Source organism: Tachyglossus aculeatus, chromosome X3, assembly GCF_015852505.1.
Source record: "Tachyglossus aculeatus isolate mTacAcu1 chromosome X3, mTacAcu1.pri, whole genome shotgun sequence".
NCBI classification, from domain to species: Eukaryota; Metazoa; Chordata; class Mammalia; order Monotremata; family Tachyglossidae; genus Tachyglossus; species Tachyglossus aculeatus.
In genome coordinates this window covers 34,363,152-34,433,899 of record NC_052099.1, presented here as the reverse complement: position 1 = coordinate 34,433,899, position 70,748 = coordinate 34,363,152, and the positions used below count along the sequence as shown (strand labels likewise).

Below are 70,748 nucleotides of genomic sequence, written 5' to 3'. Positions count from 1 at the left end.
CACCTGCATATAATTTGTACAGATTTATCATTCTATTTATTTTACTTGTGCACATTTACTATTCTCTTTATTTTGTTAATGATGTGCAGACAGCTTTAATTCTTTTTGTTCTGTCGATTTTGACACCTGTCCACATGTTCTGTTTTGTTGTCCGTCTCCCCCTTCTAGACCGTGAGCCCACCGTTGGGTAGGGACCGTCTCTAGATGTTGCCGACTTGTACTTCCCAAGCGCTTAGTCCAGTGCTCTGCACACAGTAAACGCTCAATAAGTATGATTGAATGAATGAATGGATGAATATAGCTTTAATTCTATTTGTTCTGTCGATTTTGACACCGGTCCACGTGTTTTGTTTGGTTGTCCGTCTCCCCCTTCTAGATTGTGAGCCCGTTTTTGGGTAGGGACTGTCTCTGGATGTTGCCGACTTGTACTTCCCAAGTGCTTAGTCCAGTGCTCTGCACACAGTAAGCGCTCAATAAATACGATTGAATGTATGAATGGATGAATATAGCTTTAATTCTACTTGTTCTGTCGATTTTGACACCTGTCCACGTGTTTTGTTTGGTTGTCTGTCTCCCCCTTCTAGACTGTGAGCCTGTTGTTGGGTAGGGACCGTCTCTATATGTTGCCGACTTGTACTTCCCAAGCGCTTAGTCCAGTGCTCTGCACACAGTAAGCGCTCAATAAATACAATTGAATGAATGAATGGATGAATATAGCTTTAATTCTATTTGTTCTGTCGATCTTGACACCTGTCCACATGTTCTGTTTGGTTGTCCGTCTCCCCCTTCTAGACTGTGAGCCCGATGTTGGGTAGGGACCGTCTCTAGATGTTGCCGACTTGTCCTTCCCAAGCGCTTAGTCCAGTGCTCTGCACACAGTAAGCGCTCAATAAATACAATTGAATGAATGAATGGATGAATATAGCTTTAATTCTATTTGTTCTGTCGATCTTGACACCTGTCCACATGTTCTGTTTGGTTGTCCGTCTCCCCTTTCTAGACTGTGAGCCCGATGTTGGGTAGGGACCGTCTCTAGATGTTGCCGACTTGTCCTTCCCAAGCGCTTAGTCCAGTGCTCTGCACACAGTAAGCGCTCAATAAATACGAATGAATGAATGAATGAATGAATGAATGAATATAGCTTTAATTCTATTTGTTCTGTCGATTTTGACACCTGTCCACGTGTTTTGTTTGGGTTGTCTGTCTCCCCCTTCTAGACTGTGAGCCCGTTGTTGGGTAGGGACCGTCTCTAGATGTTGCCAACTTGGACTTCCCAAGCGCTTAGTCCAGTGCTCTGCACACAGTAAGCGCTCAATAAGTACGAATGAATGAATGAATGAATGAATGAATGAATGAATGAATGAGTGCGGAGGGCCGGTCCCTCGGGCCCGTGAGCCGTGTGGGGAAGCCCCGCCCCGCACGAGGGCGCTCGCGCCGTCGTCCGCGCGCTTCGACAGCCGCCGCGCGTGCGCACAGCGGGCAGCTCGCGCCGTCCGCGCGCTTTGACAGCCGCCGCGCGTGCGCACAGCGGGCAGCTAGCGCCGTCCGCGCGCTTCGACAGCCGCCGCGCGTGCGCACAGCGGGCAGCTCGCGCCGTCCGCGCGCTTCGACAGCCGCCGCGCGTGCGCACAGCCGGCAGCCGCCAGGGCCGCGCGCCCGCCCGCGATCGACGCGCGTGCGCACGTGGCGTCCCCTAGGAGGGGGACGGCCTGAGGGGGAGCATGGCAGCCGACAAGCCTGGCTTTGGGCCAGAGAAGGAGCAGGGGCACGGGCCGTCGGATCTCCTCACAGAGGGGAGGGCCCGGATTCATTCACTTAATAATAACAACCCTGGTATTTGTTAACCATTACTATAATAATAATTTTGGTATTTGTTAAGCGCTTACTATGTGCAAAGCCCTGTTGTAAGCGCTGAGGAGGCTACAAGGTGAGCAGGTTGTCCCATGCGGGGCTCGCAGTCTTAATCCCCATTTTACAGATGAGGTAACTGAGGCCCCAGAGAACTTGGGAGTCAGAGGTCGTGGGTTCTAATCCTGGCTCCGCCACTTGTCTGCTGTGTGACCTTGGGCAAGTCACTTCTCTGTGCCTCAGTTCACTCATCTGTAAAATGGGGGGTGAAAACTGAGTTCCATGTGGGACAACCTGATGGCCTTGTATCTACCCCAGCGCTTAGAACAGTGCTTGGCACATAGTAAGCGCTTAACAAATACCAACATTATTATTATTATTATTATTGCGACCTGCCTAAAGTCACAGCTGGCAGTTGGTGGAGCCGGGATTTGAACCCGTGACCTTTGACTCCCAAACCCGTGCTCTTTCCACTGAGCCATGCTGCTTCTCTTCTCTGCTACTATCATCATCAATCGTATTTATTGAGCACTTACTGTGTGCAGAGCACCTATGTAAATATGTATATATCTATAATTTGATTTATTTATATTGATGCCTGTCTACCTCCTCTAGACTCAGAGCCCGTTGTGGGCAGGGATTGTCTCTGTTGCTGTATTGTACTTCCCAAAGTACTGAGTACAGTGCTTTGCACACAGTAAGCACTCAATAACTATGACTGAATGAAAGACAGGCGAGGTTGAGTTACAGTGAGAAGGTTAGCGGCACCAGAGGAGTGAAGTGCGCCAGCTGGGTTGTGGAAGGAGAGAAGTAAGGTGAGGTAGGAGGGAGTAAGGTGATGGAGAGATTCCTTCCCGCTTTGGACAATCAATCAATCAATAGCATTTATTGAGCGCTTACTGTGTGCAGAGCACTGTACTAAGCACTTGGGAAGTACAAGTTGGCAACATATAAAGACAGTCCCTACCCAACAGTGGGCTCACAGTCTAAAAGGGGGAGACAGAGAACAAAACCAAACATACTAACAAAATAAAATAAATAGAATAGATATGTACAAGTAAGATAAATAAATAAATAGAGTAATAAATATGTACAAACATATATACATATATACAGGTGCTGTGGGGAAGGGAAGGAGGTAAAATGGGGGGGATGGAGAGGGGGATGAGGGGGAGAGGAAGGAAGGGGCTCAGTGTGGGAAGGCCTCCTGGAGGAGGTGAGCTCTCAGTAGGGCCTTGAAGGGAGGAAGAGAGCTAGCTTGGCGGATGGGCAGAGGGAGGGCATTCCAGGCCCGGGGGAGGACGTGGTCCGGGGGTCGATGGCGGCACAGGCGAGAATGAGGTACGGTGAGGAGATTAGCAGCAGAGGAGCGGAGGGTGCGGGGTGGGCTGTAGAAGGAGAGAAGGGAGGTGAGGTAGGAGGGGGCGAGGTGATGGACAGCCTGGAAGCCCAGGGAGGAGCCCATCCCGGCCTCGTGGTTAAGTACATGGGCGTGTCCCCACGTGCACCCCTGTTGTTGGCCTACACACCCGGGGACGAGTGGAGCGAAGCCCTGGGTGCTCGTGGGCAAACGCTTTTGCCTGGCCCGGCCCCCTTTTAGACTGTGAGCCCACTGTTGGGTAGGGACTGTCTCTATATGTTGCCAACTTGTACTTCCCAAGCACTTAGTACAGTGCTTTGCACACAGTAAGCGCTCAATCAATACGTTTGATTGATTGATTGATTGACGGAGGGAGGGAGGGTGTCCAGGATGCTCCCCGGGGGCCACCGGAGGCAATCAATCAATCAATCAATCAATCGTATTTATTGAGCGCTTACTATGTGCAGAGCACTGTACTAAGCGCTTGGGAAGTACAAATTGGCATCACATAGAGACAGTCCCTACCCAACAGTGGGCTCACAGTCTAAAAGGGGGAGACAGAGAACAGAACCAAACATACCAACAAAATAAAATAAGTAGGATAGAAATGTACAAGTAAAATAAATAAATAAATAAATAAATAGAGTAATAAATATGTACAACCATATATACATATATACAGGTGCTGTGGGGAAGGGAAGGAGGTAAAACGGGGGGATGGAGAGGGGGACGAGGGGGAGAGGAAAGAAGGGGCTCAGTCTGGGAAGGCCTCCTGGAGGAGGTGAGCTCTCAGCAGGGCCTTGAAGGGAGGAAGAGAGCTAGCTTGGCGGATGGGCAGAGGGAGGGCATTCCAGGCCCGGGGGATGACGTGGGCCGGGGGTCGATGGCGGGACAGGCGAGAGCGAGGTACAGTGAGGAGATTAGCGGTGGAGGAGCGGAGGGTGCGGGCTGGGCAGTAGAAGGAGAGGAGGGAGGTGAGGTAGGAGGGGGCGAGGTGATGGACAGCCTTGAAGCCCAGGGTGAGGAGTTTCTGCCTGATGCGCAGATTGATCGGTAGCCATTGGAGGTTTTTGAGGAGGGGAGTAATATGTCCAGAGCGTTTCTGGACAAAGATAATCCGGGCAGCAGCATGAAGTATGGATTGAAGTGGAGAGAGACACGAGGATGGGAGATCAGAGAGAAGGCTAGTGCAGTAGTCCAGACGGGATAGGATGAGAGCTTGAATTAGCAGGGTAGCGGTTTGGATGGAGAGGAAAGGGCGGATCTTGGCAATGTTGCGGAGCTGAGACCGGCAGGTTTTGGTGACGGCTTGGATGTGAGGGGTGAATGCAGAGAGGGTCGGTGGGCTGGGTGGGCCAGCAGTCAGACCCAGTGTGTCCCACTCCCACTTTTCATCCCACCAGATTGACAGAGGAGCCCCCCAGGTCGGCACAACTGACTGCGCCTACCGTCCCGGAGGGTGGGCAAGCTTTGCTCTGGGGCCATGGGCGGCTCAGAGCCACTGCTGTTCGAAGGGCTCTCTGTGGGTGGGGGGCTTTCACATTGCAGTCCGGATGTTTCCTCCAGTCCTGTCTTGCCTCTGGGTGCTGGTCCTTACACCCCTTGGCGGGAGTCTGCCACCAATGGGGCAACCCTGGGGCCCTCGGGCCTTGCCGACTTGTACTTCCCAAGCGCTTAGTACAGTGCTGTGCACACAGTAAGTGCTCAATAAATACGATTGATTGATTGATTGATTGCCCAGCATGCCCTTCCCCACTCCTGCATCCCCGATTGTTCTTCCAGGGGGCCAGGGCCCGGGGGCGGCAAGGTGATGCCCCTGGCTGCAGCCTGATCACCTGGACCACCTCCGAGGGGTGGGTCGAGAAGCTGGCTCGGCCACAGTCAATCAGTTGTATTTACCGAGCGCTTAACCATGTGCAGAGAACTGTACTAAGCACTTGGGAGAGTACAGCATTACAGTTTACGGTCATCCTCCTGAATCTCTGTTTGCGTGGCCCGTTGCCGTCCCCTGGGACCCCACATTGATGAAAAGCCCCATGGGTCCTTGAGGGAATCAGGCCACTGTCCCTTGGCCAAGGGCCCTGCTCACGCTGCAGGGGCAGCGGAGTAATGAGTAACCGAAGTGTAGTTTTGACTTTGCTACATGGATTTAACACAGCACTTAATTGCTGTTCCCCAAGTGAAGCGTATCATCCTGCGGGCACCCGAGGGGGGTCTTGCAGAGCCAGTGAACCGAGCGCGGGTGTCGGAGAAACCCCGGGGTCCTAGTTCCAGCTCTCCATGCTGGGGGGCTTGAGGCAAGTCACTTAACCTCTCCAAGCTTTAGTTTCTTCATCTGCAAAAATGGGGGATAATAATAATACCTGCCTTTGCCTCACAGGGAACATGTTGTGAGGACAACATATATGTTGCCAACTTGTACTTTCCAAGCGCTTAGTACAGTGCTCTGCACACAGTAAACACTCAAATACGATTGATTGATTGACAAGAAGGACTTTACCTTGAAAATGCTTTCAAAATAAAAATGCTCTATCTTTTTTTAAATCAGGGAGTAGAGTTACATCATGCCAACAGCCATCAGGGACGTGTCATAAGTTTTGATTTTGTCTATGTTCATTCCAAGTCAAAGGAAAAGAGATGAAGGGAACATTTAAGTGACTTGACCTTGCACCTCTTTGATGACTTCCCCTCCCTCTCTACATACAACTACTCCATGATACTTGGTATTTGCTACAGGTCTACTGTGTACTGAGCTTGCTGCTGAGCACTGGTTTAGGTGCGTGATAATCAGACTGGACATAGTCCCTTTCCCTCTGCCCAGGGCTCACCATCTAAGAGGGAGGGAGAGTGGGCACCCTCTCTCCCATTTTGCAGCTGAGGAAACGGTTGCTTAGAAAGGCCAAGTGACTTTCCCGAAGTCACACAGCAGGCCAGGGCAGAGCTGGGATGAGAGCCTGGGTCTCCTGTTTCCCAGCCCTATAGGCTTTGATAGTGTGGTAAATACCATTTATTGCAAGTTCCCTGGGTGCAATGCAGTATACTAAGGGCTTTGAAAAGATAAAACAGATGGAACACATTCTCTGCCACGAGGAGCTCATAGTCTAATGGAAGAGACAGACATAAAAATACTTACAAATAGTCAAAATAAATGATTGAGCCCACAGTGGAATAAATGTATATACAAAAGGGACGAAGCTCTAAGTACCTAAATGCTACAGCTGGCCGTTGGGGTCATAAGGCTTATGGTGCTCAGACTTAATCGGGGGAGGTGGAATTTTATGTGGCTTTGAATGTGGCATGGGCCATGAGCCGGTGGGATTTGGGAGGGAGGGGACTCCAGGCCCGGTGAGAGGATGGAGACTGTGGCTTCTATGTTTAATGATCCCACAACAACACAAATCCTCAGACTTTCATTTCTCTCCCAGAGATTGGAGTCGGTTTCCCAGCTGACAACGTTCCCGCTGGACGGGGTTCATTCTCGACCAGGTTAATATTTAAATTTCAGGGCCCTATTCTCTCCCCAACTCCCACCGTCCCTTGATGCTGAGAAGCTACGAGCCCCTGCTGACATCCTCTCGTGACCAGGACCACCGTGGTGTTTAGTGCTTGGTTCTCCTGGCATTTGTGGATGTGACGGGCAGAGTCCTGTGGTGTGCTCCTTCCCGTCCAAAGGTCCCTGAGGGCCCAGGGATGCAGAAAGTGCTGATGCCATCACTTTGTGTTTCTGGAAGGATTCTAAAGGTCAGAGGACCTGCCGAGACTGGCCTCTCCCCGCCCTGGAAAAGACCGCACCTCTGTAATCGTGTGTGTGTCTACGTGTGTGTGTAAGGGCGAACCCAGGTCTTGAGAGATTGCACTGCGTTTCCGGGTTGTGGTCTGAGGCCATGTTTCAGAGGGGGCCTGATTCATAAGGATAGCAATGCCAAAGCTTTTGGCCTTGAAATCTTCTGTTTGCTTGATTGTCTCTTTCTCCCTGTGTGAGATTGTTGATCATCATCATCGTCAGTAGAATTTACTGAGCCTTCACCTTGGGCCCTACCGCATTCTGGGAGCCCCATGGGCATCACTTCGCATCTCTGTGTTCTCTGCACACAGTAAGCACTCAATAAATACGATTGTTGATGATGATCTCTCTCCACTCCCCATTCTCCCCTTCTGTGACTCAAACTAGTGTCTCCAGAGACGGACAAGTTTTCCGTGGACAGGATTAGATTAGAGTACTCTGGGGTCACCCTAACAATTCTCCTTTGTATCCTAGCCTGGAGCCCATAATATTGTAGCTGTCAACCATAACAACTCAGATTCGTATACACAACACACAGTTGGGGGACTATGTGGCTTGTGTCCATGCATTGTCAGCTCTTGTGAGCTAGGTTGCAGGTGTCACTGGTAGGTTAGAAACACAAGCAGGGCCAGAGTGGCCGGGGGGGGGAAGGAAGTGGGGCCCTCCGTAATAACAGGGCTAGGGAGGAAGGGACCGCTTTTTCTTAGGGTATTTGGTATGCCCATACTATGTGCCAGGCCCTGTGGTTCTAATCCCGGCTCTGCCGTATATCTGCTGTGTGATCTTGGGAAAGTCACTTCACTTCTCTGTGCCTCAGTTACCTCATCTGTAAACTGGGGATTAGGTGAGCCCCATGTGGGGCAAGGATTGTGTCCAACCCTTCCTTTCCAAACTCCTGGAGTGAGTTGTCTACATTCGCTGCCTCAAATTCCTCTCCTCCAATTCTCTCCTGGACCCGCTCCAATCTGGCTTCCGCCCCCTCCACTCCACTGAAACCGCCCTCTCAAAGGACACCAATGACCTCCTTCTTGCCAAATCCAACGGCTCGTACTCCATCCTAATCCTCCTTGACCTCTCAGCTGCCTTCGACATTGTTGACCGTCCTCTTCTCAACATGTTATCCAACCTTGGCTTCACTGACTCTGTCCTCTCCTGGTTTTCCTCTTATCTCTCTGGCCGTTTATTCTCAGTCTCCTTCGTGGGCTCCTCCTCTCCCTCCCACCCCCTAAGTGTAGGGGTTCCTCAAGGGTCAGTTCTTGGTCTCCTTCTATTCTCCATCTACATTCGCTCCCTTGGTGAACTCATTTGCTCCCATGGCTTCAACAATCATCTCTATATGGATGATACCCAAATCTACATCTCTTCCCCTGTTCTCTCTCCCTCCAGGCTCACATCTCCTCCTGCCTTCAGGACATCTCTACTTGGATGTTGTCCCGCCACCTAAAACTCAACATGTCCAAGACGGAGCTCCTTATCTTCCCTCCCAAAGCCTGTCCTCTCCCTGACATTCCTGTCACTTTGGACGGCACAGTCATCCTTCCTGTCTCACCAGCCCGCAACCTTGGTGTCATCCTTGACTCTGCTCTCTCATTCACTCCACATATCCAATCCATCACTAATGCCTGCCGGTCTCACCTTCACAACATCACCAAGATCTGCCCTTTCCTCTCCATCCAAACCACTACCATATTAATACAATAATTCATCGTATCCCGACTGGATTACAGCATCAGCCTCCTTTCTGACCTCCCAACCTCCTGTCTCTCCCCACTTCAGCCCATACTTCACTCTGCTGCCTGGATATCTTTCTACAGAAACGTTCTGGGCAAGTCACCCACCCTCCTAAAAAATCTCCAGTCGTTGCCTCTCAACCTCCTTATCAAGCAAAACTCCTCACTATTGGCTTCAAAGCTCTCCATCACCTTGCCCCCTCTTACCTCACCTCCCTTCTCTCCTTCTCCAACCTTCTCACGGTGCCTCGTTCTCACCTGTCGCACTGCCGACCCCTGGACCACATCCTACTTCTGGCCTGGAATGCCCTCCCTCCTCAACTCCGCCAAACAACCACACTTCCCCACTTCAAAGCCCCACTGAAGGCTCACCTCCTCCAAGAGGCCTTCCCAGACTAAGCCTCACTTTTCCTCAGCTCTCCCTCCCCTCCCCGTTTCCCCAACTCGCTCCCTTTCCCCTACCCCCTCCACAGCACCACATATCTGTAATTCTATTTATTTATATTGATGCCTGTTTACTTGTTTTGATGTCTGTCTCCCCCCTTCAGGGCTGTAAACCCGGTGTGGGCAAGGGATTATCTCCTAGTACAGTGCTTTGCACACAGTGAGCGCTCATTCTGCCATAGCTCGTTAGAGAGGGCATCATTCTTGTGTGCAGAGTGTGACCGTGGTGGTGAGGGGGGCGGGCAGAGTGCGGTTGTGTGCAGGGTTTGGCCTTGGGCAAGCAGAGTATAGTTGTGCGTGTCTGCCATGTGCAGAGTGCAGTTCTGGGTGGGCAGAGTGTGGTTCTGGGCGCTTGCTGTGTGTTTTTGTCTATCATGCAGGCCTATTTAGTCAATCAGGAGTGTTTGCTGAGCGCCTACCACCTCCCGTGCAGGTGGCTTTTCTTCTCTGGTGGCAAAATGACATCTCCCCAGGCAGAAGACACAGTTTTCCTGGGTCTCTGCGGGCCGCCCCGGTCCCCGGGCCCCAGAGCGTGGCAGCAGGGAGAGCCCAAGTTTCAGTGTTTGGTGACAGAGCACTGTTGCCTGTTTAGTGTTTAAGGCTTCCGTCCCCAAGGGGGAAAACATTCCCTCGTGTTTGGAAACAAATAAATAAATGTCTTGTGGCTAAGGACCGAGTCGGACAGCCTCCCCGGCTCTGGCTGCTGGAGGCCTCGTTGGTGGCCTGGGCCCTGGCTTCGCTCCGAAAGCCAAGGCCGCAGTGCCACCTCCAGCCCAGGATGGATGTTGCCGAGCCGTCCCGATGAATTTCCCTTCTCCCAAAACTTCCCAGAGCTACCCTTCCCTCTCCATCTAGTCAATCGATGATATTTATTGAGCACTTACTGTGTGCCGAGCCCTGTAGTAATAATTATGGTATTTGTTAAGCTCGCTCTTACTGTGTGCCAAGCCCTGTTCTAAGCGCTAGGTACTAACCACTTAGGAGAGTACAATATTCTAGAGTTGGGAGACGTGATTTTTGCCCACAGTCTCGAGGGGCAGACAGACCTTAAAATAAATTACAGACGGGAAATGATCCAAGCAACCATCCTACTGGTCCAGATGCTCACTCTAGCTGACTAGATGGCTGTATTATTCATTCAGTCATATTTATTGAGGGTTTACTGTATTAGCCTCTTCGCTGATCTCCCTTTCTCCAGCTTCTCTATCTCCAGCTCATACTTAACTCTGCTGCCTGGATCATTTTCTTAAATCTTCATTCTGAGCACAGCTCCTCTCCTCAAAAACCTATTCCTCTTAACTCCCAACAGAAACTCCAGTCCATTGGCTTTTAGATACTCCATGAGGCTCTCTTCCTCCTACTCCTTCCCTCTAGTCTGTAAGCTCATTGTGGGCAGGGAACATGCCTATCAACTCTGTTATATTTTACTTTCCTATGCACTTCACACAGTAAGTGCTTAATGAATATGATTGATTGATTGACTGATTGATTACTTATCCCCTGTCTTCTCCCCCTACACCACAGCTTGCACTCTTCATTTCTTCCAAGCTAGTCTTCTCAAGGTATCTTGTTCTCAACCTTCCCACCTCCATGCTCATGCCCTTTTTCCTGCCTAGGTCTTCCTCCCCCTGCCAGATCACCAGCCCTCAGTGCTCCCCATTTGAGTCCTCTGAAATCCCACCGCCCCCTCCCCTCCCCGGGCAGTTATGTGCCACTTCAGCATCTATGTATTCACAGATGCCCCCAGAAGCTTTGTTTTATAGATGCCACTATTTGAACACTTACCATCTTTCCGTGCTCTTTTTCCTCCCATCTGTAAATTCTTTAGTATGCCTCTCTCCTTATATTGTAAGATGTTGGAGGGCAGGGATTGCCTTGTCTACCTCTAGTGTTCTCTAGTGTCCAGATCACTGGAAAAGTGTCTAATTTGATCCAAATGAACTTGCTGTGAATCCACTGACCCCTCCAGGACCGCATTCCATGTCCTCTGCTGAGCCTGCTGCGTTCTCTGAAATTGCTGAACTGTAGAGGAGTGTTCAGAGAGTGGTTAAATAGGCAGTTGGATCATCAGTCACCTCCAGTGACTTTATGTAACCCCAGAGACCCCTCCGTGACTCCATTTGGTGCCCTCAGATGACCCCCTGAGTTCTCCGAATTGATGCTCAGCTCCTCGAGGTCGGGATTCGTGTCGCTTCCAGCTCTTTACTGTTCCCAGTGCTCTGCACCCAGCAGATGCCTGCTTTCAAGGTCTTTGCCTTCGAGCTTCTCTGCCTTGCTGGTGGCCGATGGCCCATCAGACCTCGCACCCTTAACTGCCCGGTCACTTCCCTCCAGACCTTCCCCACAGTTTAAGTTGTATTAAAGGGAGGTGTGAGGGCCTGAGGCGCGGTACATCATATTTATTACCAAAATTATTAACAAATTTACAAAACTTATACATGTCATTTTCTCATATCCTTTTTCTTCCAGAACGCCGTGTCTGTTCGGGCAGGCTGTCCACCAAATGTAAACATGGCTTGGCCCTCCCAGCTGGGGTAAGGAAGCCGCTGACCCCCGGGCAGAGCCTACAGAGACCCTTGCTTTTGTGGAGTAGCAGCTGATCTCTGTGCTTGGCAGGCAGAAGAGACCACTACAGTGCCAAAGAGGCCGATTTCTCCGGTTTCTTTCTGAGCGATTAAAATTTAGCAGTGGCCCCGGCCGCAGAGCTGAGGGGAGGATCCACGCAGGCTAAGGTCGTCGAGCTATATTAGTAGTAGCATCCATGATTCGAGGTCCCACCATTAGACTCAAGTGCGGCAGAGTTGAGGTGGTGCCCCTCTCCCTCTTTCTCCCTGACCCCCTCTCCCGCCCCTCCCCATGCAAGGTCCTCCCCAAGCTCCTAAACCTCGGCCCTCCAGGGTGAAGAGATGGCCTGGCTTCCCAGGCCCGAGCGGCCTGTCGGGTTGCCTCTGTGCTGTCCAATCTGCCTGCTCGTTCCCTCGGAGGGAATCGAGTCAAATTAGAAGCGGAAGCTGGTCCCTTCGTCCCCCCACTCCCCTTCCCACCCCCCAAACCGAGAAACCACGGTTGAGGCCTGAGGCCTGGAGCTCTTCCTTCCAGCCGGGTGATGGCTTCTGTCAGGAGGAAGCCCACCTCGGGGCTCAGGCTCTCGTGCTGGCTGCTGAAACCCCCACCCCTGGAAGGCCTCCCCCCGGGCTTGCTTCCTTCAGCCACATGTGGGATCCCCGACCCCCACGTACACACTTCATCCTCAGCTTGCTCCCGCTTCTCGGGGGGTGGCGGCGACCCCTCGATTCCTGGCAGCCTCAAAGGAGGAGGAGAATCCCACACTGGCTACCACGGGGGCCCCCGGGCCTCGGAGACCCCGTACATGACGGCCAGCTTCTGGAAGGGCGGGCCCCAGCCCGTCAGGAAGTCGAAGCTCTGGTCCGAGTCGGAGCCGGCGGCCGAGTGCAGCGAGCTGAGGGACTGGGCCACCGAGCCGGCCCCCTCGAACACGTAGGTCTGGAGCGAGTCGAAGGGGGGAGCCCAGAGGTCGGTGTCGGCCTCGTGGAGCTTGGCCAGCACGTAGCCCTGCACGCCGCCCCCGCCCCAGGCCACCTGCCCAGACAGGCTGGCTATCTCGGGCAACGGGTCCCCGCGCCCACCCACCAACCCCCCCGCCGCCCGGGCCTCCCGGGGGTTCCACATGGCGGCGATGTCGAAGGCCTCTGTGTCCTCCTCGCCGCCCCCTTCGTCGTCGTAGCGCACGATGTTCTCGTGGACGTTCTCCTCGTCGTCCGGCACGCAGGGCCGCTTCCGCCGCCGCCTCCAGGACAGGACCACGAGCACCAGAGCTGTGTCGAGCCAGAGGGACCGGGACTCAGCCACAGGTGGGCCGGGAGCGGGGTTACGGGCCACCTGGCCGGAGGGGAGGGAGGGAGCCCGACGCCGGGATGAATGTTGAAGTGAGGAGTGGGGTGACCAGATAGGTCACGATCCCCGTCCCAGTCGGGGCTCACGGTCTAAAAGGGAGGGGAGAGCGATCGGGAATCTTAACTCCATTTTACAGAGGAGGAAACTGAGGCCCAGCAAGGTAAAGTGCCTCTCCCGGGCTCACCTAGCAGGCTGGGGCAGGCCAGCTGCTAGGCCTTGCGCCTTCTGACTCCCAGCCCTGGGGCCCTGCCACTTCCCCGCTCTGTGGGTGTCCAAGCGCTTAGTACAGTGCTCTGCACACAGTAAGCGCTCAATAAATACGATTAATAATGATGATGATGGGTGGGGCGAGCCCGTCTTGGGAGCTGGCGGGCACCGGATGGGCAGCAGCAGGAGCAGACCGTTGCATTTCTCTCTCACCTGCCTGGGATCTGGATGGGAAACTGAGACCCGAGCGCTGACTGGGGGAATGTGGGCGGGGAGAACTACCTTCATAGTGAGAGGGGTCCATCAAGAGGAATACGGGCCTATGTCCTCATGTGGTTTTTTTAATAGTATTTGTTAAGCCAGGCATTTTTCTCAGCGCTGGGGTAGATACAAGCTAACCAGGTTGGACACAGTCCAAGGTCACACAGCAGACAAGTGGTGGAGCAGGGCTGAGAACCCAGGTCCTCCTGCCTCCCGGCCCTGTATTCTTTCCGGGGGACCAGATTGCCTTCCCCTGTTAGGGTTTGTTACGGTCCCTTTTCCCACCCCGTCCCGCGGCATCCCTAGCAGCCTGCTCGTGGAGGGCTGGCTCCAGCTGGTCGTGTCAGAGACGAGGGCCATCACTTCTGGTAGCCCTCCCTGCCCGGGAGGTGGCTGCCGGGGCCAGGCCGAGGTGGGGCTCCTTCAGGAACAGCAAGAGGTGTGATAGCCTCCCATCTATCTAACAGGGGCCATGCAGGAGAAGCAGAGTGGCTCATTGGAAAGAGCCCGGGCTTTGGAGTCAGAGGTCATGGGTTCGAATCCCGGCTCCACCACAAGTCTGCTGTGTGACCTTGGGCAAGTCACTTCACTTCTCTGAGCCTCAGTTACCTCATCTGTAAAAATGGGGATTACGGCTGTGAGCCCCACGTGGGACAACTTGACATTGTATCCTCCCCCAGCGCTTAGAACAGTGCTTTGCACATAGTAAGCACTTAGAGAAGCGGCGTGGCTCAGTGGAAAAGAGCAGGGGCTTTGGAGTCAGAGGTCATGGGTTCAAATCCCAGCTCCACCACTTACAGGCTATGTGACTTTGGGCAAGTCACTTAACTGCTCTGTGCCTCAGTTACCTCATCTGTAAAATGGGGATTAAGACTGTGAGCCCCCTGTGGGACAACCTGATCACCTTGTATCCCCCCAGCGCTTAGAACAGTGCTTTGCACATAGTAAGCGCTTAACAAATGCCATCATTATTATTATTACTAACAAATACCATTATTATTATTATTATTATTATTATTAGAAGCGTCTGTGGGGCCACCCTGTGGCGACAAGCGGGAATTACAGGACCCTGCCGCCTCTCCTGAATCTGTCACTCATTTACTTGAGCGTCTCCCTGGGGCCTCATCACCCGGGACCCCCAAACTGCCCCCCACGCTCGCTCGAGCTGTTAAGTCAGGAGACAAAATCCCGATGTGTTCACCTGTCAAAGTGACGTCGGATTCGTTGGCAGCATCTGGTTACACTTACTGAAACGGGGCATAATGTGTGTTCATAGCAGATCTGTCTACTCCATATTCATTCATTCATTCAGTCGTGTTTATTGAGCGCTTACTGTGTGCAGAGCACTGTACTAAGCGCTTGGGAAGTACAAGTTGGCAGCATATAGAGACGGTCCCTACCCAACAGCGGGCTCCCAGTCTTAATCCCCATTTGCCAGATGAGGTAGCTGAGGCCCACAGAAGTGAAGTGACTTGCCCAAAGTCACCCAGCTGGTACGTGGTGGAGCCGGGATCTGAACCCATGTCCTCTGACTTGCAAGCCCGGGCTCTTGCCAACGAGCCACGCTGCTTCTCTGCTTGAGTAGTGAACCCTAGTTTGAAGACTAGAAAGAGCCGGGGGGCGGGTGGAGGGAAAAAAAAAAAAACGGTGAAGGTTTCTTAGACAACCACGTCTGCGAAAGTCATCCTTACCAATCAGTTGATCAATTAATAGTATTTTGGGAGCACCAACTGTGTGTAAAGTGCTTTCCTGGGTATGTGCTAGAGATGGTACACAGCCAGTACAGCATTCTGCACCTGAGGCATCGCTCTGGATACAGCCGGTGCCCAGGACAGCGCTTTGCACACAGCAGGAGCTCAGGACAGGGCTGTTGCACACAGCCGGTGCCCAGTATAGTGCTCTGTACACTCCCAGTGCCCACAAAACGCCGTGAGGCCGGGTTTGGGGAAACCGTCCTGGGCGTGTGGTTGCCCGGGCACAGTTTGAGCTGGGTGTGTGGCTGTCTGGGCACTGTTTGGGAGTGCCCCGTCTTACCTAAGAGCACAAAGACGCAGGCTAGGACGGCAATGAGAGCACTCCGGCTCAGGCTGGCGGGCAGGCCCAGGGCCTCGGCGTCACAGGACAGCACGTCACCGTGGTCGTCGCAGCTGCACACGTGGACCGTCAGCGTGCCCGTACCGCTCAGCGGGGGCCGTCCGCCGTCCGCCACCAGGATCGGCAGCTGAAAGGTCTTCTGCTCCAGCTGCCTGAACCCGGACCTCCGGGTGAGGACTCGGGCCGTGTTGTCTGTGGAGGAGGGAGGGAAAGATGGTCAGCGCGCAGTAAATACGACTGAGCGATGGGCTGATTGATTGGAAAGGCCAGTGGTCAGGAAGCACACACCCCGTCCCTGGGGGAGACGGCAGAGGAAGGGGGAGGTGCCAAGACCGAGGGTCAGACCAGCCTCCCTTCCTGCAGTCTGCCCCAACCCTCCACGAACCATTGTTCGACGTTAGCATCTCTTCCCCCCACTGTCACCCCTTGCTTTCTCCATCCTGTAATAATAATAATAATGATGGCATTTATTAAGCGCTTACTATGTGCAAAGCACTGTTCTTAAGCACTGGGGAGGTTACAAGGTCATCAGGTTGTCCCATGGGGGGCTCACAGTCGTAATCCCCATTTTACAGATGAGGTCACTGAGGCACAGAGAAGTTAAGTGACTTGCCCAAAGTCACACAGCTGGCAATTGGCGGAGCCGGGATTTGAACCCATGACCTCTGACTCCGAAGCCCGTGCTCTTTCCACTGTGCCATGCTGCTTCTCTGCTTCCCACCCTACCCTTCCCGCAAACACCCGCCAAACCGCCACTCCTAACAGTGATAATTGTGGTATTTGTTAAGCGCTTACTATGTGCTAGGGGTGGATCGATCCAAGCAAATCCGGTCGTTCACAGTCTCTGTCCCATGTGGGGCTCACAGTGTCAGTCCCCATTTTACAGATGAGGGAACTGAGGCCCAGAGAAGTGAAGTGACTTGCCCAAGGTCACACAGCAGACAAGCGGCGGAGCCGGAATTAGAACCCATGACCTTCTGACTCCGAGGCCCGTGCTCTATCCACTACGCCATAGTGCTTCCTCATTTAAGTCTTCCTTGATTCCCTCCCTTCCAGCCACACTGGCGATGCCACTTTCCTTTGTGGATGTGCCGTTCCCTCATGTTCGCTACACAATGAGGTGCCGGTGCCGGACAACGGCTGTGTGTGTCTGTTCTCTTTGGTTTCTCACCTTCTGTGCTAGAATGCAAGCTCCCCCAGGGTTGAGTGGCACCAACCCTCTCTATCCCACCCACGGCTTGGGGTGCCTTGGGTTGCTTAAGGGCTCTGGTTTTCCCAGTACTTCCTCGAAGCTCATTTTCAATTTCACGTCCCCATTCCGAGTTTCCCAAGTGACTCCTTGCAGTGTGACTGTGTCCTCCCCGAGGCCAGCCTTAGATCCCGGGCCTGACCCCTGGCAATGAGCTGCGGCTGCCGGGGCCTATCTGAGCAGGGGGGAAAAAGGCAGCCGGAGACGATGGTCACCACCGCCATGGCCACGTGCCACTGTGTGACAATAGCAGCCCTTTCCCTTCCCAGTGTTCGCCGTGTGACTTGCCGCCGCCTACCTTGATTGTCCCACAGAGTGAAGTTGGCATTGTTGGCTGCCTCGGGGCCCAAGCTGTAGAAGAAGTGCTGGCCGTCCTGGGGGTCGTCCTGGTCCACAGCGCTCAGGGTTTGAATCACCTGAGCGAGGGCCGGGGTTGGCAAGAGAGGGGGAGGTGGAAGAAGCGAGAGGAAGAGGGAAGGAGAGAGGAAGGAGGTGGGAGAGGGACACAGCATGTGAGGGAGCGAGAGGGGGACGGAGTGGGTGAAGGGAGCGAAGGACAAAGGAGAGAGAGAGGGAAGGAAAACAGGGTCCAGAGTCAAAGGAGGAACTCCAATAGGCAAAAACTCACGTCTCCTGGGTGTAACCACTTGGTGATACTGCTGCGGGGCTGGGAGAAGTGAGAGAGACTCTCCCGGGGATTGCCTGGCGTCACTGGGTTCCCTCTAACGTCTGGACCATTCCTGGGCCTCCAGGGAAAGATGGAGAGACGGGAGCTCTCCACAAACGTTTCCAGGACCGCTCATGCAGAGTGAGGCAATTGGGATGGGTCTGGGGCCTCTCCAGGTGGGAATTTCTGGTGGAAAGATCACCCGGGATGTCTTTGCCCTCAGGAGCTGGGAAGGAATCGTAGAATGCCAAATTCTCGGGATGTCCTTTCTTGGACGGAGGAGAGAGAGCACCATACTGTAACCAGAACGAGGGCAGCTTGCCTCCTGGGCCCAGGGGGATGGAGCCGGCAGCCAGTGTCCCGCAGTCGTGTGGAGGGGGAGTGGAGAGAGTCGGACACCGGCGCTCCGCCAGTGATGAAAAGTTAATGTTGAAGGGGGCACGGAGACGTGCCAACGAGTGGTGGGGTTAGGTGGGGAAGCTCTCTGACCTTTTGACCCCCTCCGGTCCCCCGTGTGCTCCTTAGGCAAACACACCTGTCACCCGGCTCCCTCTTCTGGGACGCTCACCTGCCCTGCTCTGGCATTTTCACAGACGAAAGCCTCGTAAAACCCGGGGAACTCTGGGGCATTGTCATTCACATCCAGGACTTTCACGGTGACAGAGACGCTGCCGATCTGGGCGGGATTGTCTGAAGGAGAAGAGAAATCTGGGATCCGGGAAAGGCAGCTCCGGCCTACTGACCGGCCAACGTGGCAAGCAGCCCGCTCGGCCTGGTTCTGAACGAAATGGGGAAGGAGACACCCGCGGTCCCAGCACGGGCTCGAACTAGCCCTCGGCAACCCAGTGATGAATGGCCGCCATAATAATAATAATAATAATAATGATGGCATTTGTTAAGCGCTACTATGTGCAAAGCACTGTTCTAAGCGCTGGGGACGTTACAAGGTGATCAGGTTGTCCCACGGGGAGCTCACAGCCTTAATCCCCATTTTACAGATGAGGTAACTGAGGCACAGAGGTCCCCGGATCTTCCCTGCGGTGTACACGGGGGTGATGCCAGTTTGACTCTGGGGAAGCTGTGTTGCTGAAAATCACCTGGAGACAGTTTGCGGGCGAACTGGGTGAAAGAGCTTTCTTTTTCTAAATTATCCCCAGAGTTCATATCCTACGGAAGCACACCCCTCTCTCAGAGTTCCTTCCGGACATGAAATCAGGCCACATGCGGGTGTGCCTGGTCCCCAGTGGGGAAATTCATGTTTTAGTGCTGAGATTTAGTGCCTTTTGGGTTCTGATGAATTCCCTGGCTCTGGCCTCCAAATTCCCCTTTCCCCGGACTCACTCTTTCTTCTCTATCCTCCCTCCCAGGGCCTTAGAGAAAATGATGCTGCATACCCTGAGTTCACTGCCACTGGGGTAATTCTGGTTTTGGGGTGGTGAGAGACCAAATAATAGTGGTATAATAATAATAATAATAATAATAATAATAGTATTTATTGAGCACTGTATTAGGCTTGATGCAATGTGCTCAGTGCTTGTCAAGAACAACTCAGAGACCCAATCCCTGCCCACAAAGAGCTTCCACTCAGAACAAGTCCAGGAGTAAGGCTCAGTGAAACTCTGTGAGATCAACCTTTCTCGAACACTCTGGGGTACCTGTCTAGCCGAGACCACCGCCCCCCCATCCTTAGCATCTTTTGCTCATCACACCATATTCTCTTGCGCTTGGATCTGTCCCCTTTGAGTACTTGATAGTCACCCCACCCTCAACCCCACAGCACTTACATCCTTATCTGTCATTTATATATTTATATTAATGCCTGTCTCCTCCTCTGGACTGTAAAAACTCATTGCAGGAAGGAAATATATCTACTAACTCCATTGTACTCTCCAAAGTGTTTAGTGCAGTGCTCTGCACACAGTAAGCACTTGACAAATACTGTTGATTGATTGATTCTCCCAACCCCATGAAGGAGCAAAGCAGAGATGGCCCCCTCCAGGCATCGCCCCTCCCTTCCCAGAATGTGCCCACTTCCCAGTCCGTTCTCCTGTCCAGGAGCCCGGTGGGGGCCACGCGCTCCTGCCAACAATGTGGCACCGGATTCATCACGTGCCAAGGCTCCCGGCTCTGTCCCCTCCATCCCCAGTGACGTAACTGGCGGGAACGTGGTCCGGTTTTCCCACTTACTCATCTCCACCGCCAAGATGGTGAGGTTGTGCCATGGAACCTCTTCCCGATCGAGGGGCCTGGCAGTCATCAGAGCGCCCGTGGTGATGTCTACGTAGAAGAATCTCCCCGGATCACTGCTTCTGTCAATCGAATATCTGCAACACATACATTAGTCACCTGGGGCCTGGCTGCGGATGACTTGTACACCACAGAGAGAGAGAGCTGACCCGGTGGGAATCCTCTGATGCTGAGAAATATCTCGAAAAGTCCACAGCTGCACACTAGAGCCTTGATCTAGCACCAGCTTTCGGGGTGACCGTGAACAGCCTGAAAAATGGGGAGAAGATGAAGCTCGGTACCCACATGGCATCGTGCCCCCCATGTTCCCCTCGCCGCATGCAGGCGTGCAGATTCTGTATTTCTGTCTCTGTTTCTAAGTCTCTGTCGTGTCTTGCTGTCCCTGTGTCTCCGTCTGGGTATATCTTTCTCTACCTCTAAGTGCCACCACACTGTTGGAAAAATGCCGTGGAACCTATCTTTGTCTTTGTGGCTTTTGCTGCCTCCAAGTCTCTGTTTCTCTCTCCCTGTCTCTGTGTTTGGGTCTCTATGACCCGCTTTCTCTCTGTCTCTGGCTCTCTGCCTCACTGTCCGTCTCTGCCTTTCTCAATCGTTTGGCTACCGCCCATGCTCTCACTGCCTGAGCATGAAGAGCCTTAACACACCCATTTCCCACCCACCCACCCACGCACAGGAGAGCCACACTGAAGGCGGTCTGTGTGTCAGACCCCCGAACTCTCAGACCCTCGACTGCGTGGGAGTCCAGAGCCAGGCTGGGCACCCTGTCCCCATGTGATCGGGGAGCCTGTTGGAATTGCTCTTTGGGTCTTTCAAACTACCATCTGTTTTCTTTTGCTAGACCATGGGTTTTTCTTTGAAGGAAAGAACCCACTAATCTACAAAATCTATTCTGTGGTTTAATTGGTAAGCTGGGCTAACATTTTCTTACTTCAAAGGGTGATGTAAGAAATATTACACGTAAAATTTTTGATTGAGGGAGTGGTGGTGTGTATGTGTGTGTGTGTGTGCGCACGCCTTTATCAGCCTTGGAAGAGTATGAAAGGATGTGAAGGACAGAGAAGGTTGCCAAAATAAGCCCACAATGGCTGGTTGCCCATTAAAAGTCAGTACGAGAGGCCACTGGATTGTGGTGGAATACTTGCAAATTCTTAAAAATGGAGGCAGCATGATCAAGTGGAGAGAGCCAAGGGTCAGGAAAGCTGGCTTCCACTCCCGGCTCTGCCACTGGCCCCCTGAGGAACCCGGGGCAAGTCCCATGGCCTCTCTGGACTTGCGTTTCCTCTTCAGTGAAACGGGGGTCAGCTCCTTGCTCTCTCTCCCTCTGAGCTTGGGAGCCCCTGATGAGATGAGGACCGTGTCTGATTCTCTTATATCCTCCACAACACTTTGTGCATGGCAAGTGCCTCACACGTGCCCCAAATCACTTCCCCAAGTGCCGACACAGCAGCACAGCTAGCCCCAGGCTCCTGGAACCTACTTCGACAGGACAGGTAGCCTCACCCTTGGGGCCCTCGTCTAGCCCTGAAAATGCTGCGAGCAGCCAGACCGGGTTGGGGGATTGGAGCCGTTGGGGTGGGTGAACCTGATCCTCACGTGCCCCCTGCCCCGGAGTGGTAGCGGTCCCTGGAGCCGACGACCGGGCCGTACATATCCATCTGAGCCCAACCCACACCGGCTGACATGGCTGGAAGTTTCAATGGGCTAATGGTCCCAGCTACAATGTCTGCTGGGCTCAGAGCCCTGTACTGGTTGCTTACTGTGTGCAAAGGCCTGTCCTGGTGTCTATTTTGTGCAGAGTGCTGGATTGGAGCCTATTTCAGGCAGAGTGCTGTACTAGGCACCTACTATGTGCAGAGTCCTCCGCTAGGCACCTTCTGTCTGCAGAGTGCAATGCTGGGCACCTTCCATGTGCAAAGTGCTGTACCAAGTACCTTCTGTGTGCAGAGTACTATGTTGGACACCTGCTCCTTGCAGAGTGCTGTCGTGGAGCTCTGAAGAGAGTGGAATAGCTGAGGGAGCATGAAGGAGCATGGCCTAATGGAAAGAGCACGGGCCTGGGAATCAGAGGACCTGCGTTCTAATCCTGACCCCCCCCCCCCAACTTGTCTGCCGTGTGACCTTGGGTAAGTCACTTCACTTCTTGGGGTCTCAGTTACCTCATCTATAAAATGGGGATTAAGACCGTAAGCCCCATGTGGGACACGGACTATGTGTCCAACCTGAGGTTTTTTTTGCATCTATTCATTGTAAATAATTGTATTTATTGAGTGCTTACTGTGTGCAGAGCACTGTACTAGTTGCTTGGGACAGTACAACATAATAAATAGACGGATTCCCTGCCCACAACGAGCTACCCCAGTACAGTGCCTGGTCCATAGTAAGCTCTTAACAAATACCATAAAAAGGTGGGAGTTGTGAGGGTGGGAGTGCGAAGGGAGGAAGGCAGCAGCTCTGGGTCAGGAATCAAGGGCAGCGAGCCCGTTGCCAGGTCTCCCCTAGCGTGCTGTTCCGTTTAGTAAAAGTTAGAGGGACTGAGGATGGAAGCAAACAGGAGCTGTCGCAATGGGGAAGGAAGGTTAGGGGAGGTGGAGGGCGGGCAGAGGAGGTGGCAGGGCTCAGTCCGGGAGGCAGACGGGAGGAGGGTGCGATGTGCAGACCGACCGGATGGAATTGTTGGTCACGTCCGGGTCGGCGGCGGACAGGGTCCGAACGGTGGCGCCGATCTCAACGTCCTCGGGCACCTCCACAAAGTAGGTGCCCAGCTCGAAGACGGGAGGCTCGTCGACGTCCTCCACGCTGATGTGCACCGTCGTCGTGTCCTGGAACGGGCCCAGGCTCAGGAAGCGTAGTTCGGAGTGCCGATTGGCCCCCTCCACCTTCAGCGTGTAGCTCCTCTTGCTCTCAAAGCTCAGCGGCTGAAAGGGGCCAGAGGGGCAGCACGGTCGGACGCAAGCCAGGTTGGTCTGTGCCCAGCCCCTCCCTCCTCCCGACCCACAGGCGCGGTCCGGAGGTGCGCAGTCTGGGGTCTGAGCCCCCAGGCTGCGGAGGAAAAGCAGGGGACTAGCCCCCCCTTGCCCGGGCACATTCGGTGCTGGCCAAGTTTTTACCTGAATAGTTGTCCAGATGATTTGGAACCTGCAGCCTAGCGTAGAGAGCATGCGCCGGGCTGCTACCTGGCTGCTGGACTCAAAACTTCTTTGGGACTTCTGGATCCCTATGGATCTTCAAGGTGTAATTTAGGAACTCTGCCTCTTAATTCAGGTGTTCCCGATTGGATGGCCCTGCTCTACTTTAAAATGTGCCCAGTTTTAATTCAGCTATCCAATGGCTCATTCACGTGGTTGGGTCATTGAGCTGCTACCATGATTTCAGTGTCTAAGGAATCAAGTGGGAAAATAACTTTGGGGGGACTTTTACAAGACCCCGAGGAGGGTCCAGCTGTTGTTTAGGGCTCAAAGGGAAATCCTGAGCAAGTTTGGGTGGCAACAGGAAAGGGGGATTTCAGTGATTTCATCTGCACCCTTGCGTGTGTGCCCCCCCCCCGCCCCGCCATCGCCACATGCTTGCATACTCATGTGCACACGCACACTCACATACACAGTCATGTATCAACACCCCAGGGTTGAAAAACTCATTAGGCCCAAGAAGATACACTACCTTCCTTACAGTTATGATGCCGACTTGAAAGTTGGGATCGGTGCTGATGTCGAAGGCATCCAGGCCGTCGCCCTCCAGCAGACTGTATGTCATTTCGGCATTGATTCCTTCGTCCGGGTCTTTGGCGAACACCCGCCCGACCGTGGAGCTGACCGGTGCCGACTCCGACACGCTCATCTGATAATGCTCTGTGGGCACGATTTGCAGGAGGGAAACAAAGACTCAGTGCTGAAAACGACCGGGGGGCAGCCCCTGGAGCCCGAGACCGCCTCTCCCACAGAACCAGTCTCCGAGACGGACCTTTCCTCCCCCGAAAAGGGGGAAACTGTTCAAGGGTAGGACCCGTGCCTCCTCCCTCTCCCATACTCCCCCAAGCATTCAGGACAGTGCTCGGCAGAGGGCAGGCACTTGGCAAACAGCATGGATTGATTAATCCAGTGACCCTTTCAAGCACACGCAAATGATGAGTTACAGCACCCCAGCCAGCTCTGGTGAGCGAGCAACAGATGGGGAATGTGTGAAGGACAGACAGACCTGGACAGGGCCCCCTGCTCTGCACTAAAAGGCAAAATTAGGGTCATTCACAAATAGGCACATGGGAGCGGACAAACATCCTCGTGTTCCTTAACAGTATTCTAGCCGCAGTGCACATTGGAGACCCTTGTGCTCGCGTTACTGAGCAGGTTGTATTCTTGAGGAATGTCGCATTCCTGAAGATCTTTTTTATTTTTAAATGGGATTTGCGGAGCGCTTACGATGTGACAGGCACTGTACTGAGGTAGGTGCAAGATAGTTTGAACACAGTCTCGTTCCTCCAAAGGGTCACAGTCTAAACCCCCATTTTACAGATGAGGTAACGGAGGCACAGGGAATTTAATAATAATAATAATAATGGTATTTGTTAAGCGCTTACCATGTGCAAAGCACTGTTCTAATTTAAGTGACTTGCCCAAGCAGACAGGTGGGGGAGCTGGGATTAGAACTGAGGTCCTCTGATTCTCAGATATGCTCTTTCTGCTAGACCACACTGCTTCTCATGTTACGGCTATCCCATTAATGGTTCTCAATCAATCAATCAATCAATCAATCATATTTATTGGGAGCTTACTGTGTGCAGAGCACTGTACTAAGCACTTGGGAAGTACAAGTTGGCAACATATAGAGACAGTCCCTACCTAACAGTGGGCTCACAGTCTAGAAGGGGGAGACAGAGAACAAAACCAAACATACTAACAAAATAAAATAAATAGAATAGATATGTACAAGCAAAATAAATGAATAAATAAATAAATAGATAGAGTAATAAATATGTACAAACTGCGGGGAAGGGAAGGAGGTAAGATGGGGGGGATGGAGAGGGGGACGAGGGGGAGAGGAAGGAAGGGGCTCAGTGTGGGAAGGCCTCCTGGAGGAGGTGAGCTCTTAGTAATAATAATAATAATAATGGTATTTATTAAGGGCTTACTATGTGCAAAGCACTGTTCTAAGCGCTGAAGCACTGTTCTAGTAGGGCCTTGAAGGGAGGAAGAGAGCTAGCTTGGCGGATGGGCAGAGGGAGGGCATTCTCAAGTCTTGATTGAATACACACACATGTGCCCAACCATTTCTCCTGGCCCCAAATCTACCTGGGTCTTTGTAGAGGTAAAAATTCTACCAGAACAGACTCATGCTGTGGGAAGAGCATCCCCTAATATCCTTCAGTGACAGAGCCAGATTGTGAAATGAAAACACACACTGCAGGAGAACTGTTTGACTACATCTATGCTGCCCCTGTGGAGACACACACACACGCGCGCACACACACGGAGACATACTCTGAGGGAATCGGGGCGGGTTGTCGTTGACATCAGAGAGAGAGATGTTGACGGTGACAGTCCCAGCCAGCCCTCCGAGCTGACCCCCCATGTCCTTGGCCTGGATGATCACTTCGTAGCTCTCCTTTGCCTCTCTGTCCATATTCATCAGCGCAGTCCTAATCAAGCCTGCATGATGGAGAAATTGGGGTTCCTTTTCTAAACAGGCCCCAGCAGCCTCCTCCTGCCCCAATCCTTGCGGATGGCCCTTCCCTCTCTCCCGCCCGTGAGAAACAGCACCCTCAGCGAGGGCTGGGCCTGGCCGAAGTGGGGCCACCTGAGTCCTCCTCCTCCTCCTCTTCGTCCCCCTCCTTCTCTTAATCCTCCCCCCAACCCTCATTGCCTTGTAAGGCGAATGTCTGCCTCCTCCCTCCTCCTTCATCCTCCTCCCTACAGCGCATGTATTTCATCATTATGTCCAGCCAGGAGGGAGCCACGCAAGCCCGCCTGGTCTGTAGATGGAGAGATTGTAGGGTGTCTACTTTGAAGACTCCATTCTTTCCTCTGGGGACGGTGAGCCCAGAGATTACTTGGCTCCAGGGATTCCATCTGTGGGTGCCAAGCTGCTCTCTCGCTTCCTCCGGGAAACCCATCTCCGTGCTCTATGGACCCCGGTCCCACAGTCCTACCGGCGAGGGGGCTGGAGCCGGGATTTCCAATGGCCATGAGATATTGGGACTGGATGGGACCTTTCCTGAGACTCCCGGGTCGAATCTGTACCTGTTTTGGAATCCACAGAAAAGTAGGGCTGACCCTGAAGGATACTGTATACCACCCTGGCGCTGCTCCCGTAGCTTGGGTCATCGGCATCGGTGGCCGTCACCTGGATAACAGAGGTTCCTGAGAGAACGGGGAAACGGCGTCACACCTGGAGAGATGATGGGACCGGCCCAGCCCGGCCTAACCCGGACTCGATGCAAGACATTGTGGGGGTCATATTGTGTAGGGCAGGGAGGAGGGGAAGGTGTCCATTTTTTTGATATCTGAGGCTCCCTCTGTAATTCGTTAGTGGTCGAGAACCAGACAGACACCATGCAGTCTCCCTGCGGCACACGGGATGGAAGCGCCTTCGAGTGCCTCCTGTTCTTTGGCGACTGTAAGCTTATTCTAGGCAAGGAACACGTCCGCTAATTGTGTTGCATTGTACGGTCCGAAGAATTTAATACAGTGCTCTGCTCATAGTAAGCGCTCAATAAGTACCATCGATGGATTGATTGATTGCCATAAGTGGGTCCCTGATTGGCAGCACAGTGTCTTGGGGAGGGAGGAAGAGACGTTTGGCCCTTGTGAAGATCAGAAACCTTTTTTACCCTGAAAAACCGGTGTGTAGTAAACACCACTTTCTCACCCTCATCTCCACATTTTGGTGCAGGGAATGGTGGGGCACGTCTGCGTGCAGTGTAGACACATAAGTTCACACCTGTTGCTCTTTGGGGTGGGTGCAATGGGCAGGTAACCCTCAAGGATGGGACTTTCTTATTCCTCTTAGACAAGGGGAAGGTAGAGTTTGGGTTTCTTCAGTTAGATGTTTTTATTGAGTGCTTACTATTGGCAGGACACTGTCCTGAGTGCCAGCCGGGTGCAGGGCACCATGCTGAGTGCTTATTAACTGTGTGCAGGCCATCATATTGGATACTTACTGTGGGCAGGGCACTATATTGGATTCTTACTGTCTGCAGGGAACTGTTCTGGGCACCTACTGCATGCAGAGCATAGCGCTAAACTCGGGAGAAAACCAGACGGGTAGAATAGACAGTCCCTGCCCGCAAAAGGCTTACAGTCACCTTTCTGAACTACGCAGTGAACTCTCTCTCTTGAACTCTCTCTCTTTCTCTCCACCCCCTACCTTCTCCCCATCCTTCCCTCCCTCCTTCCCTTCCGCAATCTGAGGGCCAGGGAGAGAAAGGCACTTCTGAGTACAGGCTAAGTGGTTCATGTGTGCTTTGTGCCCGGCCCGTGCCCTGCCACCACCACCAATGCTGCCTCCCTCTGAAAGCTGAACCGAGCGGCCGCACTCGGCACCGCCCCGGTCCCAGCCTCAGGCACAGAGAGAGCTGCCGGCCCACCCCCAGGGCCTACTGGGTGGGCCTTCCTCTGGTCCCCAGGTTTTCACCAGGCAGCACCTGCCCATCCGTTTCGATCCTGGAAAACCCATCCCGGCCCCCGCCACCCTCTTCCGGCCCCGACCATGCTTACCCACGGGAGACATCTCGGCCACGGTGGCCGCATAAGGCCCGTCCGGGAACCTGGGCTCATTGTCGTTGATGTCTTGGATTTTGATGACGAACTCGGACTCTGGCTCCATGGGCCGCCCCGTCCGCCTGTCCAGCGCCTGGGCCCTCAGGGTGTACTGTGGCCTTTCCTCCCGGTCCAGCCTCTGAGTGGCGTGGATGTCCCCGGTGGCATCGTCGATGGTGAACACGGCTCCCGCTCCCTCTCCCGACAGGATGTACCTGATGGAGCCGTCACCCCTGTCCATGTCTGAGTGCAGCTGCGGAGAGGGGCAGAGGACGGCCCTGCGTGTGACCCCCGTGGGCGATAGGCAGGTTCTCGGGGTTTCGGGCTCCTCCCCACGCGGGAGACAGAGGGAAGGAGACAATGAGCTGATAGGGCTCCCGCATAAAGGCCTGCTGACCTTGTAATCGCAACTTCAGAGTGAACCAGATCAAGCTAAGAGAAGTGCCTTTAGGTCTTACTTCTCTTAAGAGCATCCCCCCTGGGGTCATGGGGTGACCCAGAAACATTTCTCACTAGGGTGGCATCGGTGGCTGCTGCCAAGCCCTCTCCTGAATTCAGGAGCTGAGAGGGGCAGGGTTCACCGAAGAGACGGTCTCCTCCAGCCAGGGCCATACCCCATGCCCACCCGCACACCCACAACTACTCGCACCCACCCACACGATACACTGGAGGGCTGGGGGGACCTTACCTTACCGACGTACAGCGGCTCTGTCCCCGTATATTCCTCCAAAACAAAGAACTGGTTCCAAACCCAGCTTCTCTTGGCTCGCGGGTGGGGCCCGTCGGCAGAGGGGCCCTCGGGGGTCCCTAGTGAGGCAGCGGGTGGGCCGGGCCGGACCACGGTGCTCGGTTCCAGCAGCCCACAGACGTACAAGCTGACCCCCAGTCCCAGCCAGCGCTGTACTCCGCTCATCCTAGCTCCGATGGGTCCGGCCGGCCCGGCCCGGCCCGGCTCCAGCACCCCTCAGGCCCCCGGCGCCCGGGCACGCCCCGGAGTGGATGTGGCTCATGGGGACGCCAAGCCCCGGCACTGATGGCTTCCGGGGACCAGCTCTGTAAGGGAGGAAAACACAGCGAGATGACTGCCAGCGGGAAAACTGTCGAGCTCAAGCGATCAGTTGATCATTTGGTCGGTCAATCAATCAGAGGCATTTATAAAGCACTGATTGTGTGCAGAGCACTGTACTCAGCACTTGGGAGAGCCTGGGCTGATCTGTGATATGTACTATGGGCTCAAAGTGGGGCTTCCCCCGTGGCCTGCGGTTTTCATGGTCGGTCTGGAGTTCTCTGCTGTCTTCCCCAGTGGAAAGCGCTCGTCGCTGGAACTTTGCTGGGCACTGTACCCGCTCAATTCATTGGTCTCCCCGAATAGAGATGGAGCTCTTTGCGGGCAGGAACGTGACACTTGTTCATTCTGTACTGCTCAAATGCCTAGCACACTGCACTGCCCCAAGAAGATGCTCAGTAAAGTGACCATTACTACTCCCCATCAACACGGGCACTGAATTTTTGATGAGAATTTGTTGTGCCCAACGCAGTGCTATTTTTAACCCGCATACCACAGTGGGCGGGTTCCTTCTTGACCTCTCTGTCATAATGGACAGAGCTCAAAAGGCCAAGGGAGATTTCCAGTGCTCCCAGGCTCCTCTGTGAGGGATGGCAGCAGCGAGGACCCAGCCCCCAGAGGAGGAGGGAACAGTGTCTGGGTGGGATCTGCTGCTGAGGTTGGGGTGGGCGCCAGGAGCCACACTGACCAGTCCTTTACAGACTGAAGTTGAAATATCTTCATAATTGGTACAAGTGAGCCTTTAATTGGATGATTTTTCCAGAAATTAGCAGTTCTCTCCAAATAGAAGATAAATTATTTTGTGTGATTTCAGTGTTGTTCTTTAAAAGAAAGGCCTGAAGGCACAGCCTTTCTTTAAAGAACATCAGCAGCAGCTGCCACTGCCACTGCCATGTAAGCATCCTTTGGACTAATGCGTCCACCCCAGTTGGAATACGTCAGAACCAGTGGACGTCAGAGTTACATTATCATCAGAGTTTCTGTCTTTTCCCCCCAGTCTGGGTAGGGCGAGTGAGAGCTGGGAAATGGACAAAGGTGGGGGAAGGTGGATGAGCTGGGAATTTTGGTTCTTGAATCACTGCCCAGGGCGGGGCAGCTTTTCCTCTTAGAATGGTCCTTTGTCCCAAGCTGAAAGTTCATGTCAGCACCACTGAGGTGTGCTAATAATGATGGTAGTCATCATCGTCACCAGCGTGGCATTTGTTCAGCGCTTACTACATGCCAGGCACTGTGCTAAGCCCTGGAGTGGATACAAGATACCCAGATCAAATCTGCCTCTGACCGCAGTCTCAGAGGGAGGGAGAACAGGTATTGACTCTCCTTTTTACAGATGAGGTACCTGATGCCCAGAGAAGTGAAACGACTTGCCCAAGTCATATGGGAGGCCAACGATGGAACTGAAATTAGAACCCAGGTTCTCTGACTCCCGGTTCTGGGCCCTTTCTGCTCCGACCCACTGCTCGGTGCAGTCCACTCTGTGGCCTGTCTACCCCTCAGCGAGGTGACCCCTCTCAAACCGAACGTCGGGGCAGACGGTCAGGACTGACCGACTGGCTGGCCCGCCTCTGGAGCAGACATCTCCCAGAACCCCACAGACCTCTGGGTCAGTGAATGCCTGCATTACAGGTCGACCGGCGTATCGCGCTTTCCGTCACCTGTCATTTAGAAGGGCAGCCCCTGTGCCGGCCCCGCAGTCTGTCCATGGGGCACAGTTCAGCTCTCTTCTGCATTTCACAATCCTCTCCCGAGGGGAAAGAGGAAAGCCATTGGGTAAGCAAAAGGTTTTGCAACTTACCTTCCTCTGGGTCCTGGGTCGGACACAGCCCTTCCCTTCCCCCGAACTTGTCACCCAAGCCGGGGAGTTGGGCGCATGGAGTCTGGCCTTCTTCTGGTACTGACCTCTGGCCACTGGCTATTTATTCATTCAGCCGGATCTGTGGGAAGCGTAGAAAGGGCATGGTTTCAGGCACCACTTTCCCCGGAGGGAATTTCCGGGGGAAGTGTGGGCGGGGGGGTCACCAACTCGGCCGGGCCGTCGAGCCCAGGGAAGGCTTGACGTGTTGGGGGTGGTGAACCGTCCCACAGCGCACACGACCATGGCCAGGGCCCACGTTGAACGCTTGCCTGCGGATTCTTTCCTTGCGCTTAGTACAGGGTTCTGCACACACAGTAGGCACTTAATAATCACCACCACTGCCTCTACCCAGAGGTGATCAGGACCAGCAAAGCCTCTGAGGGAGCAGCACCTGTCCCCCACTGACATGGAAGGCTCTGGGAGGGGGTGGTGTCTGGCAACATGCCCCAGGGGACATCTTCTCTGGGGTGAGCCCCCTCCAGTGGCACTCCTACCTCTGCCCCAGATTTTTCAGGAGTCTTTGAATTTTTTTGACTGGTCAGTGGGTTGGCAGCTTGGAGTTTCCAGGGGCAGGCAGTCAATGTCCACCTTAGGGCCTGGTAACCCCAGGACCGGCACCAACGCTTCTATGCTCCTGCTCGCGGTGGCCCAAGGTGGGCAGCGACACTGACCTGACCTAGCCAACCTCATCATCACTACCCCCGGTCGCCCCACTGCCTCTCTGTTGAGTCGGCCCAGCGGAGCCCAGGCCCACCACCTCCCACCTGCATTGTGAAGCAGGGCATGCCTCTCCGACCCCCTGGGCGTCCCCTTTATTTCCCAAACATTTCTCGTCCTCTCTCATCGGACAATGAGAGAGGACAATGTGAGCCCACTGTTGGGTAGGGACTGTTTCTATATGTTGCCAAATTGTACTTCCCAAGCGCTTAGTACAGTGCTCTGCACACAGTAAGCGCTTAATAAATACGATTGATGATGATGACAATCGGTGGGAAGGGGCAAGACCAATCTGCTTTCCATGTTGTGTTTCCTTGGCTTCTGTGATGGGGAGTGGCTGCTTCTCAACTAAGTTCCAGGATCAACGTCCCCTCCTCTTCCCCTCCACCAAGAAATGGGACTCAAAGGGGTTTTCCATCTAAGTCAACGCCTGTCTTTGAGATGCACCGTCTCCTGGGCGGGGCGGGCCGGGTGGTCGTGGGGAGTGTTGGCTGGCCCATGTTGTCTGGCCTGTCACTAGAACGGGGTTGCCCGGAGACCGGAACAATCACTACCTTGCATCTTCCGAAGCTGGGTGGCAGCCGAGGCTACTGTGGCAGTGAGGAAAGGGCCCCGTGGGGTAGACTTGAAAGCCGTTTCCCCCCCGGCTTGCGAACAGAGGAAAAGAAATTATTAAGAAAAAGCTCCCCTTGTCACTGTGCTCCGAAGCCACCACATGCCAATTGAGCAGGAACTGCTTTTTCAGCTATTTTTTAAGTAACCTCATTCTTTTTTCATAATAACGTAATATATTTCCTTCACCTTTTGACTAGTACTGAGGCTTTTTAATAAAGTTACGGGCTTGTTTCAGAGGAAATGCACTTTAAAATGCATCTTGGTGGTATTTCATCCCAACGGTTTCATTTGGGCTGAATTAATGCAGAATCCCACTCTGCTAAAGAGGAGGGAGGGAAAGAGGCAGGGGGAGGCAGGGAAGAGGGTGAGGAAGAGACAAGGGAGAGGAGGAAAAAAAGGGGAAGCAGTGTGGCCTAGGGGCTACAGCAAGGGCTTGGGGGTCAGAGGACCTGAATTCTAATTCCAGCTCTGCCTCTTGGCTTTTATGTGACCTTGGGCAAGTCACTTCACTTCACTGGGTCTCAGTTACCTCATCTGTAAAATGGGGTTTAAGACTGTGAACCCTACATTGGACATGGACTCTGTCCAACTTGGGAATCTTGTATCTAGCCCAGCACTTAATATAGTGTCTGGCACATAGTATGCACTTAACGGATACTATTTAAAAAAAAAAAAAGGAAGAAGAGACGGGGAGAGAGACGAGAGATGGAAGGGAAACTGAAGCCTAGTGTTCAAAGATGAAGCCCTCTACCCATGACGAGGCAATATGAAGTAACTGGGGAATAACGGTGGAATTTAGTGGGGGGATTCATGGATTGATGATGGATTGATGATGAATTGAGGGGATGAGAGGATGAGGCAGCGGGGAGACGCACTAACTTCAGCCCCGGGGAGTCAGCCCCCACTAAACGCCACCGTTATTCCCCAGTTACTTCAACGGCAAGGAAAGGTGGGGTGGATCGATTTCAGGGGAGGTCGGGGGCTGTGCCGTGCGCCTGCCACCATCCCGCCGACAATACTGTCTGACCGCCCCCACCCTCACCCCCAAGTGTAGTATGGTCACCCCCATCCCCAGAAAGCATGGTGCGGCTGCCACACGTGTATCAGGACTTTTTAATTCAGTACCGTCGGTTGTGACTGTCAGACACGCTAGACACACTCATGGTGTCTTAGAATCCAGCCCCAAAGACAGTCTGAGCAGTGTGTTGCTTTTGGCTCCAAAGTGAAAAAAGTCCTGATCTGGGCAGAATGGTCATGTCGCAGGGGATTGCAAAGGGCTTCTCTTCTCTGTCTTTCTGTGGTAGGATAAATTCATCTCACTAAAAGTCACCTTTATGCTTCCTAATTATCAACACCAAGGCGGCATTCTGTATTTCACTTTTATGTGGACAGGCGTTCATTTTAATGAAAGACAAGACTCCCTGCAGAGGCTCAATAAGGTCACTACCTGTTTGGGTGGTAGAGGTGGCATCAGGGCCCCCCAGGGCCCCCACGCTGTTTCCACTAAACCATGCTGGCTCCCCAGCCAAAAGTACTTCTTGAGCCCTTACTGTATGCAGAGCACTGTACCAAGCACTTGAGAAAGAACACGAGAGTCAGAAGACATGGCCGGGGCCCTCAAGGAGGCAGAAAGCTAGATGCTGGAAGAGGACGCCAAGGTGCAGGTCCTCTGTCTGACCTGATTGTCTTGTGTCTAAGTGCTTAATACGGTGCTTGGCGCATAAAGACGGCATAACAAATACCGTTATTTTTCCTGAGGTTTTTGTTATCATCATCATTATTATTATCACAGTGGGGCCCTGCTCTGGTCAGACACTGTCATGCAGCAGGACCAGGAAGAGCCCGGGGGAGGGGCATCTGGGGCTTCACGGGTACAGGAGAGGGGCTTTCATTCTGCCTTGCCCATTTTTCCCCTCTGCTCCTGTTCCCTCCTCAGGACCCTGGCCCCTTTCCCCCCGCCTCCTCCACGGGATCGAGGCCATTGGGGGCTCTGCTCCTGCAGGGATCTCCAGCCCTCCTCCACCATCCGGACGGGATCTGAATGGTCACCGGCACATTGGCATCGCCATGCCCCTCTAGACCATAAGCTTGTTGTGGGCAGGGAATGTGCCTGTTACATTGTTATGTCTTACTCTCCCAAGCACTTAGTACTGTGCTCTGTACACAGTAAGTACTCAATAAATACAATTAACTGACTGACTTCTAGACTGTGAGCCCACTGTTGGGTAGGGACGGTCTCTATATGTTGCCAACTTGTACTTCCCAAGCACTTAGTACAGTGCTCTGCACATAGTAAGCGCTCAATAAATACGATTGATTGATTGATTGATTGATTGACCAAGAAGCAAGATCAATGCTTCTTTCCTCCCCAAGGCAGCCAGCCATCCTGGGCCAGTCCCGGCCATCCACAGCATTTGCTCGCGACTATCTGCCTCCCAACTGCCAACTTCTGCCTGGGAGGTGGGTGGGTTGGGAGGGTGGGGTCCGACCCGCTCCAGATCAGTGCAGAAACCTGCTTCCCATCTCAGATTCAGATGACCTCAGGGATATGGGGGCAACAGGGGGAGGGATGGAAGAAGTGGGGAAAAGAGGGTCAGCACTAGGTATAGAAACTCAGAACCTCAGTTCCAAGTCCAGCTCCTGCCCCTGGCCGGCCAGTTGCCCATCTGGGGGCTACGGCCCAGGCCGAGCTGGTGGCTGGCATTTCGATGTTGCCCTAGGGTGGGAGGGGAAGCAGGCTGAGGGCAGCAGATGCTCAGACGAAGACTTGCTGTCCTTTACCTAGAGGAGTTGCCGCCAGGGACGAGGTTTGGAGCTGGAGGTCCTTGTCCAATCTCAGCACCGGGGGTGGGTGCGGGAATTCCCACCGGGTTGTCATTGCTAGTGATGGAAGGTGGGGGTGTTGAGGGAGGGGGGGGAGAGGGGCCGGAGAGGCAGCGTCCGGGCCGCGTTCAGGAAGTGGGATGAACCTACAGCTGCCCCACCGGCATTTGCCCGAATCGCTTCAGGAGGTGACATCGTGCTTTGGATCGGCCTCAGTCAGGAGTTTCTGCCCCGCTCTGAAGGAGATTCAAGGGCAGAAGCCAAAGCCCAAGCCCCCAGCCTGGCTCCTGTTTGCCAGTTAGGCTCCCGGGGAGCCTGTTAACATCTTCTAGACTGTGAGCCCACTGTTGGGTAGGGACCGTCTCTATATGTTGCCAACTTGGACTTCCCAAGCGCTTAGGACAGTGCTCTGCACACAGTAAGCGCTCAATAAATACGATTGAATGAATGAATCTTCAGGACATGAGGAGCCCATTGGCTGGGTGACAGAACAAAACGGTGCAGCAGTGGGCAGGAGGATTGCTAGTGGGGCCTAGTGCTTGGGCAGGGCGGTGGGGCCTCGTGGGAAGAGCAAGGGGCCAGGAGCCAGGAACCCCGGCCTGCTGAGTGCTCTCGGGCAGATCATTCAATCTCTCTGGGCCTCAGTTTCCTCCTCTGTAAAATGTGGACACTATGGCCACCTCCTAGGGATGTTGTGAGAATAAGATGAGATGATGGAGGAGAAGGCGCTTTGGGAAGACCAAATCTAAGGGCGGTAGAATGCAGGAAAGCTGTACTCAATGATAGGCCGAGAGTCTAAAGAACTCACTAGAGCAGCCAAAGGCCTCCCTTCAGGAAGGAGTTTAGGTGCCATTAAGGGTCACGTTTGTTGTCGGCATCTGGCCCTCTGGCTAGCAGAAGGTCAGATGAGGAAGAAGCCAGCGACAGTGCCGACAACCTCTTCAGTGGATGCAAGGATGGACCTAGGGCTCCTCTCTTCCCTTCATCTCTTCCCCCTTCCTCTCTGTCAATGAACCAATGGTATTTATTGTGTGCTTACTGTGTGTAGAGCGCTGTAGTAAGCACTTGGGAAAGTACTATATAACGGAGTTGGAAGACACGTTTTCTGCCCACAATGAGCTAGTGCTGTCTCTTTCTCTCTCTCTCTGTCTCTCTTTGTCTTTTTTTTCTCTCTCTCTGCTCAGGATTTCCCCTTTGGTCAGTATTCTTTCAATTATGGTTTAGAAGCCAACCAATTCCTTTTAATTAAAGTGTTGGCCTGGGAGCTTCCAGTGAAGTTATGCCAAAGGATTTGCTACAATTTCCTCTGTTTAATGATTTTCCCATTTTGACTAGTGGGAGAATTAGTTCATAAATCCTCCTGAAGGAGAGGCTCTTGAAAAAGGGCATTTTGTGGCTGGGATCTTGTCAGGTGCCTGTGTGAAACAGAAATATGCCGCATCCCTACTATACTCCAGCCCACACACTTGACTCCTCTAATGCTAACCTTCTCACTGTACCTCCATCTCGTCTATCTCACCGCCGACCTCTCTCCCACATTTTTCCCTCTGGCCTGGAATGCCTTCCTCCTCATATCTGATAGACAATCACCCTCCCCGCTTTAAAGCCTTATTGAAGGCACATCTCCTCCAAGAGGCCTTCCCCGACTAAGCCCTCCTTTTCTCTTCTCTCACTCCCTCCCGTATCACCCTGACTTGCTCCCTTTATTCACCCTCTCCAGCCCCAGGGCACTTATGTACATATCTGTAATTTATTTACATTAATGCCTGTCTCCCCATCTAGACTGTAAGCTCACTGTAATCAGGGAATGTATCTGTTTATTGTTATATCATACTCTCTCCAAGCACTTTAGTACAGTGCTGTGCACATAGTGAGCACCCAATAAATACAACTGACTGACATTGGAATCCAGCAGCAAACTCACTGTGGGAGGAAATTTGGTGAAAAGGATGGGGGAAGACATCAACAGTTTCCTTTAAGATTTAATTAGTGGCCTGTGCTATGGCGTCTGGGTTCCAGTACCATCGCTCAAACGCAGAATGCACTCACATGCATACTCACTCCTGGGCTCCATGACCTCTGCTCAAAGGCATTATACACTCACGTGTACACACCCCTCCACACATTCCTAGGCTCCACAACCACCGCTCAAACGCAGTATACACTCCCATCTACACACTCCTAGGCTCCAAGGCTTAGGGTAGGCTCCAAGACCACTGCGAAAAAGCCATGCACACGTGTGTCTTCGTTCCTAGGATCCAGGTCCCAATTCTTCGGGGAATGTTTTTCCACTTTGAGGACCGCTCGCACGTCCTCTTTCCTTTGGCCCTTCCATTCCTTTCCAGTCACCTGGGCATTTCAGTGGGCTGAAGCCCAGTCACCCCCGGGTGGACGTGGAAAGTGATGAGAGATTAAATTCAAGCCTGGTTCATCAAGTTACTGGTTTTCAGGCCCAGTCTAGGCCCAGTAGAGTGAAGGTGGGGTAGGGGGTGTAAGAAGTCCACTCCCCCAAGGTTGTGTGCTCTCTCTCTCTCTCTCGCTCTCACTCTCTCCTTCTCCCTCTTTCTTTCCTCCCCCCACACCCTATCGTCACCTGCAGTCATCACACAGATAGTTGAAGAGGAGTCGGCGGGGATGGAAGTTTGCCTTCTCCCCAGGCATTTGAGGGCTATACCCAGAGAGCTCTCCCAAGTACTACCTGTCCTTCCCCGGCAACGGGATCCAGCTCTGGGATGGCTCCCAGCTCCTCACCCTGATCTTTTCTGGGGAGCCAGGTGGTTGGCAGCAGCCTCCTCACAAATCCCTGGAATGGATTTTTGTCTGTCCACAGGTGCCTTAATTTGGCTGAGGGTCAGATCAGGCAGACACAACGTGCTCCTCTGCGAGCTGCCCACCGCATACACGACCTGGGAGTCTACGAACGTCAGCACCATCTTCAGCGTCGTCGTCCTCCTCGCCGCTGTCGTTGGCATCACGGTGTGTGGGGCACCTGGTAAGTGCAGAAGCATTTGCTTGTAGAAATGTGTCATCGTCTCTGTCATTGTCATCCCAGCGTATGGGGTGCCCAGGAATCTCAGGAGAATTTACATGTGGAGACGTTGTCATCATCATCACGGTGCATGGGGCGCCCAGTAAGTTTGGGAGCATTTCATTGTGGAAACGAGTTTTCCCTGGCCCAGGGTTCCTGTTTCTGCAGAGTCCAGCCCAGCCCTGTCTGTTCTTTGCGGACTCGAGTTGGGAACAGTTAGGCGAGGAGGCAGAGAACGTGGCAGTCCATTCTGCATAGGAGATCAAGGCCCTGCCTGCATGGCACAGTTAAGAGCTAACTGAAACCGGTCGTGTGGGTGGCGGATACAGTGAATTCAGACTGACCGAATTAAGCCAGGACTCCAGTGGCTTTAACTGGTGTTTAACATTGACTCTGTTTCCATTTCCCACATGAGTGTTAGAACCGCTCTGCTCGGTTCAACCATGTCCCTTCCCGAGGAACCAAAGGTGGCAGTGGGCGCTGGTGATGCCAGTTACCCAGGGGCAGTTTTGAGCCCACCAGGAACGGCACTGCGGAGGGAAACATTGACCACCTTTGAGAACTGGAGCCCAGGGTTGCGACTCTGAAGACAGAGTCTGGGAGAGCAGAGGGAATGAACACAGTTGTGTCTGCACTTTCGCTTCTCTGATCTCATGGGGGTTACGTTTCTGACAAAATTGGGCTGAGGAAGGTTCCCGGGACCGTACATACAACTTGACCGACACTGCATAGGTGCACACAACACTTCATCTGGCATCATATTACTTTCCATCCAGACACACGCATGTGGTCAGAAGAACTGGGTGCCAAACACTGTGCTCTGTGCTGGGGTAGATTCAAGATCATCCATTCATTAATTCATTCAGTCGTATTTATTGAGCGCTTACTGTGTGCAGAGCACTGTACTAAGTGCTTGGGAGTGTACAACAATAAACAGACACATTCTCTGCCAATAATGAGCTTACAGTCTACAGGTGGGGAGACAGACATTAATATACTAAATAAATCACAGATACGTACATAAGTGCTGTGGGCTGCAAATATGGAAAAACAAAGGGAGCAAGTCAGAGTGACACAGAAGGGAGTGGGAGAAGAGAAAGGAGAGCTTAGTCAGGGAAGGCCTCCTGAAGGAGATGTGCCTCCAATAAAGCTTTGAAGGACCGGAGAGTAATTGTCTCTCCCAAATTTTTGGAGGGAGGTGTTCCAGGCCAGATGCAGGACGTGGGCGAGGGGTTGGTGGCCAGATAGGTGAGATTGAGGCACTGTGAGAAGGTTAGCATTAGATAATCACATCACGCACAATCCCTGTCCCTCATGGGACCTGCAATCTACTCCTGTTTGATGATTGAGGAGGTTGAGGCCCAGAGAGATGAAGTCACTTTCCCCAGATCACCCAGCCAGCCTGTGGCAGAACTGGGACGAGATCTTGGATCTCCTGGCTCCCAGCCCCGTGCTTTTTCCATTAGTTTAAACTCCTAAGAACATTCCTTAACTCCCTACAGTATAAAATAATAATACTGATAATAATGGTATCTGTTAAGTCCTTACTATGTGCCAAGCACTGTACTAAGCACTGGGGTAGATACATGATAACCAAGTCCCACAGGGGGCTTACAATGTAAGTAGGAGGGACAACAGGTTTTGAATCCCCATTTTGAAGACTATATGCAATGAGTGCTCTGTACATACCACCCCTGATGCCATCTGTGGTGTGTTCTGCCCTGCGCGAGAACATCTGTCTCAGTGACACTCACACTTGCTCTCATGGCGGCACTGGATACCAGAGGTCAGCTCCAATATATAGGGTTAAAGAAGGAAAAATTTGCCTCCTAGAAAAACTCACCTCATCATTTTTCTACCTAAGCCCTTCAAGACCAGAAGAGAAAATATATGAAGTGGAAAAGGCGAAGTCTGCCTCATGCAGAAACATCTCCTGTGTGCTACTCCACTTGAGGCCTTCAAGGCCTTTTACAAGACAATTCATCTAGAATGGTGGTGGTGGAAAGGAGAAATTTGCTTCATGCAAAAAAGTCTCCTTTTATTTCTCTACCCTAGGTCTTCAGGGCCTGAAAAGAGAAGATTTGGAGTGAGAAAGGAGAAGTATGCTTCATGCAGAAATATCTCTCGTGCGTTACTCCACTCGAGGCCACGTGCTGGAGTGGGCAGAGAAGAAGGAGCCACAGAAGGCCCTCCTTCCATGCTGAGATCCGAACTCAGAGCCTGGGTCTGTGTTGCCTGAGCAAAGCGCTGTTCACCCCATTCCTAGAGGGCAGCCACACTGGGCAGTCTGGGTGCTGGCCCTTCTCTGTCCGCCCTGGACCGAGAGCCTTCGGAAGCTCCAGAGGCATTTCTGGAAAACTGACTCTTGGGGTGGGCTTGGCCCACGGTGAAGGCTCCCTTCCCCCCCCCTCCCCCCCCGTCACCCCCGGAGGCTAGCGATGGGGTGCCAGGTCACCTGTGGGTAGGTGCAAAGCGGTGGTATGGGAGACGTGGGCCACGTCCGTCATGAGCTTGGCTTGGTCGGAACGCTTTATTTATACCATTTACTGCAGCGAGGTCGATAGTGATTGTGTGCGCCGAGGGAAAGGCCAAAATCATCTTTCACTCGTGTGTCCTCCGGAGATGGCAGAGGGGCTCCTGCAGAGGGACTCCACAGAGGGGCTCCACAGATGAGCTCTGCAGAGGGACTCTGCAGAGGCCAAGGGGGGCTGAGAGAGTCCAGGCTGCGGGCTGGAATGGGACTCGGCGAAGCCTCCAGATCTGTCAAGCCCAGACCCTGAACTCCACGCATTTCAATAAGTCAATCAATCAATTGTATTTATTGAGTGCTTACTGTGTGCAGAGCACTGTACTAAGCTCTTGGGAGAGTACAATATGTCAGAGTTGGTAGACACATTCCCTACCCATAACGATCTTACATTTCCTTTCCTGGTGGAAAGAGCTGGGGACAGGGAATGGGAAATCCAGGCTCTAAACCCAGCTCTGCCTCTGGCTGCTGAGTGACCTGGGGCAAGTTACTTAACCTCTCTGGACCTTAGTTGCTTCATCTGTAAAATGGGGATCTGATGCCTACTCTCCCTCCCTCTTAGTCTGCGAGCCCGACTTGGGACAGGGATCCTGTCCGATCTGATTGTCTCTTATTTATCCCATCACTTAGCACAACATGCGGCAGATAAGTACTAAATGAATGATTACTGTTGGTGAATAACAGTCACCAGTGAGTGTGCTTCACATTCTCCCGGCTCAATAATAATAATAATGATGATGATCGCATTTGTTAAGCACTTACTATAATAATAATAATGCTAATAATGATATTTGTTAAGCACTATGTGCCAAGCACTGTTCTAAGCACTGGGGTAGATACAAGGTAATCAGGTTGTCCTACGTGGGGTTCACAGCCTTAATCCCCATTTTACAGATGAGGTAACTGAAGCACAGAGAAGTTAAGTGACTTGCCCAAAGTCACACAGCTGGTAAGTGGCAGAGGCGGGATTAGAACTCATGATCTCCGACTCCCAAGCCCTTGCTCTTTCCACTAAGACACGCTGCTTCTCCCCTGATCCCCATTAACTCTCAGTGCACTGTGCCTACTAAATGCCTGGGAGAAAACATGACAATTAGGAGCTTATAGTCCAACTGTGGGGGCCTGTCTGCCCCTCTAGACCGTAGGCTCATTACAGGCAGTCAACGTGTCTGCTAATTCCATTGTACAACACTCTCCCAAGCACTTAGTACAGTGCTGAACACATAGTAAGCATTCAATAAATACTATTGATCGACTGATTGCCAGACACAAAAAAATGTGAAGGTGAAGAGACTGATGGATAAGGGAATGTAATAGAAATGCTTAAAGAGTAGAGTATGTAATTTGCTTTGTACAGAAGCGTTACTGGTGGCTGGGAATGCTTCGGCACTGAGGAGATGGGTGGGAGAAGAAAATCAATCAGGGAAGGCTGCCCAGAGGGAGTTCCGGGGGGGCCGGAAATGCAAAACGTGAATTTCTAGGTCCCAATTGGTTTATCGAAGGACAAGTTGCCCTAGAGGTCAGGCCCTCGGGGCAGTCAGGCGACCGGGAGAAGGAGCCGGTCACAGCCCAGGTTCTGTGGAAAGTCAGTGGAGTAAGCGGTGTCGCGTTCTCCTCCAGCTCCCCAGGCTTCCCTTCGATCCTGCCCATGGGACCACGGGACAATGCCCGTCCACCTGGGTCATCCATGCCTGTCCTCGCTGGGTGATCCTTGCCGGGACTGAAGCTCCCTGACCCTCCTACACCGACTCGGGCAGACGTGCCCAGGGACTCCGGGGTTCCAACCCCCAAGCATCTACCACATTCCCTTCCCGGGCATTCGGCAGGGGCGGGGCTGTCAACCTTCTCTCTGTTCTTCCTACTAGAAAAAAACCATTTTGTAGTCTTAAAAGAACAATTCAAGGCACATAAAACTTCAGATTGATTCAAGTAACCAATGGCGTCCCCTCTACTTCTTGGCAGATTTGTGTTCCTGAGATGAATAATAATTACGTTAATAATTTTAAGGGCTAATTAGCATTTTACAGTAAACACATTGTTCATCACGCTAGGGAAGGCTGACTCCATCCTTTCTGTAGAATAATTGCTTTTCACAATCAGAGCCCATTTATCTTCCTTTGGTGAGGACATGTCAGCATCGGAGCAGACGCTGCCTTTTCCGCCAGACAGATTATCTCCGGCCCATGTTCTGCGATGCCTTGAACCTCCCGGTCGCAGGACTTGGCTGGGAGGACCAAAGTTTTTTGGGTCTGCCTTGGAAATTCGAGGACTTTTCAAAATTGCTTTGCTAGGAATTTCTCTTTCCAGAAAGTAGCTTCTCCTTCTTGGTCTTGTTCATAATAATAATAATGATGGCATTTGTTAAGTGCTTACTATGTGCAAAGCACTGTTCTAAGTGCTGGGCACTGTTCTAAGTGTTCATGTATCGCTCAGTTCATCAGTGATATTAAGACAGTGCCAGGCACTGTACTTGGTGCTTGGGAACGAATGGGAGAAGCAAGACATGCACCACCCTCAGGGGGCTTCCAGGCTCACTGAGGAGGCAGCCCAGATTTCCAATGGATGGGAACAGGAGGGAGAATAAGGATGAGGCAGGAAGTAGTAGGGCCCATGCTGGGCATCGTGGCTCCTCCAGGCCTGGTTTTTCCTGCCTTCCCTGGGTGTCAAGGGCTCGCCATGGTTACCGGGCACCCAGCCCTTGGAGGATATCCCGACTTAGCTCCAATTTTGTACAGGAACGCCCTCCCTCCTCATATCTGATGGACAATTACTCTTCCCACCTTCAAAGTCTTATTGAAAATACGTCTCCTCCAAGAGGCCTTACCTGACTAAGCCCTCTTTTCCTTTTCTTCCACTCCCATCTGCATCGTCCTGACTTGCTCCTTTAATTCATCCCCCCCACAGCTCCACAGCACTTATGTACACATAAGCAGCATGACTTAGTGGATAGAGCCCGGGTCTCGGAGTCAATAGGACCTGCATTCTAGTCCCAACTCCACCGCATGTCTGCTGTGTGACCTTGGGCAAGTCACTTAACTTCTCTGAGCCTCAGTTCCCTCATCCCTCATCTGTCTTAATCCTGTGAACTCCATGCGGGAGAGGGACTGTGTCCAGCCTGCTGAATTTACATCTACCCCAACGCTTAGAACATAGTAAGCATTTGGCACATAGTAAGCACTTGGCAAGTACTATTACTAGTATTCTTATAACATCCATAATTTATGTATTTATATTTATTTACATTAATGTCTGTCTCCCCCTCTAAACCATAAGCTCATTGTGGACAGGTAATATGTCTGTTACATTACTATATTGTACCCTCCTAAATGCTTAGTACAGTGTTCAGCACACAGAAAGTGCTCAAAAAATACGATTGATTGATTGATTGATTGGGCTACTTTCTAGAGGATTTTCAGGAAAACTTTTCACCTGGAGAGGGACTTTCCTCCCTTTCCAGATTGACTGAGAGTCAAAGATCCTGGATTCTACTCTCAGCTCTGCCAGTTGTCTGCTGTGTGACCTTGGGCAAGTCACTTAACGTCTCTGTGCTTCAATTTCCTCATCTGTAAAATAGGGATTAAATATCTGTTCTCCTTTTCCCGTCGACTGGAAGCCTCTTGTGGGCCAGAGACTGTGTCCAACCTGATTAGCTTGTATCCACCCTTGCTTTTAGTACAGTTCTTGGCACATAGTAAATGCTTAACAAACACCATGATGATGACGATGATTACTGCACCCAGTGGGTGCTCAGTAAACACCGTGCCTGCAAACAGAAGAGATAGAGGACAATCTTAATTCCCCAAAGAAGAGATAGAGGACGATCTTAATTCCCCAAGTTCTCAACCTAGAGCATCGGCCTGAAGACTCAGGCTCGCTAATATTGGATGCAGATGAGGGTCTCTGACAGATGCATTTCTCTCCTTCCATTAGCTACCCCAGCCCTCTGTTTCCAGAGTGGTACTTGCCAAGGAGAAAGATAGCCAGGAGTTCATGGAAGGAAAAAAAAAAAAAACAGTGGGAGGATTTGCTTATTTGAGCTAATTAAAGTATCCGTAGCCACAATAGAGGCCATGTTTCAGTCTGAGTGATAGTCAAGCTAATTACCCATATTGATGGCATGGTAGAGAGAGCTCAGGTCACAATTTAATAACCAGACTTACTTAATGATGCCGAGAGGGAAGTCACAGTAGTTGGCCACTCTTCCAGCACCATTTGGGCTAGAACGGGCACTTCTTCCACAAATTCTATTTGAAAAGCTGGAATCTGGGGGCTGCCTTTCCCATGCTGCATTGTTTTTCCAGGTCAGGAGATCTTAGCCGACCTTGTAGCTGACAGCGCTCCCCCTGGAGCGGAACCTGCCGGCAAGTCTTGCTGACACCGAAAGAAACCACTTCCCGCTATCTCGCACCTTTCCACAAGTCAGGCCTTCTGCTCGGAGGGCTCTCCAGAGGAGCCCTGGATGCATCCTGTGATTGGTTGGAGGAGTCGCCATCCGAGGGCCTAATTGAGCCCTTGGGGCTAACCACCCTGTCACGTTTTGTGTGGTCTAATTGGGGGTGGCGGCCAAGGGTGAGTGAAACACAGGCGATTCAGCCAGGGAAAAGGCTGGGTAGTGAGACAGAGACAGGCTGAGTCCCAGGGACATACAAAAGCTAGAGGGACCCACAGGGATCTTGAAAGCCATCAGACTGGTCCATCAGGGCTGGGAATATGCAGAAAGAGGTCTGGCAGCCGAGCAGAAGCACAAAAGGAGGACGAGGAAGAGGAGGAGGAGGAGGAGGAGGAAAAACAGCCTTCCCTCCTCTCCTTCAATCCCTGGTGCTTAACCACCACTTCTCCCAGTGTTCCAAAAGGAGCAGCGTGGAGTATTCGGAAGAGCACGGGCCTGCAAGTCGGGGATCTGGGTTCTAATCCTGGCTCTGCCACCTGCCTTTTGTGTAGCTTTTACCCAACTGGCATTTGCATTTTCTCATAATTCCCTTCCCTAGATTAGTCAGTCAATGGTATTCACTGAGCACTTGCTCTGTGCAGAAAGAGCATTGTATTAAGAGCTTGGGAGTTGGTAGACATGATTCCTGGTTTCAAGCAGTGTACAGTCAAGTTGATTTCCTTACTCATACAGCCAAATCTCTGAAGGGCAGAAGGAGGAGCCCCTAATGGCTGAATCATCCACATTGCCTACGTTGGATAAGTGATCAGCTCTTCACTTCACTTTGCTCAAACAGACCTCGGCTTAAGTTCCCTTTGAGATGTCCAAATCTTCATTCCACTCCCCTTAATTCAGTGGCAAACCAATTACTCCTCTTTCTGAATCAGGAGCGTGAAACCATTCAGGGAATGGACAGGGATTGATCTTGACACCGCACCAGTAATTAGGTCTGTTGGAATCTGTCCTCCTTCCAAACCGATGTAATAATATAGTGATAATAATTATGGCATTTGTTAAGCGCTTACTGTCAAACACTGTTCTAAGTTAATCAGGTCAGACACAGTCTCTGTCCTACTTAGGGGGCACAGGCTAAGTAAGAGGCTGAACAAGGTATTTAATCCCCATTTTACAGATGAAAAAAGTGAAGCAAAGAGAAGTTAAGTGACTTCTTCAGGGTCACACAACAGGCAACTGGAGAAGCGGGATTGGAACCCTGGTCCTCGGATTTTGAATCCCATGCTCTTTCCATTAGGCCATGCTGCTTCTAACATATGTATATATTAGATTTTATATAAAGGCAAGTCTCCAAAAGAGGCTGGATAACCCCTGGGAAGATTAAAAGAGTTTTGACACTTAGAGAAGGAAAAGGGACTGTGGCTAATATATAGAATGATGACATCATTAGGATAACTGAGTGAAATGGTCTGCAGTTGAGGGCTCCCAGAAAGGGTGAGGAAAAGGAAGGGAAGATGGGGAAAAGGGAGGGAGGAGGAAAGAGAAACAGAGAAAGAGAGAGAGAAAGGGCGACAAGCCTCAGCAGAGAGTAGAAAGCCTTCCTTCCCCCTTTATTATCATGAACTGAGATCTTTTGTTTGATCTCTCACAGCTCTGTTGCAATAGGGTCTGAAGGTGTAGCGCCTCCTCCCCCAGGACAGCCAGACCAATGGAGGGAGTCAGGTATTCCTTTCACGCTGCTCCTCTCAACCTGGCTCCAGCTCAAATGGAAATGACTGTCTTTTACAGTGAAACTCAGGTTAACTGGCACAACAGCATGTGCAGTTGGAGAGAGTGGCCTGCCCAGCTGTTCGCTCAAGCCGGGGCCTGATCCCAGTTTTAGACGAGGAGAGAGAGAGAGAGACAGAGAGCTCTGATCGCCACAGACGGTTCCTGGCAGTGAGATCACGGCTTGGGTTGCGAACCGTGAGCAGAAATGGGAAGGTGCCACCACAGCACACTTATGAAGGAGCTCTGCCACCCAAGGCCCACCTTAGGTGCTCCAGGGAAGACTTCGGACTTCCAAGATGTTTGCTAATCAGACTCCTACTAGGCACTTTCCTTTCTTTATACGGTGCTTCCAAGTGCTTACAATGTGCCAGGCACTGTACCGAGAGCCGAGGTAGATACAAGTTAATTGGATTGGACACAGTCCATGACCATGTCCCAAACCCATATCCAAGCCATTCCGAGATGACTTTGACTGCAGTGGCAGTTGGGGCTCAGCGACTTAGTCCCCATTTTACAGGTGAGGGAACTGAGGCCTAGAGAAGCGAAGTAACTTGCCCAAGGTCACAGAGCAGACCAGGGGAGGAGCCAGGATTAGAACCCAGGTCCTTCTGATTCCCAGGCCTGGGCTCTCCCCACTCGACTACACTGCTTCTGACCTTTCCACCCCGTTTCTCATTTTTGGGGGACTTGTCTTACAACAGCATTTTTACCCACTTTTAGAGCAGTCTTCGCACATGAGATCAGTCCTTTATGAAGCATATTTAGGAAGCCCCAGTGTGAGCAGAACACAGTCCTAAACACTTGGGAGAATATAACTGAGTAGGGGACACGGTCCCTGCATTCAAGGAGTGGACAGTCTAATGGGAGAGACAGGTAGACAGATCACACCATTGGCCTGAGGGCTGAGAATAAGTGAAAAGATAAACTGCTAAGGGTGGCTGTTGGCTGACAACTTGGAATGTTGGGAATTGCTTGGGACAAACTTTCTGGAGGAGGTGGGCCCTTAGGATTGCCACCAACCCCTCCACTTCCCTCTGACCTATACCCCCGGCGTGGGGTTGGATGAACTTTAAGCTTTCTTCTCCAAAACAAAGCGGAGTCCCTCAGACCTCTGCTTAGAGGGGAGACTCACCCTGACAGACCCTCCCCTCCCCCTCCCGGGTCCCATCCTCCCTATGGGCTGTGATGTGCCTTGCAGGGATAATGAGACAGAAAAGATACGAGGAGGATTGATCGGTTGCTTTAGGACGTCAATTGATTACCCCTGCTCCGAGAAAAATTTCCTCCAGCGTGAAGGGAGGCGTGGCCGAGGGCTGGCCGGGCGGAATTCTGAAATGGCTTTGACTGTGATGGCAGAGGGGGGCGAGGGCTCGGACGAAATGAATTGGCTTCTGGTGATTTTTTTTGGCCCTCATCCAGGAAGCGGACACGATGCCAAAGAGAACCTTTGCTGATTCTGAGGTTTCAGCACTACGCAAAAGGAAGGCTCTCGATGAAGGAACCGTGCCTGGATTAGTTCACTGCATATTTAAATTGAACGCGTTCTTTAATTGGATGGGGAAGGCAAGAATGTTATAATAGTGGTAAAAGCAAAACATTAAAAAACTCCCCAAAGGTAGTTTTACAAACTGGGAAATGGAACATATTGTACTTTGATTTCATTGGCTTGATCTTCTATGTTTATTGAACATGTAAGGCGTGCAGAGCACTGAACCAAGCACCTATTGTAGCATCTAGTACAGTGCTCGGCACACAGTGGGGTGTTCGGTAAGTACCACCGACTGATTGGCTGACGTGTTTTAGGCTTCTAGAGATAATCACGCTGATTAACCTTCCCAAAGGCGACACCTGTATTTGTCAGGGATTATTCTAGCCAAGACACCTGTCTCCAAGATACTTCTTTCATAAAGGAGCCCTCACTAACAAAGCCAAGAGCTTGTGAGGAAGTCAGAGAATAAACATCGGGGCTCCAATCTCCATCACACTTCACGAAGTTTGAAAAATGTTTTTCTTGCAGCCGCTTGATGTGGGGAAATAGTGCTTGGGTGAGGAAATGTCATGTTAAGAAGCGGCAGAAAGCCATCCTCTTGGATGTGGGCCGGGCTGTGTATGGGCGGGGAGGGGGACCCTTGGCTCTGAGCCATTTCATCAATGACAGAAGATGCTGATCCCCAACAGCCAGAGCTTCCAGCGTCCCCTCCATCCAGCAGGATGCGGGGTGGTGGAAGATCTCCCAAAGGCCCTGCCGGGAGCTGCTGTTGAAACCACTTTCAGTCTGTTTATGAGGGCCCCCTGCCCCCATCCCCCCTTTTTTAATGGTATTTATCAAGCACTCTGGGCCAAAACAGCCCGACTAGGGCCTCCTCACCCAGAGAGCAGGACAACCTCAAAGCCAACTTGAAATGTTTTGAGGGCAGGAGTATATATATATATAATTATAATATTATAATTATGGTATTTGTTAAATGCTTACTATGTGCCAGGCACTGTACTAAGCCCTGGGGTGGATAAAAGGAAATTGGGGTGGACACAGTCCCTGTCCCACGACATATACAAGCTTCTGGGCGCGCATGGGGAAAAGAACGATTTGAACAGTTTTAGAAATAATTTGACGGTTGAGGTTACTCTTAATGGAGTTTGTAGTGTGAATTGTCTTTGTAATTCAAAAGGGAAAAACAGGCCTTGGAGTGCACAAAAGCCTTCTTTGGTCGCTCTGCCCAACTGGCTGATTTTTCTTCTGCACAAAAATTATGATCGCGCTAATGTGCATTCGGAGCCGTTGAGAGGGGCTCCAGCCTGTTCTGTCAAGGCAACGGGAATCCTTGAATTCTAAAGGAGCCAATTCTCCACGGACTGTGAGAAATGTGCTTAAAGCCCTCACTGGGAGGGAACTTCCTCTGCTAGCGCTTCTGCCGTCTGTCCAGGCCCGCGTCAGGGGGAGAATCAGCAGGTTTGCCCTCCGTCTGACTTGGATAGATGAGGAAGAGCCTATGTTCCCATTTTTCCTTTTCTAATTCCCTAATGGACCTTAAATACAATTTGCTGAAAAACGTAATTCACTCCCGGATTCCTGTTGGTGATATTTGGGTCTCATCTTCAGTTTTGAGGCAGAAGCCTCTGGAAATTATGGGTATTTTTCCTATCCTCAATACTTAGGCATTTGATTTGTACATATCCTTATACTCTGCCCCTTCTCCAATCTGTAATTAATTTTAATGTCTGTCTCTCCCATTACATTGTAAGTGCTCCATGGGCAGGGTTTGTGTCTTCTAACTCTATTGTACTCTCCCAGGTGCTTAGTACAGTGCTCTGCACACGGTAAGCAGTCACAAAATTGCACTGATGGACTGATTGATTGACTGGTCAGCTGGGAACTCAGGGACCACTTCCGAGCCACAGCAGAGGGCTGGGAACAAAAAACCCAGACACATACAAGTATCTAGTGGCGGTTCCAGCCCGACCAGACTGGCTGGACCCCTGAACGATGGCTGGCCGGCCACTCCATTGAAGGGGTTTCTGTGTTGCTGAAAACCTCAGACCCGCCGGGCACTGCCCGTCTCAATTACCGGGCAGTGCCAGAGTGGGGTGACGGATGGCCAAACGCAATGGGGACCCATTGCCGTGGGGTCCAGATGGGACTCGGGAGGCCTGTTGACTAGGCTTCGAGGAGGGCCGGCTGAGCTGGCAGGTGCGGTCAGCCTGGGGTAGGAGGGGTGTTCCCCAAGTGCACCCAGAGCTCGCCTCGGAGCTCTTCTCGGGCCGGTGGGTTGGGGCCAGGTGATGGAGAGGTGTTCTAAAAGTTATTCCTGTAGACCCTGGTCACAGGGCAGCGGAGAAGCTCTGGAGCCTAGGGTTTGGTTAAATTCCAAGACGTCAGCCCTGGGACAGCAGGCTGCAATGCAGGTTTCCCCAAGCCGTGTGACCACAACCAGAGTAATAATCCCAGAAAACGGTTTTCTGGGGGAAGAAGGCTAATTGAATCTCGACGCTAATTCTCCCTGGGCTCTCTCGACTAGCGGCTCCTCAGTCTGTTAGTCAGTCGAACGTATTTATTGAGCTCTTACTGGGTGCAGAGCACTGTACTAAGTGCTTGGGAGAGTACAGTGTAACGATATAACAGACACATTCCCTGCCTACAACAAGCGTACAGTCTAGAGGACGGGCTTACAGTCTACAGTCTCACCCTGCCCAAGTCCAGCATGACTGCCCTGACTGCCCAGAAATAACTGAGGCCTTTTCCTCCTTCTCCTTGGCGCAGACCTAGAAGGGAGGGAGAGAACAGTGCCCAACCCATTGAGCTTTCCTGGTTGGCCTGTGCCTTCCTCTTGGCTGACCTGGGATAGGGAGGGTGAGCGCCACGGCTCAGTTAGAAGGCCAGGCCACAGCCACAATCAATCAGTCAATCAATCCATCCATCCATCCATTGTATTTGTTGAGCGCTTACTATGTACAGAACTGTACTAAGCACTTGAGAGAGTACAATACAACAGAGTTGGTAGACATGTTCCCCGTCCACAATGAGCTAACAGTTTAGAGGGGGAGATCGGACATTCATTCATTCAATAGCATTTATTGAGCGCTTACTGTATGCACAGCACTGTACTAAGCGCTTGGGAGAGTACAATATAATAATAAATGGAAACATTCCCTGCCCACAACGAGCTTACAGTCTAGAGGGGGAGACAGACATTAATATTAATAAATGAATTATATGTATACATGAGTACACAATTGAAATTGAATGGGAATTAAAATGGGAGGTACAAAGGGTTAAAATTCTGCTGCCTTGCCCTCCCCCCTGCCTAGGACATTGCGATCCCAGCCCGGGCGGTCTGACCGTTTATCCACATGTCAGAGAACCAGACGAAACCATCCCTGCATTAATCACCCCTTAATTAGTTGCAACTGCAGAGAACTCATAGTAATGGAGGCTTAATTGGTCTGCCTAAGATGTGGCACCCGGAGGGACAGGATCGATTTGGTCGGAATAGCCCCGTGGCCATGCAGTTCGGCTATGACAAGGCCTTAATAGGCATCAGGAATGCTGACCTCGGCCACCTCCTCGGAGCTCAGGAGCAAAAACATACAGTTTCTTGACCCACAGTTACTCCTTCTATATGCCCCTGATTCCCCTATGCTGACCTCACCTCAACACAGACATAGGCACCGTCATTACCCCAAAATGCTTCATCTCTCTCTCTCTCTTCTCTCTCCTTCTTGCATGATCTTAAAGGCCAACCTAATTTCAGGTATGAAACTGAAAACCCCAGCTAAACATTTACATTAAAATCTGCGGGACTCGAGGTTGGGCAATAACTCTAATCTGAAAACAGATTACTTCCTTTTGAAAACGTTGCTGTCAACCAACTTGATAAAAAGCAGAATCTGAATTATCCTAGTTTCTGAAACTTAACACTTCACATCTACAGATTTATTCTTCCCCTAAAATAACGTCCCTAACAGCTCAGGAGAAAGGACTTGGTTCTGGGAATCAGGAGACACAGGTTCTAATCTCAACTCTGCCACCAGCCTGCTGTGAGATCTTGGGCAGGTCACTTAACTTCTCTTGACCTCTGTTCTCTTGCCTGTAAAGTAGGGACACGTTGCCTGCTCTTCTTCCCTCTTAATAATAATAATGGCATTTGTTAAGCACTTACTATGTGCAGAGCACTTTTAGGTTGTAACCCCCATGTGAGACAGGGATTGTGACATCTGATTATGAGCCACAGAAGCAGTGTGGCTCAGTGGTAAGAGCACGGACTTCAGAGTCAGAGAACATGGGTTCTAATGCTGGCTCTGCCACTTTGCTGTGTGGCTTTGGTCAAGACACTTCACTTCTCTGTGCATCAGTTACCTCATCTGTAAAATAGGGATTAAGACTGTGAGCCCCACATGGGACAACCTGATTACCTTGCATCTACACTATTGCTCAGAACAGTGCTCGGCACATAGTAAGCGCTTAACAAATACCATTATTATTATCTTGTATCTACCTCAGCTCTTGGAGTTAGGAAGTCAATCAATAGTACTTATTGAGTGCTTACTTAGTGCACAGCACTGTACTTGATGATGATGATATTTGTTAAGCACTTACAATGTGCCAAGCACTGTTCTAAGCGCTGGAAAGTACAGTAATGTAATAGACATGATTCTAGCCCGCAAGGAGCTTACAGTATCGTGGGGGGAGACAGACACTAAAATAAATTATGGGTAGGATCAGCCAGTCAATCAATGGTATTAATTGAGTTCTAACTGTGGGCAGAGTCCTAAACTGTACTAAGTGCTTAGTACTGTACTAGAGTATAAAGGTACATACCAAACTGTGTCCGGATGGGTGTGATTACTCAAATGCTTTGGTGATGTGGAAGTTAACAGTTGTGGGGTGTTGGAGGGAGAGTTGATGAGAGTTGGTTTTTTATGGTATTTGTTAAGCACTTACTATGTGCCAGGCACTGTACGAAGCACGGGGGAAGAAACAAGCTAAGCTTAGAACAGTGCTTGGCACATAGTAAGCGCTTTACAAATACCATCATTATTATCAGGTTGGACACAGTCCCTGTCCCATGTTAGGCTCACAGTTTTAGTCCCCATTTTACATGTGGAAACTGAGGCCCAGAGAACTGAAGTGACTTACCCAAGGTCACACGACAGACAAGTGGCAAATTTGAACCCAGGTCCTTCTGACTCCCAGGCCTGTGCTCTAGCCAGTAGGCCACACTGCTTCTCAATCAGGGATTAATTCAGAGTTGAATTGGGGAAAGCCTCCTCGGGGAGATGTAATTTCAAAAGGGCTTTGATGATGGGGAGAGCAGTGGTCTGCCGAATGGAAAGGGGGAGGGAGTTGCAGGTGGAAGGGAGAGCAGAGCAAGAGGTGGACAGTGAGAGAGAAGAATACAAGGCCCAGTGAGCCGTGCTGTGGCACAGATTATCTTTCTGAAGCGTCTCTGGGCCCACATCTCTCCTCCCCTCAGAACCTTCCACTGGCTCGCACTGTCCCTCTGCATTCAACAAAAGCTCACAATCAGCTTCAAGATGCTCTGCCATCTGGCCCCTATTGCCTCTCTGCTCTCTTCAACCTTCTAGCCGTTACACTCCGCCTCCACTCTCTCGCCTCCTCCCCGTCTCGCTCGCGTTGTTCCCTCCCCATATCACGCAGCTTCATTCAAATCCCTCCTAAAACCCCACTTCCTCCAACAAGCTTTTCCCGATTCATTTAGGCACGGGGACTGTGTCTAAGCTGCTTAACTTTTATCTACTCCAGGGCCTAGAACAATATTTGACACGGAGTAAGTGCTTAATAAAGATAACGGTAACAGTTTCCCAGCACCCTGAGCTACGACTTCCTTTCAGCCAACTCTAACATGAATGAGCTTCTTGAACACCCTCCTTAGCCCTCATGTACATATGCACACTTTGTTTGTTTTTGACCTCTCTAGTTGTGAATATCTTTATATTAAACTGGTAGAGTTTAAGCTCCTCATAGGCAGGAGCCATCTTATTTCATTGTTGTGTATTTGCCAAGCACCTAACATGCAGTACAGACACTCAATATAAGCTACCACTCATCATCATCATCATCAATCGTATTTATTGAGCGCTTACTATGTGCAGAGCACTGTACTAAGCGCTTGGGAAGTACAAATTGGCAACATATAGAGACAGTCCCTACCCAACAGTGGGCTCACAGTCTAAAAGGGGGAGACAGAGAACAAAATCCAAACATACTAACAAAATTAAATAAATAGAATAGATATGTACAAATAAAATAAATAAATAAATAGAGTAATAAATATGTACAAACATATATACATATATACAGGTGCTGTGGGGAAGGGAAGGAGGTAAGATGGGGGGGATGGAGAGGGGGATGATACCACTCCTTATCTTCACCTCTCTCCCACCGCCCCCCAGTTTGCAAGCTTTGTTCTTCTAAGCCAATCTCACTGTGCTTCATTCTCCTTTTCTCTTCCCACTGACATCTTACTCATGTCCTCCCCTCTCCCTGGAACTAGCCACCCACCTCCACATCCAGCAGACCACTGTTCTCCCCTTCTTCAAAGCCTATTCCAGGAAGACTTCCCTAATCAATCTCTCTTTTCCCCACGAAATTTCCCACCTCCGCACTCCACTACTGCCACTTCAGCACACCTGGGTCACTTTAAGCACTTTTTTGTGCTAGTTGTTAAGCACTTACTATGTGTCAGGCACTGTACTGAGTGCTGGGGTAGTCACAAGTTAATCAAGTTGGACACAGTTCCTGCCGCACAGAGGGCTTCCAGGCTTAATCCCCATTATACAGATGAGAGAACTGAGGCCCAGAGCTGGGATTAGAATCCAGGTCCGTCTGCCTCCCAGGGTCATACTCTATCCACCAGGCCACACTGCCTCTCCCCCGGCCCCCGCGTCCGGATAACACTTGCGTACATATGTTTTAATCTCCCTCGCTTCTCTCTACTGTAATGGATTTTAATATCTGTTTCCCCAACTAGGTTGGGCAAGGATCCTGCGTACTAACTCTATTGTACTTTCCCAAGCAGTTAGTACATTGTTCTGCACAACGTAAGTATTCAATAAATACTTCCGATTGATTGATTAATGATTTGAGTGAAGTACAAGCTATAAGGGGCTCTTGGGTTTCTAACATTGAGTTAAACCATCTGCAATCAGTACTGTTCTTAACAAGGCAATTTTGGTGACTAAAAGATTAGCAAATTGTGCTGAAAGACAGTTTAGTACGTTATGAATAGCGATTAGACAAGCAAACTGTAGCTCTCCCATCAGAATAATATACAGTTGTAATCTGGTGAAACAATATGCTTTCAAACTTTAATTAGACTGTGCTGCACATATACAACTTGGGCCTTTTAGGTTGTAGCACTTTTCCCCCACTTCTGCTGTTGCTTCATCACCCTAATAGCTATCGATTCATTCAATCATATTTATTGAGCGCTTACTTTGTGTAGAGCACTGTACTAAGCACTTGGAAAGAACAATTTGGCGACAAATACAGACAATCCCTGCCTGACAGCGGGCTCACATCTCTCTTAATAGCTATCCTGCTTTGTAGTCCACACCCCAGCTTCTCAGTAATTATGGTGCTGGCCTAGTCGATAGAGCATGAGCCTGGGAATCAGGAGGACCTGGGTTCTAATCCTGGTTCCACCACTGCTCTGCTGTGTGACCTTGGGCAAGTGACTTCACTTCTCTGTGCCTCGGTTACCTCATCTGTAAAATGGGGTTAAGACTGCAAGCCCCATGTGGGACAGCGACTATGCCCAACCTGATGAACCTGTATAAACCCCAGCACTTAGAACAGTGCCTGACACATAGTAAGCGCTTAACAACTACCGTTATTATTAATATTATTATTATTGAGCATTTGGGTAGATATGAGGTTTTGAGGTTGGGCAGAATCCCTGTCCTAGCTGGGGTTCAATAATCAATCAATCAATCAATCATATTTATTGAGCGCTTACTGTGTGCAAAGCACTGTACTAAGCATTTGGGAAGTCCAAGTTGGCAACATATAGAGACAGTCCCTACCCAACAGTGGGCTCACAGTCTAGAAGGGGGAGACAGAGAACAAAAACAAACATATTAACAAAATAAAATAAATCTGTTTTAACCCCATTTCACAGATAAAGAAACTAGGTCTAAGAGGGGTTAAGTGATTTTCCTAATGTCACCAAGCAGGCCAGGGGCAGAACTGGGACTAATACCCAGGTCTCCTTATCCCAGACCCATGTTCTTTCCACAAGGCCAGGCTGCATCCTCTCTGAGTGGCCTCAGTCTGAAAAAATGAAAGGTAAAAGCATCTTCGAGTACCTTTCAAAGCTCAACTTAAACACCACAAAAACAGCTAAATTGCAACATGTTTCGGGGGGGGGGGGGGGGCAGACTGAGGGAGATCTCCTTTTTTCCTCCTCTACCAGTCCATCGCAATCCTTCAGCCAGAATACCATCTGCACAAACACTGCCACTCTCAGTCCCATTTTTCATTTAATGGAGGAATCCATTGTACTGAAACTGGGGTCAACAATCACAATTCAAGGCCGTTTCTTGGCACCCGTTCTCCCAGTTTCGGGGGGCGAGGGGGTGGTCCTGGCTCCCAAGTCTCATTCTCCAACTCATCATATTTCACCTTTTGCGAACCTCTTGGGTTGTACCGAATCGACCGCTGGTTTGCTCCTGTGCCGTCGTCGGTAAATATCAGTGAGTCACAGCCCACCGTCTGCTGGGAACTGCAACCTTCACCTTTACCACTTACAGCACATTCACTCTCGGCCCTAAAAGAAGTGTGGCAAAATGAAGAGGGGTATTTCTGCACTTCTGCATGAATGATTTATCCCAGGTTTTTAAGAGTTAGAAGCTAATCACAGTGTCAAAAATGGATCACGAGTTTGTCATGAAAATTGTGTGTGGGGCGGGGGCGTGTGTGGAGGTGTGGGTGAAAAGTGTTGGAGCAGCACACAGAGGCCCCATTCCTGCTATGCAGGCACTAGAGAGAGCCCAGAAGTGCAATCCGTCCATTGGTATTACCCGTCTACTTTCATCAGATCCTTGAAACGTGCCTTCCATCTCTCGGCCCCTCCCGTTCCCCACGCTGTGCCCGCCCCGGTTGGCAGAGAGTTGGGCAGGTCTCCTGGACTTCCCAGTCCCGAGGTTTCCGGAGCGCCAGAGGTCCGGCCTCCCGTCCGGGACTATGGGCGGCCGGTTGGGCCCCACCCGAGGGCCGGGCCGGACCAGGTGAGATGAGATCAGAGGGGCCCGTGACTTTTCCGGTTCCTCTCCCTGGCTCTCTGGCTCGCTCGCGCCCCTGAGCACCGGTGATCCCAGCTCCTTCAAATCAGAGGGCACAATTAGCGGCCTGGGTATTCCAGTCACGCCGGCTCACAATGAAATCTTTATTCGGTGTTTACAGCGCTCTCTGGCAAAGGCAGCTCTGCTGTTTTGAGCCCAAGAAAAACTGCCCCTTTGGCCCCCTCAGCATCAGCTGCCTTGGTTTCGGCCCTGGGTGCCAATAATGAGCCTTCTTTTTCTTCCAGAGGGGACTTTTTTTAGGGTGAAAAGCCCCATTCTCATCGCCCCGCCATATATTCGGACTGATTTATGTTCTCGCCACCGAGGCTCTTCTTTCCGTAGCTCTGACATTTTTCCTCCCTCTACAGAGCTGCCCTGGGCAAAGCCCATTTGAAGCTCAACAGTGGAAGCACACTGCGTGGAACAGTGCCGGCTCCTTTACGGGGATGTTTGGGACAAGCCCCTTCGACTACCGGTTCATCTGGAAGGGGAGGCCGTTTGACTTCCTTCTCACCCATCCCCCCTTCTCTCCTGAGCTCAAAGGGAAGCAATCCATCAATCAAAAGGATTGACTGATCGAGCACCGTACTAAGAGCAGTCGGGATAGTAGATGCAATCTCTCCCCTCAAGTCACTTACAATCTAGCAGGGGAGACAGACACTAAATTCACACGCAGCCAGGATGAAGAAGGAAATGGATCTGCTCATGAGTTAGTGCTTCAGGATTAGGGCCTGTAGGATTTAGGCAGGAGTGTGATGGATGGTTGTGAGTACACCACAGGTGTACACAAGTGGCACACAGTTGGCAGGTGGTAAAGAAGTGCTGAAGTGGTGAGAAAACTGAGAAGGTGAGAGATGAGAATAGGTGGACATCCTGATGGTCGCCACTAGCCACATTTCCTGGCAGCCATCAGGATGCCCACTTTTTATCTTGGTTCTCAGGTAGCTGTGCATAATAATGCTAATGGTAATAATGATAATATTTGTCAAGTGTTATGTGCCAAGCAAGCACTGGGTTAGATGCAGGATGATCCGATTGGACACCATCCCTGTCCCCACGGGGCTCGCCATGTTCGAGACTGTATCCAAGGCTGTTCTCTCAGGACATGTGGCCCGTCTGCCAGGGAACGAGAGGAAGTTCACGTATCAGAGGCAAGCCCGGCAGTCGTCTCTAGCACAATCGAGACCTAGGCCGGAGAGACCCACAGAGACTCTGTGCTTCAAGGGGAAAGGGAAGCAGCGACCAACGGTGTCTAGCCCTGGGACCAAACTCCTCACTCTATGTTAGCCCGGGAGGTCAGGGGTCATGGCCTTTTCTGCCTCTGTGCCCAGCAGTCTCTCAGTGAGTTCACCACCCCTCATCATTCCCGAAGCCTCTGCAGTCTCTGCCCTGTCAACCCTCCGCAGCAATGGGCATCACCTCTGCCTTCCAGGAGGGCGGGGGTCACCACATTTCATAGACAGGCCAGAAGCAGGGTTGCAGGAGTAGATTCACCTGTTATATCCCCCACATCAACAGTCCCCGGTGCAATTAACATTTCCACAAGCATGCACCAAAATGTTTAGAATGCTGAACCCCTCTTCCGTTTGCAGTTTCCATTGCACTCGTACCTCCCTCCATGATGTACATGCTAAGACCGAATCCTTCCCACCTAGAGTGGGGCAGACCTGCCAATAAACTCCTCCGAGACTGGGACAAGGAGTTAACTTCAGAAATATGCTATTTTGAATGCTGTCTACTTCCAAGATGCCTCAAACCCTTGGGGAAAAAGTCCCTATTTTATTTCCTGATTCAGGGGGCAGCCCTGTTAGGACGAGAGGAGCTCCTAGGCTTAGTCTCCCCGAGGCTGGAGGAGGCAGACTCTGCAGAGGTCAGGGCTCCGACTGGGCTCTGGCCAGACGGGCGCAGAGCCAGGGACAGAGCCAGCGCCAGAGGGAGGGGCCTAGTGGAAAGAAAGACCATGGGCTTGCCAGTCAGAGGACCTGGGTTCTAATCCTGTCTCTCTGCCAGTTGCTCCCTGTGTGACTGGGCAAATCACTTAGCCTCTCTGTGCCTCAGTTTCCGCAACTGTAAAATGGGGATTCAAAACCTGTTCTCCCTCCTACTTAGACTATGAGCCCCATGTGGGACAGGCACTGAGTCCAACCTGATTAATTGTATCTACCCCAGCACTTAGAACACAGCTTGACATCTAGTCAGTGCTGAACAAATGCCATTAAAAGTAAGGAGCCAGAGGCAGGAGCCAGCTTTCCTGGCACTTCACTTCTCTGTGCCTCAGTTTCCTCATCTGTAAAATGGGGATTAAGACTGTGAGCCCTATATGGGATATATATAATAATAACTATGGTGTTTGTTAAGCACTCATGATGTGCCAGGCACTTTTTAAGCACTGGGGTATACACGATCTATCTATCTATCTGTTTGTCTGTCTGTCTATCTATCTATCTATCTATCATCTATCTATCTCTCTATCTCTATCTATCATCTATCTCTATATAGATCTATATCTATCTATAGATTATATAGATCTATATCTATAGAGATAGACAGATAGATCATCTATCTCTATATAGATCTATATCTATATCTATAGATATCTATATAGATCTATATCTATAGATAGAGATAGATAGATAGATGATAGATAGATAGATAGATTAGATAGATAGATAGATAGATAGATAGATAGATAGATAGATTGTGTATCTACCCTAGTGCTTAGAACAGTGCCTGGCACATCATAAGTGCTTAACAAATACCGCAGTTATTATTAGTATTATTATCATCATCATCATCATTATATCATTATTGTTGTTAAACACGTACTATATGCCCAGCACTGTTTTAATCGCTGGGGTAGATACAAATTGATCAGGCTGGACCCTATCCCTGTCCCACCTGCCTCAGAGTCTTTAAAAGTTGGAGGGAGAGCAGGTATTGACCAGCTCCCCACTAGCCGGGGGCTTATCAATCCATTCACCAGTCATTGGGGGGGGGGGGGGGGCAAAAAGCCAAAGGAGTCTCTGCCTTTGCCTCTTGTCCCCAGGGGCCTCCTGGGGAGCAGAGGTTGACGGGGAGACGGGGTGGGGTCGGTTACACCATTCCACCTGCATTGCCAAACTCCGTGCCTCAGTTTTCCCCTCTGTAAAATGGGGAGAAGACCCCTAAATAATAATTAGGGTATTTGTTAAGCACTTACTATGTGCCAGACCCTGTACTAATCGCTGCGCTGGATACAAGCAAATTGGGTTGGACTCAATCCCTGTCCCACATGGGGCTCACAGTCTCGATTCCCATTTTCCAGATGAGGGAACTGAGGCGCAGAGAGGCGAAATGGCTTGCCCAAGGTCACACAGCAGACAAGTGGTGGGGCCGGGATTAGAACCCACGTCCTCTGACTCCAAACCCAGGCTCTTGCCACTAGGCCATGGGGCAGATGCAGCCACAATCCGGGCTGGGGGGCGGGGGCGGCCTGGGGGCGGTGCGGGTGTTTGGGGGTTGAGTCGGGGCCAGCTCGGGGGTGTTTGGGGGATCCTGACCCTACTAAGTGTGTGTGTGTGTGTGTGTGTGTGTGTGTGTGTGTGTGTGTGAGAGAGAGAGAGAGAGAGAGAGAGAGAGAGAGAGAGAGAGAGAGGAGAGCGAGCGAGCGCCCGTGTCCGTGGTCCGAAGTTAGTTAGCCCTTCGGGGTGGCCACCGGCGGTGAAGTGTTGGCTTATCTATTCCTTTTTGACCGTGAGCCCACTGTTGGGTAGGGACCGGCTCTACATGTTGCCAACTTGGACTTCCCAAGCGCTTAGTCCGGTGCTCTGCACACAGTAAGCGCTCAATCAATACGATTGATTGATTGATCGATTATCCCACTCAGGAGCGCGATTCCAGGGGGCCGCCCCGGTCCCCCAAAGTCGGCTTGGGCTGTGGGGGTTGCGCTCCCTGCCCGCATCGGGAGGGGTCCCGGGGCTCGGTGCCCTTCCCGGCCCGCTCCGCTCCGGGTGGCCAGGAGGCCAGGAGGCCAAGATGCTCCCGGCCAGGGGGCGGCCCACCTCCCCACAGGCCCTGACCGGAGGCGGGAGGCCTTGAGGAGGGTCCTGCCCTGATCCCCCCCCGTCTTTCTCCGGGGGTCCCAGCCTCCCCTCCCTCGATTCAGCCCCCCGAGGCTGCGGGCCGGCCTCCTGGGGAGAGTTGAGGCAGGGCAGGGGCAGCCCGCCTCTCCCCCCGGCCGGTCCTCGTCGCCATCCCCCCGCCCCCCCCCCCCCCGGGCTGAGCAGCCCCGCGTGCTCCCCGCAGCCCGCCCTGGCCGCCCCCCTCCAGGCCTCCGGGGAGCTCCCCGAAACACAGAAAAAGTGGCGGCCTCCCCCGCTTCCACCCTGCGCTCAACGCTCAGCAGGTCCCCTCCCCCCGTGGGTCCCCGGGGCTCCCAGCCGCCTGCCCGCCTGCCCCCCACGATGTCTGTCCGCCCCCTGCCCGCCGCGGGAGCCCCCCAACTCACCGCTGCCAGCTGGAGTCCGTCCTGCGGCCGGTCCTTCTTCTCTCCCTCTGCCCGTCCAACTGCCCCTCTTCTTTCTTCCTCCTCCTTCCCCTCCTCCACCACCCGTCGCGTTTTTCCTCTTCCTCCTCCCCTCCGCGTAGAAAGGGTCCCTCCTTCCTTCTCTCCCTCTCACCTTTTCCCTCTCTCTTTTTCCTTCTGTCTCCCCTTCTCTCCCTCTTTTTCCCTCCGTCTCCCCTTCTCTCCCTTTTTCCTTCTGCCTCCCCTTCTCCCTCTCTTTTCCCCTCTGTCTCCCCTTCTCCCCCTTTCTCTCTCTTTTTCCTTCTGCCTCCCCTTCTCCCTCTCTTTTTCCTTCTGCCTCCCCTTCTCCCTCTCTTTTTCCTTCTGCCTCCCCCTTCTCCCTCTCTCTTTCCTTCTGTCTCCCCTTCTCCCTCTCTTTTTCCTTGTCTCCCCCCTCCCACTCTCTTTTTCCTTCTCTCTCCTTCTCTCCCTCTATCTCCTTTTCCTTCTGTTTCCCCTTCTCTCTCTCTCTCCTTCTGTCGCCCCCTCTCCCCCTCTCTCTTTTTCCTTCTGCCTCCCTCTCCCACGCTCCCCCCACCCCGCAAGAGGCCGCAGCCGCCTCTGTCTCTATCTGTCTCTCCCCTTCTCCCTGCCTCTTTTCCCCCTCTGTGTCCCTATCCCGCTCCTCCCCAACAGTGTCCGCAACCTGCCGCCGGAGCTGTGCGCTCCTCATCAATATTCCAGCGGGAACCAGAGCATCCGGAATTATCCCACCCCCGGCCCACCCTCTGCAGCACGGCGGGAGCGAAGTAATAATACTAATAATGATGGTATTTGTTAAGCGCTTACTATGTGCCAGGCACTGTACTAAGCACTGGGGTAGATACAAGCAAAGCAGGTTGGCCACAGTGCCTGTCCCACGCGGGTCTCTCAGTCTCAAATCCCCATTTTTCAGATGAGGGAATCGAGGCACAGAGAAGTAAAGTCATCTGTCCAAGGTCACGCAACAGGCAAGTGGTGGAGCTGGGATTAAAACCCATGACTTCTAACTCCCAGTCCCATGCTCTAACCACTACGCCAGTTCCTGTCCTTGGGGCAGACCTGGGGGCTGGGTGAATAATAATAATAATAATAATAATAATGATAATGGTATTTGTTAAGCACTTACTATGTGCCAAGCACTGTTCTAAGCGCTGGGATAGACACAAGGCCATCAGGTTGTCCCACGTGGGGCTCACAGTCTTCATCCCCATTTTACAGATTCATTCATTCATCCAATCGTATTTATTGAGTGCTTACTGTGTGCAGAGCACTGTACTAAGCGCTTGGGAAGTGCAAGTTGGCAACATATAGAGACGTTCCCTACCCAGGTAACTGAGGCCCAGAGAAGTGAAGTGACTTGCCCGAAGTCACACAGCTGACAAGCGGCGGAGCCGGGATTAGACCCGGATTAGAACTCGGATGCGCTCAGGGCAGATCTGGGGGCTCTCGTCCAGGGTATGGGGGGGACCAGAGCCGGCCACGGGTTGGAACAGGGCCCGGATCCTTCCTCCACCAAAGACAAACACATGGAACACGTGGAAACTCGGACGAGGGGGCAAGGCACGGGAGCCGTTTGCCACCTAAACCTTTCTTGGGCCTTCCCAAGCAGGGAAACGGACCCCACACCCCTCCTCTACCCCATCCTCACCCCCACACCAACATCCTTCCATCCCTCCCTAACTCCAACCCCCTCCCAGGGAGTGTCTTGGACCATCCTAGTTGACTGATCTCCTCGAGCCCTTGGTTAGAGGCTTGCTTGATTGCAAAAGGAAGAATGAGTGGGCAACCATTGGAGGTTTTTGGAGTGGAAAGATTCGGGTAGACCAGGGTTTTAGAAAAATGGACCAGACAGCAGAGTCAAGTGTGGACTGGAGAAGGGAGAGACTCCTCTATCTAACCATCTAACTGTGAACAAGGGCATAAATTAATGCTAACTAATGAGAAGCAACGTGAGTTTTCTAAAAAGCATGGGCCCCTGGAGTCAGGAGACCTGAGTTCTAATCTTGGCTTCACCACTTGCCTGCTGCATGACCTTGGGCAGGTCTTTTGACTTCTTTCTGCCTCGGTTTCCTCATCTGGGAAGGTGAGGATGAACTGCTTCTAGACTGTAAACTCATTGTGGGCAGGGAATGTGTCTGTTATATTGTTATATTGTACTCTCCCAAGCGCTTAGTACGGTGCTCTGCACACAGTAGGTGCTCAATAAATGTGATTGATAATTGATGGAATGCTGTAGCAGCGTGGCTCAGTGGAAAGAGCCCGGGCTTTGGAGTCAGAGTTCATGGGTTTGAATCCCGGCTCCGCCAATTGTCAGCTATGTGACTTTGGGGAAGTCACTTAACTTCTCTGGGCCTCAGTTCCCTCATCTGTAATATGGGGATTAAGATTGTGAGCCCCCCATGGGACAACCTGATCACCTTGTAACCTCCCACCTCCTTCCCCTCCCCACAGCGCCTGTATATATGTTTGTACATATTTATTCTTCTAGACTGTGAGCCCACTGTTGGGTAGGGACTGTCTCTATATGTTGCCAACTTGTACTTCCCAAGCGCTTAGTACAGTGCTCTGCACACAGTAAGCGCTCAATAAATACGACTGATTGATTGATTTTTCCCTATGTGAGGAGAACACAGGGCTGGGAGCCAGGAGACTTGGATTGTAGTCCCAGCTGTGCCACTGGCTGACCTTGGGTCTCTGTAACCTCTCTGGGCCTTGGTTTTCTTGCCTAAAATATCTGACCTGGCTACCTGATAGATTGTGAGCTTCATATGTTTAATGTGATTATTTTGCATCTACCCCAAACACTCAGAGAAGCAGAATGGCATAGTAGATAGAGCACAGACCTGGGAGCCAGAAGGTCACAGCTTTTTATTTCAACTCCGCCACCTGTCTGCTGTGTGACCCTCGGCAAGTCGCTTCACTTCTCTGGGCCTCAGTTCCCTCATCTGTAAAATGGGGATTGAGACTTTGATCCCCATGTGGGACAGGGACCGCGTTCAACTCGAATTTCTTGTAACCACCCGTCCTTGGTACAGCATCTGGCATGTAGTAAGTGCTTAACAAATACCACAATAATCATAGTTATTATTAGTAAAGGCGTGTGAATATGTGGGGTGGGCATGTGGGATGCGGAGGGGCCCTTTCAGCAGGGAGGGTGTTCCATCTGGAGGATTTGTTTTTGCAAGATCCGTGCCGAGAAGTAGTATGGTCTAGTGGATAGCACCCAAGCCTGGGAGTCAGGAGGACCTGGATTCTAATCCTGGCTCCGCCGTTTATCTGCTGTGTGACCTTGGGCAAGTCATTTTACTTCTCCGTGCCTCAGTGACCTCATCTATCTGTGAAATAGGGATTAAGACTGTGAGCCCTATGTAGGACATGGACCGTGTCCAACTTAATTTATGTCTACCCCAGCACTTAGAACTGTGGCCTGGCACATAGAAAGCACTTAATAAATATTATTTAAAAAACACAAAAAAACCCTTCTTTTCTTCCTGAGACCTGGGCCTTTCCCGGCCCTCCATGTCCACTGGTGGGCCATGTGAACCCTGTTGGATTGAGAGGGAAAGGGCTTCTTTCCTTGCTGTTATCTTTTCCTGAGTCAGCTAACACTCTGGCTTTGCAATTAGGCGATCTAGTCATTTAAGATATTTTTGGGTTTGCAGTGATAATTATTTGGCCGGACCAAAGACAGACTCACAGCAAAATTCATTTGGTGGGGTTTTGGGGGGCAGGCACTTTCCATACATATTCACTGCAGAGCAGTTATAAAAAATAAAAGTCATCGAGAGTTCCAGTGACGCTTGTGTGTGAAGTATCGGCTGGAAAAGGTGGCCTTTTTTTGTTCAGATTCTGCTGGTTACTAAATGCCATTGGCCCATCCTGCTTTTTCTTAGAACACGTATCCTGTCTGGCATCAGAAACTGTAGGTCTATCAGTGACTTTTCACCATTCCGGAAAGGCAATCTTGGATTCTCCGCCGTCCTGCTCTGTGTCCACCTCAGCCTTTCTGACCACAGTAGACCAAAAGGACCCTTCCAAACTGCCAACCGGTGTCATTTATTGGGCACCTACGGAGTGCCAGGCACTGGACTAAGTGCCTGGGACATTCCCACATTCACTGTCTTCAAGGCACTCACAATCTCCTGAGGGAGAGAGACAGAAAAGAAGCACAAGGACAAAGCAGGAAGCTGTGCAAGCACATCAGGACCAAACAGTGGACAAATAATTGAAGGTTTAGGTAGGTAAACGTATAAATAAGATACCAGGAAAAATCGCAGGATAATGTACACAAGGTCTAAGGAGGGAGAAAACAAGAAGTAGTGCGACAAAATGGAAAGAACACAGGCTTGGGAGTCAGAGGACCGGAGTTCTAATCCCTGCTCTGCCACTTGCTTGCTGTGTGACCTTGGGCAATTCACTTGCTTTTTCTGTGCCTCGTTTCCCCACCTATAAAATAGGGATTAAAAATTTAGACTGTGAGCCCCGTGTGAAACGGGGACTGTATTCATTCATTCAATCGTATTTATTGAGCACTTACTGTGCGTAAAGCATTATACTAAGCTGTAGCTGCATCCGACCTAATTAGCTTTTTATCTGCCCTAGTGCTTAGAACAGCACTAGACTCAGTAAACATTTAATAAATACCATTTTTAAAAAAATACAGCCGGATGGGCCAGCATTCGGGTGTGTGTCTTTCTCTCAGTGCCATCAGTCAATCAGTGATATTTATTGAGTACTTACTGTGTGCAGAGCGCTGTACTGTTTGGGAGAGTACAATTAATCAATCAATCGTATTTATTGAGCGCTTACTGTGTGCAGAGCACTGTACTAAGCGCTTGGGAAGTACAAGTTGGCAACATATAGAGACAGTCCCTACTCAACAGTGGGCTCACAGTCAAGCACTGTACTAAATGCTTGGGAGTGTACAATATGAGACAGTCTCATCAATTGTAGTTATCATCAATTGTATTTACAGGAGAAGCAGCGTGGCTCAGTGGAAAGAGCATGGGCTTTGGAGTCAGAGGTCATGGGTTCAAATCCCAGCTCTGCCAACTATCAGCTGTGTGATAACTTATCTGTGCCTCATCTGTGCCTCCTTCTCCAGCCCAGCCCGCACCCTCCGCTCCTCCGCCGCTAATCTCCTCACCGTTAGGCCTCGTTCTGGCCTATCCCGCCATCGACCCCCAGCCCACGTCCTCCCCCGGGCCCGGAATGCCCTTCCTCTGCCCATCCGCCAAGCTAGCTCTCTTCCTCCCTTCAAGGCCCTACTGAGAGCTCACCTCCTCCAGGAGGCCTTCCCACACTGAGCCCCTTCCTTCCTCTCCCCCTCGTCCCCCTCTCCATCCCCCCCATCTTACCTCCTTCTCTTCCCCACAGCACCTGTATATATGTATATATGTTTGTACAGATTTATTACTCTATTTATTTATTTATCTTACTTGTACATATCTATTCCATTTATTTTATTTTGTTAGTATGTTTGGTTTTGTTCTCTGTCTCCCCCTTCTAGACTGTGAGCCTGCTGTTGGGTAGGGACTGTCTCTCTGTGTTGCCGACTTGTACTTCCCAAGCGCTTAGTACAGTGCTCTGCACACAGTAAGCGCTCAATAAATATGATTGATTGATTGATTGATTGTAAAATGGGGATTAAAACTGTGAACCCCCGTGGGACAACCTGTTCACCTTGTAACCTCCCCAGCGCTTAGAACAGTGCTTTGCACATAGGAAGTGCTTAACAAATATCATCATTATTATGATGATACATAATACATACATACATGATACATACACAGCGCTTAGTACAGTGCTCTGCACACAGTAAGCGCTCAATAAATACGATTGAATGAATTATTATTATTGAGCGCTGTGTGCAGAGCACTGTACTAGGCGCTTGGCAGAGTACAGACCTATTCCCTGCCCCCAAGGAGTTTACAATCATCATCATCATCATCAATCGTATTTATTGAGCGCTTACTATGTGCAGAGCACTGTACTAAGCGCTTGGGAAGTACAAATTGGCAACATATAGAGACAGTCCCTACCCAACAGTGGGCTCACAGTCTAAAATGTAGAGGCATCTCCCCATTTAAGGCTTCCCTCCTGGCTCATCTCCCTTCTCCCTGGTTTCCAAGCGGGGGGAATCTCCAGGGCGACCTGCTGGCAGACCCTAGTGTCCGGGGCTACTGTCTGAGCGGCCAGAAGAGCCGCAGCCCCCCCGGTGGGCGGGGCGGGGCCCATCGTTGGGCCCCGGGGCTGCCCCTTCCTTCTTCTCCCCCTCGTCCCCCCTCCATCCCCCCCATCTTACCTCCTTCCCTTCCCCACAGCACCTGTATATAGGTATATATGTTTGTACATATTTATTACTCTATTTATTTTACTTGTACATATCTATTCTATTTTATTTTGTTAGTATGTTTGGTTTTGTTCTCTGTCTCGCCCTTCTCGACTGTGAGCCCACTGTTGGGTAGGGACTGTCTCTAGATGTTGCCAACTTGGACTTCCCGAGCGCTTAGTCCAGTGCTCTGCACACAGTAAGCGCTCAATAAATCCGACTGATTGATTGATTACTTTGTGGGAGGCACGAGGACGGCAGGCCCCGAGGGGGAGGGGCCTGGGCGGGACCTAATCAGCCGTCTCCAGGGCTACTGTCTGGGCGGCCGGGGCTCGGAGGGGGCCGGGAGAGCTGGAGCGGCCTTGGCCCGGAGACCTTCCCCAAACCCACTCCTCAACAGGTAATCAATCAATCAATCAATCGTATTTATTGAGCGCTTACTGTGTGCAGAGCACTGTACTAAGCGCTTGGGAAGTCCAAGTTGGCAACATCTAGAGACAGTCCCTACCCACCAGTGGGCTCACAGTCTAAAAGGTAAGAGCGGACCCTCGCCCCCAGACCACAACCCTTGACCTGAAATGTCAAGGGTCAGTGGATGGAAAGAGCTCGGGAGGCGGAGGTCGTGGGTTCTAATCCTGACGCCGCCACTTGTCTGCTGTGTGACCTTCTCTGGGCCTCATTCGTTCATTCAATCGTATTTATTGAGCGCTTCCTGGGTGCAGAGCACTGTACTAAGCGCTTGGGAAGTACAAGTTTAGAACAGTGCTTTGCACATAGCGTTTAACAGATGCCATCATTATTATTACAAGTTGGCAACGTCTAGAGACGGTCCCTACCCAACAGTGGGCTCACAGTCTAGAAGGGGGAGACAGAGAACAAAACATATGAACAAAATAAAATAAATCGAATAAATATGCTCAAATAAAATAAGTAGAGTATTAAATACGTACAAACATATATACAGGTGCTGTGGGGAGGGGAAGGAGGTAAGGCGCGGGGTGGGGGGGAGATGGGGAAATGGAGATAAAGACTGGAAACCCCACGTGGGACAACCTGATTACCCCAGCGCTTGGAACAGGGCTTGGCACATAGTAAGCGCTTAACAAATACCGTAATAATAATAGTAATTATTGTTATTTAGATGATGAGGGAGGGGAGGAAATCGGATGGGCAGCTGTGATGAGAGAAGGGGAGCCTCGGGAGAAGCAGCGGGGCTTAGTGGCAAGAGCACGGGTTTGGGAGTGAGAGGATGTGGGTTCTAATGCCTACTCTGCCCCTTGTCTGCTGTGTGACCTTGGGAAAGTCATTTCACTTCTCTGTGACTCAGTTCCCTCATCTGTAAAATGGGGATTAAGACTGTGAGCCCCACTTGGGACAATTTGATTACCTTGTATCCCCCCCAGCGCTTAGAACAGTGCTTTGCACGTAGTAAGTGCTTAACAAATACCATTATTATTATTGTTATTATACTCTGTGCATCAGTTACCTCATCTGTAAAATGGGGATTAAGACTGTGAGCCCCACTTGGGACAATTTGATTACCTTGTATCCCCCCAGCGCTTAGAACAATGCTTTGCACATAGTAAGTGCTTAACAAATACCATCATTATTATTATTATTATTATCATACTCTGTGCATCAGTTACCTCATCTGTAAAATGGGGATTAAAAGTGTGAGCCCCACGTGGGACGACCTAATTTCCCTGTATCTACCCCAGCTGTTAGAACAGTGTTTGGCACATAGTACATGCTTAACAAATACTATTATTATTATTATTATCATTATTATTAAGTCAGAAGGTGAGGCTGCTGGGGGCAAGAGCGAATCCGGAACCTCTAGACTGTGAGCTCATCGTGGGTGGGGATTGTCACTTTTTATTGTTGTAGTGACCTTTCCCAAGCGCTTAGGACAGTGCTTTGTGTACAGAAAACACTTAATACGATTGAGTTGAATTGACCCCGAAATCACATTGAATGGACCCTGAAATCACATTGAGACGCCATCTCCGGGCAAGACAGACCAGGGGCATCTCTTATTCTCCAGGGCCTGCTGAAGTCCCCGGCCGGAGCCCAGGTAGCCGAACTGCAGCTCCTCTTCGCTGGCATTGTGGCTCGTGCCCCTGGCTTTATCCTTGAGTATCGAGTGGTCCCAGCCCTTGCCCGTGTTGTCTATTACTTGCCCACTGGCTACCTGCACTCACTACCGCTTCCCAAGGCTCCCGGCCACAATGATGATAATGTTTTTTAAAAAGCACTTACTATGTGGCAGGTGCCCCAGGGTGGGTACCAGCAAATGTTTTGGGTTTGTGGCTCTGCGGGTGATGAGGCTCGGCCACCCCTCCCTAAGGCCCAGATCGATCAATCAGTGGTATTTACGGAGCACTCACTGTGCGCGGAGCACCGTACTAAGCGCTTGGGAAAGTACAATATAACAGAGCTGAGAGAGTCGTACCCTGCTGTCAACGAGCTGGCAGTCTAGAGGGCAGGATAGAAATTAGTACAAATAAATTATGGTTATATACACAAGTGCTGTGTGGCTGAGGAATGGGTCAGCTGGATTCGAAGGCCCCAGTACTGTTCTCACACTCCAATATGCTCACCCCCACACATCCCTCTCCTGGAAAATCTCCAGCTCTAAGTTCCCAGAGGATAGGGATTTTTGTCTCTTGGGTATTCGCCGCTTGTCAGCTGGGTGAGTCACTTGACTTCTCTGTGCCTCAGTTACCTCATCTGTAAAATGAGGATTAATATTG

General features: G+C 51.4%; 1 protein-coding gene across 3 annotated transcripts; it reads right to left on the bottom strand.

Moving 5' to 3' along the window:
* Positions 1 to 11,995: 11,995 nt before the first annotated feature.
* Positions 11,996 to 61,668, bottom strand: CDH20 (cadherin 20). Of its 3 annotated transcripts, none has more exons than XM_038770400.1 (13): positions 61,626 to 61,668; positions 30,416 to 30,554; positions 28,243 to 28,607; positions 27,513 to 27,807; positions 26,037 to 26,156; positions 25,278 to 25,445; positions 23,464 to 23,651; positions 22,468 to 22,721; positions 19,747 to 19,883; positions 18,128 to 18,249; positions 17,191 to 17,308; positions 15,584 to 15,835; positions 11,996 to 13,002 (listed from the first exon to the last, which is right to left on the bottom strand). In XM_038770400.1, exons 3-13 carry the CDS (start codon positions 28,465 to 28,467, stop codon positions 12,500 to 12,502), a joined length of 2,382 nt encoding a protein of 793 aa, XP_038626328.1. In that variant the 5' UTR covers positions 28,468 to 28,607; positions 30,416 to 30,554; positions 61,626 to 61,668; the 3' UTR covers positions 11,996 to 12,499. The 3 variants fall into 3 exon arrangements, with proteins under 3 accessions (XP_038626328.1, XP_038626329.1, XP_038626330.1); XM_038770401.1 differs by lacking the exon at positions 61,626 to 61,668 and adding an exon at positions 31,747 to 31,825; XM_038770402.1 differs by lacking the exons at positions 11,996 to 13,002; positions 15,584 to 15,835 and having other exon boundaries at positions 17,238 to 17,308; positions 18,095 to 18,249.
* Between the last annotated feature and the right edge of the window lie 9,080 nt (positions 61,669 to 70,748).

What these genes read in the sequence shown, in the direction of transcription:
- CDH20 (XM_038770400.1), bottom strand. Translation starts at nt 28,467, where the DNA reads ATGAGCGGAGTACAGCGCTGGCTGGGACTGGGGGTCAGCTTGTACGTC. An exon ending in CATCTTGGCGGTGGAGATGA is followed by an intron (nt 18,250 to 19,746) that starts GTAAGTGGGAAA and finishes CTTCTCCTTCAG; the next exon opens with ACAATCCCGCCCAGATCGGC. An exon ending in AAAATGCCAGAGCAGGGCAG is followed by an intron (nt 17,309 to 18,127) that starts GTGAGCGTCCCA and finishes GCCCTCGCTCAG; the next exon opens with GTGATTCAAACCCTGAGCGC.